The sequence below is a fragment of the Rhinopithecus roxellana genome, chromosome 9 (genome assembly GCF_007565055.1).
Source record: "Rhinopithecus roxellana isolate Shanxi Qingling chromosome 9, ASM756505v1, whole genome shotgun sequence".
In the NCBI taxonomy this organism is placed as follows: domain Eukaryota; kingdom Metazoa; phylum Chordata; class Mammalia; order Primates; family Cercopithecidae; genus Rhinopithecus; species Rhinopithecus roxellana.
Window position 1 is genome coordinate 120,362,217 of NC_044557.1, and position 72,089 is coordinate 120,434,305.

The 72,089-nt window shown below is 38.1% G+C and overlaps 1 protein-coding gene and 1 long non-coding RNA gene across 2 annotated transcripts in view; both read right to left on the bottom strand.

The window, feature by feature from the left end:
• The window catches only part of LOC104653992, a 2,197-nt gene extending 1,998 nt beyond the window's left edge, over positions 1-199 (bottom strand). The window contains exon 1 of the long non-coding RNA XR_746756.2: positions 1-199. This exon is cut by the window's left edge and continues 976 nt beyond it. This is a non-coding gene — a long non-coding RNA (uncharacterized LOC104653992).
• A 21,313-nt stretch (positions 200-21,512) lies between these two features.
• Positions 21,513-39,380, bottom strand: PEX2 (peroxisomal biogenesis factor 2). The gene is made up of 3 exons (XM_010353061.2): positions 39,162-39,380; positions 25,234-25,377; positions 21,513-23,632 (listed from the first exon to the last, which is right to left on the bottom strand). Exon 3 carries the CDS (start codon positions 23,613-23,615, stop codon positions 22,698-22,700), a length of 918 nt encoding a protein of 305 aa, XP_010351363.1. The 5' UTR covers positions 23,616-23,632; positions 25,234-25,377; positions 39,162-39,380; the 3' UTR covers positions 21,513-22,697.
• Between the last annotated feature and the right edge of the window lie 32,709 nt (positions 39,381-72,089).

A 72,089-nucleotide genomic window follows, 5' to 3' on the forward strand; every position in this document is an offset into this window, starting at 1 on the left:
TTAGGAGGTATTTAATCTTCTGAGAGAAATCTTTTGTACTTCTGAGAAATTTTCATTTATCATACATGGACTTAGACCATCACTGAGTCTGCAGGCTTTCCCTCACTCTTATTTCCATATTTTATACTGAATACCCATCTTCCACTTCTCAACCTTGAAATGCTAGACAAAACCACACTCAAGTTATCAGTGGAGGAAATTTAGCTGAGGAAAATTCTCAGGAGCTCCATTAATTGACAGATGGATACTTCTGAATTTCCCCCAGCCCTCTTCCCGACTTCCTTACCCTGGGGTAAAAAAAGAGTGAAAATAAGCATGATTGAAGAAAAAGGATTTAGGTTTGGGAACATTTTTGTTTCTCTTAATAGTTCTGCTTTGATTCCAGGGAAAAGACTGAATGTCATTGTTTCAAATATGAAGAAATCTGTTGGTTTTGAATTTGCTACCAGTTATCCACCCATGTGTGGAATCAACATACATAGGAAAGGAAAGGAGTCTGATTTCTTAATTTTTAAAAAAATAAAACAGATGAGACAGCAAGTGATATTCAATCCTATTAAAGAGACTAAGCACAGACCTTTAAAAAAGTCCTTATGTTCTTTGCATTGGGATTGTGTGATATGGCTCCACAATTCAGGAGGACTGGAAATTACAGAACATCTGCAATGAAATTGGTTTTCTGTGAAAAACTGATGAATCACTTACTGCCAATGACTAGAAGGAAAAGCACTTGCTTATGCCCTTATGTAATAAATTTTTATGAGGTGAAGGTTGCTGTTTATAAAAAATACACTTTACACTGCTGTAGATGTAAAATAATAGAATTCAGAATTCATAGCAATGCATTCCTGCGAAGACAGTCACCAGCAGAATATTACCTGCTTACAAAACACCAAAACAAGGCTATTACTTCTATAATGGAATTAAAAAAAAAAACAAACTTCATCTACCCAGTTGGATTCTAGAAGAAAAAAGTATTTAAAGAGACATAGCTAAAATTGACAGCTCTGAAATTGCATGTATTTTCAAAGCCAAGTTATTAATTCTCTTATTGGGCTCTTGAATTCCAACTGTTTTTTTCTCAAAGCAAGAATGCTACAGGATATTTTTAATTAAAAATGGCAATCTTAAGATACACTACAAACCTGAGGTGTGGCCTTTCTACAACATTATAGACATGCATATAGAATTCTCCCTATGCTAATACCATCAGCTACTCTGCTCAATCCTTGTGAAGGGCTTGATAATCAAACTCCAAACTGTCTTGGTTTCCACAGACATTTACAGAGCATCTGTATTGTGCCAGTCAGTTTTTGGCTGTAGTGCCACAAAAATGAGAAAGATACAGTCTCTGTCCTTACTGAGCTCAAAGGTTATTTTCCTGTTTCAGAGAGTCATCAAGTTGAAACTGAGAAAAATACCACTAGGTCTGAGAAGGAAGACTAAGAAATAATGCTCACAATATTGGATGAGGATCCTTGCTCTTAAATTTTTCGTGCAGGTTTGTTACATATGTATACTTGTGCCATGTTGGTGTGCTGCACCCATCAACTCGTCAGCACCCATCAATTCATCATTTATAGGTATGAGGTATAACTCCCAATGCAATCCCTCCCTCCTCCCCCCTCCCCACGATAGGGCCCGGTGTGTGATGTTCCCCTTCCCGAGTCCAAGTGATCTCATTGTTCAGTTCCCACCTATGAGTGAGAACACGCGGTGTTTGGTTTTCTGTTCTTGTGATAGTTTGCTAAGAATGATGGTTTCCAGCTGCATCCATGTCCCTACAAAGGACGCAAACTCATCCTTTTTTATTGCTGCATAATATTCCGTGGTGTATATGTGCCACATTTTCTTAATCCAGTCTGTCACAGATAGACATTTGGGTTGATTCCAAGTCTTTGCTATTGTGAATAGTGCCGCAATAAACATACATGTGCATGTGTCTTTATAGCAGCATGATTTATAATCCTTTGGGTATATACCCAGTAGTGGGATGGCTGGGTCATACAGTACATCCAGTTCTAGATGCTTGAGGAATCGCCATACTGTTTTCCATAATGGTTGAACTAGTTTACAATCCCACCAACAGTGTAAAAGTGTTCCTATTCCTCCACATCCTCTCCAGCACCTGTTGTTTCCTGATTTTTTAATGATTGCCATTCTAACTGGTGTGAGATGGTATCTCATTGTGGTTTTGATTTGCATTTCTCTGATGGCGAGTGATGATGAGCATTTTTTCATGTGTCTGTTGGCTGTATGAATGTCTTCTTTTGAGAAATGTCTGTTCATATCCTTTGCCCACTTTTTGATGGGGTTGTTTGTTCTTTTCTTGTAAATTTGTTTGAGTTCTTTGTAGATTCTGGATATTAGCCCTTTGTCAGATGAGTAGATTGCAAAAATTTTCTCCCATTCTGTAGGTTGCCTGTTCACTCTGATGGTAGTTTCTTTTGCTGTGCACAACCTCTTTAGTTTCATCATATCCCATTTGTCAATTTTGGCTTTTGCTGCCGTTGCTTTTGGTGTTTTAGACATGAAGTCCTTGCCCATGCCTATGTCCTGAATGGTACTACCTAGGTTTTCTTCTAGGGTTTTTATGGTATTAGGTCTAACATTTAAGTCTCTAATCCATCTTGAATTAATTTTTGTATAAGGAGTAAGGAAAGGATCCAGTTTCACCTTTCTACTTATGGCTAGCCAATTTTCCCAGCACCATTTATTAAATAGGGAGTGCTTTCCCCATTTCTTGTTTCTCTCAGGTTTGTCAAAGATCAGATGGCTGTAGATGTGTGGTATTATTTCTGAGGACTCTGTTCTGTTCCATTGGTCTATATCTCTGTTTTGGTACCAGTACCATGCTGTTTTGGTTACTGTGGCCTTGTAGTATAGTTTGAAGTCAGGTAGCATGATGCCTCCAGCTTTGTTCTTTTGACTTAGGATTGTCTTGGCACTTCGGGCTCTTTTTTGGTTCCATATGAACTTTAAAGCAGTTTTTTCCAATTCTGTGAAGAAACTGATTGGTAGCTTGATGGGGATGGCATTGAATCTATAAATAACCTTGGGCAGTATGGCCATTTTCACGATATTGATTCTTCCTATCCATGAGCATGGTATGTTCTTCCATTTGTTAGTGTCCTCTTTTATTTCACTGAGCAGTTGTTTGTAGTTCTCCTTGAAGAGGTCCTTTACATCCCTTTTAAGTTGGATTCCTAGATATTTTATTCTCTTTGAAGCAATTGTGAATGGAAGTTCATTCATGATTTGGCTCTCTGTTTGTCTGTTACTGGTGTATAAGAATGCTTGTGATTTTTGCACATTAATTTTGTATCCTGAGACTTTGCTGAAGTTGCTTATCAGCTTAAGGAGATTTGGGGCTGAGACGATGGGGTTTTCTAAATATACAATCATGTCATCTGCAAACAGGGACAATTTGACTACTTCTTTCCTAACTGGATACACTTTATTTCTTTCTCTTGCCTGATTGCCCTAGCCAGAACTTCCAAGACTATGTTGAATAGGAGTGGTGAGAGAGGGCATCCCTGTCTTGTGCCAGTTTTCAAAGGGAATTTTTCCAGTTTTTGCCCATTCAGTATGATATTGGCTGTGGGTTTGTCATAAATAGCTCTTATTATTTTGAGGTACGTTCCATCAATACCGAATTTATTGAGCATTTTTAGCATGAAGGGCTGTTGAATTTTGTCAAAAGCCTTTTCTGCATCTATTGAGATAATCATGTGGTTCTTGTCTTTGGTTCTATTTATATGCTGGATTACGTTTATTGATTTGCGAATGTTGAGCCAGCCTTGCATCCCAGGGATGAAGCCCACTTGATCATGGTGGATAAGCATTTTGATGTGCTGCTGAATCTGGTTTGCCAGTGTTTTATTGAGGATTTTTGCATCAATGTTCATCAGGGATATTTGTCTAAAATTCTCTTTCTTTGTTGTGTCTGTGCCAGGCTTTGGTATCAGGATGATGTTGGCCTCATGAGTTAGGGAGGACTCCCTCTTTTTCAATTGATTGGAATAGTTGCAGAAGGAAAGGTACCAGCTCCTCTTTGTACCTCTGGTAGAATTCAGCTGTGAATCCATCTGGTCCTGGACTTTTTTTGGTTGGTAGGCTATTAATTATTGCCTCAATTTCAGAGCCTGCTATTGGTCTATTCAGGGATTCAACTTCTTCCTGGTTTAGTCTTGGGAGAGTGTAAGTGTCCAGAAAATTATTCATTTCTTCTAGATTTTCTAGTTGATTTGCGTAGAGGTGTTTATAGTATTCTCTGATGGTAGTTTGTATTTCTGTGGGGTCGGTGGTGATATCCCCTTTATCATTTTTTATTGCATCTATTTGATTCTTCTCTCTTTTCTTCTTTATTAATCTTGCTAGCGGTCTGTCAATTTTGTTGATTTTTTTAAAAAACCAACTCCTGGATTCATTGATTTTTTGGAGGGATTTTTGTGTCTCTATCTCCTTCAGTTCTGCTCTGATCTTAGTTATTTCTTGCCTTCTGCTAGCTTTTGAATGTGTTTGCTCTTGCTTCTCCAGTTCTTTTAATTGTGATGTTAGAGTGTCAATTTTAGATCTTTCCAGCTTTCCCTTGTGGGCATTTAGTGCTATACATTTCCCTCTACACACTGCTTTAAATGTGTCCCAGAGATTGTGGTATGTTGTATCTTTGTTCTCATTGGTTTCAAAGAACATCTTTATTTTGCCTTCATTTCGTCATGTACCCAGTAGTCATTCAGGAGCAGGTTGTTCAGTTTCCATGTAGTTGAGCTGTTTTGATTGAGTTTCTTAGTCCTGAGTTCTAGTTTGATTGCACTGTGGTCTGAGAGACAGTTTGTTATAATTTCTGTTCTTTTACATTTGCTAAGGAGTGCTTTACTTCCAATTATGTGGTCAATTTTGGAATAAGTGCGATGTGGTGCTGAGAAGAATGTATATTCTGTTGATTTTGGGTGGAGAGTTCTACAGATGTCTATTAGGTCCACTTGGTGCAGGGATAAGTTCAATTCCTGGATATCCTTGTTAACTTTCTGTCTCGTTGATCTGTCTAATGTTGACAGTGGAGTGTTGAAGTCTCCCATTATTATTGTATGGGAGTCTAAGTCTCTTTTTAAGTCTCTAAGGACTTGCTTTATGAATCTGGGTGCTCCTGTATTGGGTGCATATATATTTAGGATAGTTAGCTCTTCCTGTTGAATTGATCCCTTTACCATTATGTAATGGCCTTCTTTGTCTCTTTTGATCTTTGATGGTTTAAAGTCTATTTTATCAGAGACTAGGATTGCAACCCCTGCTTTTTTTTTGTTCTCCATTTGCTTGGTAAATCTTCCTCCATCCCTTTATTTTGAGCCTACGTATGTGTCTGCGTGTGAGATGGGTCTCCTGAATACAGCAGACTGATGGGTCTTGACTCTTTATCCAGTTTGCCAGTCTGTGTCTTTTAATTGGAGCATTTAGTCCATTAATATTTAAGGTTAATGTTGTTATGTGTGAACTTGATCCTGCCATTATGATATTAACTGGTTATTTTGCTCGTTAGTTGATGCAGTTTCTTCCTAGCCTCGATGGTCTTTACATTTTGGCATGTTTTTGCAATGGCAGCTACCAGTTGTTCCTTTCCATGTTTAGGGCTTCTTTCAGGGTCTCTTGTAAGGCAGGCCTGGTGGTGACAAAATCTCTAAGCATTTGCTTATCTGTAAAGGATTTTATTTCTCCTTCACTGATGAAACTTAGTTTGCCTATATATGAAATTCTGGGTTTAAAATTCTTTTCTTGAAGAATGTTGAATATTGGCCCCCACTCTCTTCTGGCTTGTAGAGTTTCTGCCGAGAGATCTGCTGTTACTCTGATGGGCTTCCCTTTGTGGGTAACCCGACCTTTCTCTCTGGCTGCTCTTGAGATGTTTTCCTTCATTTCAACTTTGGTGAATCTGGCAATTATGTGTCTTGGAGTTGCTCTTCTGGAGGAGCATCTTTGTGGTGTTCTCTGTATTTCCTGAATTTGATTGTTGGCCTGCCCTACTAGGTTGGGGAAATTCTCCTGGATGATATTCTGAAGAGTGTTTTCCAACTTGGTTCCATTTTCCCCCTCACTTTCAGGCACCCCAATCAGACGTAGATTTGGTCTTTTTACATAATCCCATACTTCTTGCAGGCTTTGTTCATTTCTTTTTTTTCTTTTTTCTTTTGGTTTCTCTTCTTGCTTCATTTCATTCATTTGATCCTCAATCGCTGATACTCTTTCTTCCAGTTGATCGAGTCGGTTAATGAAGCTTGTGCATTTGTCACGTATTTCTCGTGTCATGGTTTTCATCTCTGTCATTTCATTTATGACCTTCTCTGCATTAATTATTCTAGCTATCATTTCTTCCACTCTTTTTTCAAGATTTTTACTTTCTTTGCGCTGGGTATGTAATTCCTCCTTTAGCTCTGAGAAGTTTGATGGACTGAAGCCTTCTTCTCTCATTTCATCAAAGTCATTCTCTGACCAGCTTTGATCCGTTGCTGGCGATGAGCTGCCCTCCTTAGCAGGGGGTGATGTGCTCTCATTTTTTGAATTTCCAGCTTTTCTGCCCTGCTTCTTCCCCATCTTTGTGGTTTTATCTGCCTCTGGTCTTTGATGATGGTGACGTACTGATGGGGTTCTGGTATAGGTGTTCTTCCTGTTTGATAGTTTTCCTTCTAATAGTCAGGACCCTCAGCTGTAGTTCTGTTGGAGATTGCTTGAGGTCCACTCCAGACCCTGTTTGCCTGAGTATCAGCAGCAGAGGTTGCAGAAGATAGAATATTGCTGAACAGCGAGTGTACCTGTCTGATTCTTACTTTGGAAGCTTCCTCTCAGGGGTGTACTCCACCCTGCGAGGTGTGCGGTGTCAGACTGCCCCTAGTGGGGGATGTCTCCCAGTTAGGCTACTCAGGGCTCAGGGACCCATGAGCAGGCAGTCTGTCCGTTCTCAGATCTCAACCTCCGTGTTGGGAGATCCACTGCTCTCTTCAAAGCTGTCAGAGTCGTTCGGGTCTGCACAGGCCTCTGCTGCTTCCCGTGTTGTTTTTTTAGCTGTGCCCTGTCCCCAGAGGTGGAGTCTACAGAGACAGGCAGGTTTCCTTGAGCTGCTGTGAGCTCCACCCAGTTCGAGCTTCCCAGCAGCTTTGTTTACCTACTTAAGCCTCAGCAATGGCGGCCGCCCCTCCTCCAGCCTTGCTGCTGCCTTGCGGTTAGATCGCAGACTGCTGTGCTAGCAATGAGGGAGGCTCCGTGGCCGTGGGACCCTCCCGGCCAGGTGTGGGTATAATCTCCTGGTGTGCGCGTTTGCTTAAAGCGCAGTATTGGGCTGGGAATTACCGGATTTTCCAGGTGTTGTGTGTCTCAGTTCGCCTGGCTAGGGAAAGGGATTCTCTTCCCCCTTGCGCTTCCCAGGTGAGGTGATGCCTCGCCCTGCTTCAGCTCTTGCTGGTCGGCCTGCAGCAGCTGACCAGCACCGATTGTCCGGCACTCCCCAGTGAGATGACCCTAGTACCTCAGTTGAAAATGCAGAAATCACCGGTCTTCTGTGTCACTCGAGCCGGGAGTTGGAGACTGGAGCTGTTCCTATTCCGAACTAAGTATTTTTAAAGCAAGTAATTATAATTTCATTTAGTGAAAAAGAACTGAAGTATTTTATTATTTCTGGTGACTAGAAAGGCACTCTTACAAATTGGTGTGGATTTAAAATAGAGGCTGTCAGGAGAGGATGATATTTTCTGTGTATGGTGAGATATATTTACCAAGGAACCATTCTGAAAACCTCAGGAACAGTAAAGACTTAAGTTCCAATAATTCAGAATTGTGACTATTTATATATTTTCTTGAGACAGAGTCTTGCTCTGTCGCCAAGGCTGGAGTGCACTGGTTCGATATTGGCTCACTGCAACCTCCGCCTCCCATGTTCAAGCGTTTTTGCTGCCTCAGCCTCCCAAGTAGCTGAGAATAAAAGTGTGCACCACGAAGGCCCACCTAATTTTTGCATTTTTAGTAGAGATGGGGTTTTGCCATGTTGGCCAGGCTGGTCTCGAACTCCTGACCTCAGGTGATCCACCCACCTCGGCCTCCCAGAGTGCTGGGATTACAGGCGTGAACCACCATGCCTGGCCAATTGTGACTATTTATATTAGGTCTCAGTGGAGATTCAAGTTTGCATTTTCTCATTGGCAGCCAAACCATAACAATACTCAGAAATGTCAACATTTTTGTGTTGATATCTGGAAGAAACACAAAATCTTAGGTCAGACCCTGTATCTTAGATTCTTAGTTGTGGAAATACAGTTACTTTACAAGTTTAGGCAGTTGACAATATTCAATATTCATGTCACTTGTTCAGATCTGGTGTATTAGCTCTACATTTTTAAAGTAACTAAAATACATTTTTTTAAAAATTATTTAGAAACACTGTACAAATATTTTGGAAAAGGAAGTAGGAAACTTTTTTTCCTTTTTGCGTACATACTTCTAAGTGATTAAAATGCACATATTACATGGAGTCAGATATTTAATATGTAATTTAAGACATATGAAATAATTCAGACTTTCTACAGTTGTGATTGGCTATAAAGGCAGGCTTTCTTTAATGCAAAAATAGGTACTATAGTAATTTAGAATCTTTTACCTCCCAAATTATCTCACATCAAAAGACTTGTTTACGACTTGTGAAGATGGTTTATCTTTAGATTAACTGAAACAAAACTGGCCATGAGATTTTAAAGAAATAACCTGTTTGGGTCTTATTAAAAATAATTATATGCTCATTGTAGAAAATTTGGGAAATACAGAAAAACATGAAGAAAATCAAAATTTGATTACCAAGAAGTATTTGTTGTAAGACATGTGCCTATTTATCTCATTGGTGAGATCATATTGTACTTAATTTAGTATCCTATTTATTTAATTTAGTATTACATTATGAGGACTTTCTCATGTAATTAAAAATATTCATAAATATTTCTGCATGAAATTCTTTCCCATTGTATTTATATTGCATTACTTTAGTCAACTAAATTGCTACACTCTTTTATTTATTTCCCTATTGTTGAGCATTTATGTTATTTCACATCTTTCTTTATTATGAATAGTCTGGCACTAAACGTTACCATTTCCTTCAGATAGATCTCTTGAAGTAAATAAATATAAACATGTCCACATCCACCTGATTTTGAAAATCAGTTTTACTTAACTAAGTATATATACAATTTATTGGTTCTGAGGTTTCACCATAGACATAAGTTGAACCTGTTAATGAGAATAACTAATGAGAAGGGAAGTGAACTACCTACAGAATACTACACTTAGGGATCTCCTGGCCTCAAGAGTGACTTCTCTCAACCTTGTTTGACTTTTTATAGTTTCCAGAATAACAACTCAATTCAGGATTAGTTAAAAGACATTATACAAAATGGTGCTTACTTTATTTTTTCCCCAACATTTTAAAACCATAAGCTTTTTTTTTTTTTGGAAAAAAGTGGAAATAAGAGACTACCTGGAAACATGAAGGCATATTCTCATATTCTGTCCTGTTTCATGATTTACATACTCTTTGAAAGATAAAAGAAATAGATATAAAAAAAGTTGATTTTGCTCCCCTCAAGATGGGGGATTAGAGACTTTTAGTACATCTCAGCCACCTAGAAATAGCAAGACAGTGCATAAAGACCAACTCTGTGAGCTTTAATTCAAAAAGGAAAATAGGAATCCATCAAAATTGACGGACACCCCAGATTCTATCAGTGTCCAGCTGATAAAAATGAGTGACCCCCAGTATATGAAAGAGGCAGAGGGTCTCCCTCTGAAACTCACCTTTCCACTGCAGATTCAAGAAACCCAGGCCAAGGGAGAGTACTTTGTTTCTCCCAAAGCCAAGAGCTAATTTGGGGAAAGGCTTGGAGACTTTGTGAGGAAAAGACATTGGGAAAAGCTGCAGGCATTTGCCCACACCCAGGACTGACAGCAGAATGCCATTTTTGATCAGGGTACATACAAAGTCTCAGTCCTTCTTTGGTGACCTAGCAGCACAGCCATGCACACATTGTAGTATCAGGCCAGAGACTGGAGCACTTGCTCTGGAGCAGAGTAGGGACTCCACAGCCAGAATTGTGGAAAGTGCCTCAGCAGGAAGTACTGGAATTGTGCTCTCCCCTGTTGCAGGCCTGAGGTGGGAGGAGATCTGGTACAGCTGCAGTTTCTCCTGGATGACAAGACTTGCAGCCAGGGCCAGCTTGGCAACCTGGAACTAGTCTGCCTGTGTTACTGCTGGGTGCCCCTCCCTGCTCCTTTGAGATTGTGGTGCAGTGGGGCCTGTTCCACTCTACCCCCAGGCAAAAATCTAGGCATCTGGAGCACCCACTTGCCTGGACCAGTAGCTTGGCTACTCCATCCTTCATGGATGTAGATTGTGGTGGAATAGGGCCCTTTCTGCTCCATCCCCAGGCAGATCTCCAGCTATTCAGAGCACTCCCTTGCCTGAATCAACAGCCTGAGCTGTCCCACCCTTCCAATGCATAGATCATGGTGTGGGGGGTAGTGGTGGAGGCCATGTTAATATACAGGCATATCTCCAGAGATTAGGAGCACATGCTCCCCTGGTTCAGCAGCTTAAACTGCCTCATGCTTTCTAGGCAAAGATCATGATACAGTGGGGCCCTCCCTCCTTCACATATAGGCAGATTCCCAGGCATTTGGCGTATCTGCTCACCTGGACCAGAAGCCTGAGCTGGCCCACTCCTCCTGGGCAGAGATTCTGGTACAGTGAGGCCCTCTCTGCTCCCTACCCAGGCAGATCTCCAGGCATGTGGAGCACCCACTCTCATGGACAGGGAGTTTAGGCTGCCCCTATGCCCTGTGCAGAGAACCTGGGGCTGAGGAAGTTTCCAAGCTCCATGCCAAGGCATGCCTCTGGGCACCTGGTGACTCCTCAATGGATTCTCCCTTGGTACTTCTGCATGTGCATGCCATCAAGGGGCCTGCAGGCAGACCTGTCTAGTCCAGCCCTGCCCATCTTGGCCCCCACCCCATTGGGGCTAAGGAGGGAACTCAGATACCTGTATACTCTGTGAATAAGCCCACTGCCTGAGGCAACAGAGCTTCTCCAGTATACAATGATCAAGTATATATCCAGCTGTGTTGTTCCAAACTGGCTCTTACCCATGAGCACTATCTACTGGCTCTTAGGTTGAACTGCACAGCCCAATACAAAACCTGACAACAGAAGTGCCTATTAGGGCAATAGAAGTAAAGTCAGAAGATCCTACACAGCATTCTCTACAGTGATACCACTTAGGGAGAGCGGGAAAGGGAAAGTGGGGGAAAAAAAAATTTATAGGGCAAGAAAGAAAAAGAAAAAATCTTACCTCCACACAAATAACTACAAAAATTAGAAACACCAATGTCTCCAGATGAGAAGGAACCAGCAAAAGAATTCTGGCACCATAAAAAAAAAAAAAATCCAAATGCAGTGACATCACCAACATTATCTCTCCAGCAATGGTCCCTAACCAAAATGGAAACTCAGTAATGACAGATAAAAAATTCAAAGCATGAATTACAAGGAAGCTCACCAAGATCTAAGACAAGGTTGAAAATCAACACAAAGCAACTTCCAAAGCACTCTAGAAAATGGAGAAGGAAATAAACATCTTAAAAAGAAGTCAATTAGGCCTTTCGGAATTAAAAACTCACTTAAGAAAATACAGCTGAAAGTTTGACTGCTAGACTAGACAAAGCAAAAACAAACAAACAAACAAACAAACAAACAAAAAAACAAAACCAGAAAAAAGAAAAAAAGAATTTCAAGGCTTGAAGACCAGTCTTTTGAACTAACTCAATCAAATAAAACTTAAAAAAAGAAAAAATTTTTTTTGTAGACTGAACAGTCTTCAACAAATACGAGGTTAGTTCAAGTGACCAAACCTATGAATTATTGGCATTCCTAAGAGATGGAGGAAAAGGAAACCTAGAAAACATATTTGAGGGAAGAACTCAAAAAAATTCCCCTAATGTTAGACAGGCAGACATCCAGATACAAGAAATCCAGAGAATACTTGTAAGATGCTACACAAAATGAACACTGCTAAGGCATATAGCCACCTGACTGTCCAAGGTCAAAGCTAAAGAAAAAATGTTAAAGGCAGCTAGAGAAAAAGGTCAGATCACGTACAAAGGGAACCCCATCAGGCTAACAGCAGACTTCTCAACAGAATCCTTATAAGGCAAGAGACATTGGGAGCCTATTTTTGGCATTCTTCAAAAAAAGGATTTCCAACCAAGAATTTCATATCCCATCATACTATGTTTAATAAGTGAAGGAGAAATAAAATTTTTTTCAGAGAAGCAAACACTAGTGAAACTTGTTACCACTAGACCAGTTTCTTCCAAGAGATCCTTAAGAGAGTTCTAAAAATGAAAATGAAAGAGCAATACCTGCTACCACAAGACATACCTAAATACACAGCCACAAACCTAAAGCAATCACACAATAGAATCTACAAAGAAACCAACTAACAACTACATGATAGGATCAAAACCTCACATATAGACATTAACCTTAAATGTAAATGGTCTAAACACCCTACTTAAATGGCACAGAGTGGCAAGCTGGATAGAAAAATAAACATCCATCTGTTGTCTTCAAGAGATTCATCTCACATATAATGATACCCATAGGCTCAAAGTCAAGGGTTAGAGAAGATCTATCATACAAGTAGAAGAGAAAAAAGACCAGGGCTTACTATTCTTATATCAGATAAAACAGACTTTAAACCAACAATAGTAAAAAAAGACAAAGAAGGTCATTACATAGTGATAAAGGGTTCAATTCAACAAGAAAACTTAACTATCCTAAATATATACAAACCCACCATTGGAGCAACCTGATTCATAAATCAAGTATTTCTAGACTTATATAAAGATGCAAACTGCCACCCAATAATAGTGAGAAACTTTTAACACCCCACTGACAGCATCAGATCATCGAGGAAGAAAATTAACAAAGAAATTCTGGACTTAAATAACCAATAGAACCTCATAGATATCTACAGAATATGCCACCTATCAACTACAGATACACATTCTTTGTTATCTGTGACAGAACACACTCCAAGATTGACCATATGTGCAGCCATAAAGCAAGTTTGAATAAATTTTAAAAAATCAATATAATACCACCAATCCCACTCTAGGACTACAGTTGACTAAAAAGAGAACTCAATACCAAAATGATCTCTCAAAACCACACAATTAAATTAAACAACTTGGAAATTAAACAACTTGTTTCTGAATAACTTTTGGATAAACAACAAAATTAAGACAGAAATAAAAAACTTCATTGAAATAAATGAAAACAGAGACATATCATGCCAAAATATTTGGGATGCTACAAAAGCCGAGTTAAGAGGAAAGTTTATAGTGCTAAATGTCTACCTTAAAAAGTTAGAAAGATCTCAGATTAACAATGTAACATCAAAACTAGAGGAACTAGAAAAACAAGAGCAAATTAACCCCAAAGCTAGCAGAAGAAAAGAAATAACTAAAATTAAAGTGAAAATGAAACTGAGACTCAAAAATCCATATAAGGAATAAATGAAACCAAAAGTTAGATACCTGAAAGGATAAACAAGATTGACAGGCTGCTAGCTAGATTAACAGCCTGCCTCTCTCTCTCTCTCATTCTCTCTGAGAAAGATCCAAATAAGTATAACCAGAAATGACAAAGGGACATTACAACAACCCATCCTACAGAAATACAAAAGATCCTCAGAGACTACTATGAAAAACTGCACACAAACTACAAAATCTAGAGAAAAGGGATAAATTCCTGGAAACATGCAGTCTCCCAAGATTGAATAAGGAAGAAATTGAAACTGTGAACAGACCAATATCAGTTCCGAAACTGAATGAGTAATAATAAAACAAACAAACAAACAAACAAAAAACCCTACCAACCAAAAAAAGCCTTTGATCAGACAGATTTACAGCTGAATTCTACCAGATGTACAAAGATGAGCTGGTACCATTCCTACTGAAAGTATTTCAAAAAATTGAGGAAGAGGGACTCCTCCCCAAATCATTCTATGAAGTCAGCCTCCGCCTGATTCCTGAAACCTGGCAAAGATATAACAACAACAACAACAACAAACTATAGGCCAATATCCCTGATGAACATAGATGCAAAAATCCCCAACAAAATTACTAGTAAACTAAATACAGAAGCATATCAAAAGTTAATTCAAGATGATCAAGTAGGCTTCATTCTTGAGATGCAAGGTTTTTAAACCTACGCAAATCAGTAAATGTGATTCACCACCTGAACAGAATTAAAAATAAAAACCATATGACTAACTCAATAGACACAGAAAAAGCTTTTGGTAAAATTAGACATCCTTTCATTATAAAAATCCTCAAGAAGGAAAATACCTCAAAATAGTGAGAGCCACTATGACAAAACCATATTCAACATCATACTGAATAGGCAAAACCTGGAAGCATTCCCCTGAGAACTGGAACAAGTCAAGGATGCCTACTTTCACCACTCGTGTTCAATACAGTATTGGAAGTCCTTGCCAGAGCAATCAGGCAAGAGAAAGAAAAGACATCTAAATAGGAAAAGAAGAGTGAAACTATTATCTCTTTGCTGATGATACAATTCTACAACTAGAAAACCCTAAAGTCTCTGTCAAAAGGTTCCTGGAACTGACAACAGACTTCAGCAAAGTTTCGGTATACAAAATCAATGTGCAAAACTCAGTAGTATTTCTATACACCGTAACATTCAAGCTGAGCACCAAATCAAGACTACAATCCCATTTATAATAGATGCAAAAAATAAAAATAAAAATAAAAAACCTAGGAATATATCTAACCAAGGAGCTGAAAGAGCTCTACAAGAACTGCAAAACACTGCTGAAAGAAATCACAGGTGATACAAATAAATGAAAACACATTCCATGCTCCTGGATAAGAAGAATCAATATTGCTAAAAAGGTCATACTGCCCAAAGCAATCTATAGATTCAATACTACTCCTATTGAGCTACCAATGTCATTTTTTAATAGAACTAGAAAAAGGTATTCTAAAGTTCATAGGGAACAACAACAACAAAAGAGCCCAAATAGCCAAAGCAATTCTCAGCAACATGAACAAAGATGGAGGCATCACATTACTTGACGTCGAACTACATTATAAGGTGATGGTAACCAAAAGAACATGGTACTGGTACAAAAACAGACACATAGACCAATGGAACAGAACAGAGAGCCAAAAAGTAAAGTCACACACCCACACTAATTCTTTGACAAAGTTGGCAACAATAAACCATGGGGAAAGGACTTCCTACTCAATAAATGGTGCTGAGAAAGTTGTCTAGCCATGTGCGGAAAAATGAAACTGAACCCCTACCTCTCACCATATACAAAAATTAACTCAATATGGATTAAAGATTTAAATGTAAGACCTCAAACTCTTAAGAATCCTATAAGAAAACCTAGGAAACACCATTCTGGATATCAGCTTTGGGCAAGAATTTATGACTAAGTCCACAAAAGCAATTGCAACAAAAACAAAAATTGACAAGTGGGACCTAATTAAACCGAAGAGCTTCTGCACAACAAAAAAACTGTTAACAGAGTATGCAGAAAATCTACAGAATGGGAGAAGATATTTGTAAACTATGCATCCAACAAAGGTCTAATATCCAGAATCTATGAACTTAAATAAATCAACATGTAAAAAAACCCATTACAAATGGAAAAAATATATAAACAGATACTTCTCAAAAGAAACTACACAAGCAGTCAATGAACATATGAAAAAATATTCCAAATCACTAATCACAGAAATGCAAATCAAAACCACAACGAGATATCATCTCACACCAGTCTGAATGGCTATTACTAAAAAGTCAAAAAACAGGTGCTGGCAAGGCTGTGGAGAAATGGGAATGCTTATCATACGTATTGTTGATGGAAATGTACATTAGTTCAGACCCTGTGGAAAGCATTTTGGAGATTTCTCCAAGAACTTAAAACAGAACTCCCATTTGACTAAGCAATCTCATTAGTGGGTATATACACAAAAGAAAATAAGTCATTCTACAAAAAGACACATGCACTCCCATGTTCATTGCAGCATTATTCACAATAGCAGAGACATGAAATCAACTTAGGTGCCCAGCAACAGTGGACTGGATAAAGAAAATGTGGCACATATATACCATGGAACACAATGCAGCCATAAAAAGGAACAAAATCATGTTATTTGCAGCAACATGGATGCAGCTGAAGGCCGTTATCCTAAGTGAGTTAGTGCAGGAACAAAAAACCAAATGCCACATGTTCTCACTTATAAGTGGGAGCTAAACAATGGGTATTCACAGACATAAAGATGGCAATAATAGACACTGGGGACTACTAGGTGGGGAGACACAAAGAGGGTGCGAATTGGAAAAAAAAAACTATTGGGTACTATACTCCGTTCCCTGGGTGACAGGATTCACTGTATTCCAAACCTTAGTATCATGCAATATATGCAGATAACAAATCTGCACATGGTACCCCCTAAACGAAGTAAAAGTTGAATTTTTTTTTTTTTTGACAGAGTCTCACTCTGTTGCCCAGGCTGGAGTGTAGTGGCATGATCTCGGCTCACTGCAGCTTCTGCCTCCCATGTTTATGTGATTCTCCTGCCTCAGCCTTCCGAGTAGCTGGGAGTACAGGCATGCATCACCAAACTCGGCTTTTTTTCTTTTTCGTAGAGATGGGGTTTTGGCATGTTGTCCAAGTTGGTCTTCAACTCCTGGTCTGAAGTGACCCACCTGCCTTGGCCTCCCAAAGTGCTGGGATTGCAGGTGTGAGCCACCGTGCCCAGACTGAAATTACTTTTCTACCAAAGAAAAATATTTGCTAACTTATTTGTCGTGATGAGTATAAATGTACACTCCATAGTAGTTCTAGCTGCAGAGGACCACAGGTCATCAGTTCTTTATACAACATGGCCAATTGGTTTGGCTAAAAGGCATGTTTAGAACTGTTTTCTTGCTGAAAATATCTTGTCTTAAACAGTAACACTTACTGAATGTTTTTGCTAAAATTGAATGTTTCAAATAAATCAAACTTTTGCCTTTAAGTGCCAACCCATTTTGAAGGCTTCTCAAACAGAGCAATACTAATTTCTCTGCCTTCTTAACCAAACCATACAGAACATAGGGTAGATTTCGTTGATGATTCAAGGTCATTTTTTAAAACCACAATTACCATTCACGGTTAGTCCTCAGAGCCTGTGTGTCCCTACTCTAAATGATACCAAATTAAAGTCTTTTTTAAGTTTTTCTTCTTTGATATCAAGTTGTTCATTATTGCTTGTTATGGTAAACCATGCTTGCTTTTACCAGTTTTCCTCTTCTCTTTTGTCTGTTATTTTTAATCTGTTGGTGAAAATTGTTTAGAATTATATTCAAAATAAAGCAGTCTCTAACTGGGGACTTGAGAAACTCCCACGAGTATAGTTTTGGTGATAGAATCTATTAAAATGTACTTAGGTTTCTTCAAGCTTTATTTCAGGTTGCAGACCATTTCAGTGATACTGTTAATAGGAGTAACAATCATGGCTCATGTTGACTATCAGCAATAGCCTTTGACCTGGTTTTCTTGCTTTGACTCATACCTCTGCACAAATTATCCAGAGTGATCCCTTAAAAATGTAAATCTGATCATGTCACATCTCTGCTTAAAATCTTCCTCTGGCCTCCTCAGACCTGGAATAAATTCAGGTATTGTCCCCTTGGCTTGCATGACCTCACCTCGCCCACCTCATTTCCAGCCTCTTTCTGGTTCACTGGGATTTTTTGCGGTTCCCCAAAGAGGTAACAGACTGTCATCTCAGAGATCGGGCGCCAGCCATTTCCTTATCCTAGCACCCCTTTTCTGCTTGGCTTTCTCCCTGTTTCCTTCAGATTTCTTTTTAAATTTCACCTCAGAGAGGCCTTCCACAAGCACACAATTCAATACAGCAAGCCCTTTCACTCCCCATTTCTCAGTCTATTTTCTTCAGAGTACTAGTAACATTTGAAATTACCTTTATCATCCCTCTAAGAAAGTCAACTCCATGAGAGCAGGGGTTTTGTGGTATTCATGAATGCATTCCCTGAGTACAGAAAAGGAATGTTTGCAAGGGCTCAATAGATATTTTTTGAGAGAATGCTTAATTTAATTCCCATTAGAATTCTAAGAGGTAGACATCATTGAATGTCCATTTCATAGGTGAACAAATTGAATCTTAAAGAAGTTAAATAAACTTGTCCCAAATCCAGTCACTAAATACTGAAAGCAGGGGAGCTGAGAGCAAAGTAGTAGGACATACCTTGTGTGAGCTCTGATTGATAGCTGAGTAATTTAGGTATGATCACTGAAGTCGCTTGGGTACTTTAAATACAAAAGTAGCAAGCTTGATTTGAGAGCAAGTGCATAGGAGAGAAAACAAAAATGTTAAGCGTAAATGTTTTTATTTTCCCAAGGAAGAACATTTGTAACTGATGGTTACCCACTTGAGGCTAACATGGAAACATATCATGTTGCTAAATCCCACCCAGTTTTCCTAAAGCTTGAGCCTGGAGGCTGCTGGGGAGGCTGCTGGGGAGCTTCCTAAAGCTTGAGCCTGGAGGCTGCACCAAAGGTAGAGCAACTCTTCTGGCAGTGTCCAGAGAGGCAGAGACTGAATAGAGTTCCTGGGGGCTGACATAGCAACTTGGCCAGGAAGTCTGGTATCTGCAGTGGGGCAGAGATACTCAAGAGACACCTGGGTGTATCAGTCAGTCATAAATCTATTGTTTATAAACTGAACACTACCTGGCATTAGTGTGTTGTCAAGTGTACTATATGCAAGAAAAACAACAAAAGAAGGCAACTATAAAGGAAAAAATGGACAGTATTAGATGTGGTACACACCAAGATATGCCACCCAGTTCCTTCTGCAAGGATGGACATGGTGCCCAGCTGTGGAGTGTGGTCAGTGGACTGCCTCCAGCTGTTGGATATGCTTCCGCGACAGAGCTGCCATGCTTGAGAACACAACCTTCCCAGAGCTGCCCACACCCAGTGACTGACAGAAGTGTAGGTAAAAAGGCCTACTTACTTTGGCCTAATTTAAACATTCTGACAGATGACACTAGCTCAGAGCTCTCCTCTGGGTTGGCCAACTTTTTTCAGGCCTGCTTTAGAGCACTCCCATTTCTTCTGCCTATTCCTGGTTTTTTGCTCTTTCCCTTCACAGGTATGGATCCCTGAGAGTTACACATAAAATCTCTTGTACTTCAGACGGCTTTCAGTGCCAGCTTCTGCAGAACCCTATCTGTGACCTTAGGTTTATTCAGCTAATAAAACGTTTCTATTGCTACACTAGAACTAAAAGGCTCTGGCTATCTAGTGATGAACAAAACAGTCATGGTCTCTGAACTCATGGGGATTATCACCTAGTAGAGGTGGCAGATGTTAAATAAAAATGAAAAATAATAAAAACTTATTTTCACTAAGTGCCATTAAGGTCTATGGAAAAAAATAACCCCTTCAATACTCACAAGTCTATCAGCTAGCATATATGTGAAGTACTGTTTTCATGTTAAGATTTTGACAATATGTGTAACAACCACTTAGAAGTTACTCTATCAAAATAATATAACAAAATTGTTGATATAACAAAATTTTGTTGACTTTATTTAATCCTTTCAAATCTGCAATGTTGAGGAATCATCCATTTACTTATGAATGTCCTTATCAAACTAGATCACTGGTAAAATGAGACTGCATGTGGACTTTTGAAATGAGTAAGGCAAATGTAGACTCTAACTAGTAGAGATCTATCTGCCAGCATCCACTCTTCTAAGAACACCTCAGTTTTCTGTGGTGAACAGCCTCCTCCAGGACTCCTTTAGGTTCATGTGGTATATGGGAGGAGTATCACCTACATTTAAGTAACCAGGAACAGTATTTTCCATCCCCTAGCTATAGTGGTTGGTTCAGAATGTGCATATAATCCAAGGCAGACCAGTAACAGTGAGCTCCTGGACTTTAGCTGGAACTATTAGGCAAGAGTATCTCATGCCAGTGGGATCAGAAAACTAGCAGAATATAAGCCTTAAGCTTCTAGCGGCCATCATTCTGTGTGAGAATGAAACTGACTCAGAATAACACTGACAACAGCAAAGGAAAGCACTACTATTATATCCTATTTAGTATGTGTCAGGTATTGTTTTAAGAGCTTTATTTACACTAAACATGTAATCCTTACAATGTGCAGATGTGCAGAGATGTGGCACATTGTCCTAGGTTATACACAAGTGGGATTTGCATTCTAGCAGGATCTGTGTCCCTCATGCCATGTAGACTCATCATAAAAATGAGAGCCAAGGGCTAAAGCCTGTCTCAAAGAGAACCATCTGAGCACCTACATCCAGATTGGGCCTGCAGTGTGTAGCTGGACTCTTCACTTAATGAACTCAGATTCATCATTGCATTATTCACAACAGAAAGTGAAAAGAACCTAAAAACTCTATGACGGTGGTTAAATAATAACAGGAATAGGAATACGATGGCATATGCATAGCCTTTTGAAAATATATTATGGCCGGGTATAGTGGCTCATGCCTGTAATCCCACAACTTTGGGAGGCCAGGGTAGCAGGACTGCTTGAGCCCAGAAGTTCAAGACCAGCCTGGGCAATAAAGTGAGACCTCATCTCTACAAAAAATCAGCCAGGCATGGTGGCATGGGCCTGTGGTCCCAGCAACTTGGGAGGCTTAGATGGGAGGATCACTTGAGCCCCAGGAGGGAAAGGCTGCAGTTAGCCATGATCGCACCACTGCACTCCAACCTGGGTGACTGGGTGAGACCCTTTCTCACCAAAGAAAAAAAAAAGACGTTTGTATATATTTTTATTTTATTTTTTTTAGAAACGACCTCAAACTCCTGGGCTCAGCCTCCCTAAATAGGGAGCCTGAGATTACAGGCATGAGCCATTGTGCTCAGCCCTAAAATATTTTTGAAGAATATTTATGCATATGAAAAAATGCTATTTTTCAAAAATAACAAAATTGCATATTCATTATAATTTTGTAGATAAGAAATGTATGTGCAACAAATCTACAAATATAGCAAAATACAGTGATGATGTCTCTCAAAAAATTGTGGGAGAGCTGATTTTATATTTTTTCCTGAATTGTTGATGTTTTCTACAATAATGTTTTAAAATTACAGGAGGCAAAAGAAGGAAAACTCTTAAGATGTAAAATACTCTTAACTCAAACTACAAAACTTCTTCGGTATCTTACGCTAAATTGAATCTAAATTAAACTTACAGTTCATTCAATCATAGAATGTAAACTCCACGAAGGTAACTTTCTTTTTCCTGCTTAATGTAGTGTTGTGCCTCCAATGGCTACGTCAGTACCTGGCACCTGAGTGCTCTTCAATGAAAGATGAAGAGAAAAATGAACTGGCAGTGTATTTCCACCATACTAGCAAGACATTTATTTAAAAACATTTAAAAACTGTTTTTTAAAAAAATTCTAGTTAAGACTTGAGATAATTTAATGTTCAAGCTAATAATTCTATACAATTTTAAGAGTCTAAATTTATTTTTAAGTAAAAAAATGCAGAGAAAAGGAGTGAACGATACAGAATTATCTTGATATGCACTGCTGTATTATTACCATGCTAAAGACCTCTTTTGTTTCAATAAAACTATCAATATTTACTGAGAATGAGAGCTCTGAATCAAAGGCAAGAGAAAGAGACCTGTAAATAGTGCTGTTCGTACTAGTTGCCCCCAGTTGTTCCCAGGCCTCACTTCCAAGCTGCCTTAAGTAATTTTTACTTTCTGAATATAAAGCCAACTGTGGAGGGAGGGGTCAGACAGCTGAGGACTGAACTTCTTAAAAATTGGCTTCGGAGAAAAGCGTAACATTACAACTGAGGTGCACTGGCTCACGCCTGTAATCCCAGCACTTTGGGAGGCCGAGGTGGGTAGACCATGAAGTCAGGAGATCGAGACCATCCTGGCTAACACGGTGAAACTAAAAATACAAAAATTAGCTGGGCATCGTGGCACGCACCTGTAGTCCCAGCCACTCGGGAGGCTGAGGCAGGAGAATTGCTTGAACACGGGAGGCGGAGGTTGCAGTGAGCAGAGATTGCGCCACTGCACTCCAGCCTGGGTGATAAGAGCGGGACACTGTCTCAAAAAAAAAAAAAAAAAAATTACAACTGAGGCATCAGGTCTTAAGGTTTAAAACAACAGTCTTATAGTTGTCACATTATCATATTATGTCATCTCTGAAAATAAATGCACACTCATCCAGAGTCTCCAAAATCTTTATCTTTAGAATCCAACCTCGTTTTAAGTAGTAGTAAAATGAAGGAGCATTGTTAGTAGTCACCTAACTAAAAAAAGCTGTCCATTATTCTTGACATTAAAAATTGAATGCAACGATTTAAATAACATTTCCATAATATATTTAGAATCACATGGTTTCTAGTGATCAGAATTTAGTCATGACTGGAAAGGAGCAGAAGACAGTGGCTAGGCAGCACATTCCTTATAAAGGATACATAAAAGGTTTACTTAGGATGACTAATATTCAGAATTTAAACATGGTGCATTTTTTTCCTCAGAGGAAGCAATTTTAGTTTCTAAAGAGCATTTACTTCTGACATCTCAATTCCTGATTTCAGTGGCTGCAGACTGTGCACTTCTGTGCCACACTTAGGACAAGTAAAGTACATGTCAAATAAGAAACTACTCTTAGCACAGAAATAACAGAAAATATGCTCACATCCTATGGTGTGAGGCATGGTGGGCCACTCTCCACAAAGAGAGCATTCTTTGCCACTGGTGGCTAATGTATTGTCACTATTAGGTGCACCAGTAAGAGGGATACACCATGAAGACAGCTTGGCTTTCAACTTCTGGACACTGATAAGTGGTAAGAGAAAAATCAGAAATTCAGCAAAACCATGCCAGAGAAGTTCCCTATTCATGTATTCAAAGCCAACTTCACGTATGTTTTGAGGCTTGCAAAATACAGAATGAATGCCTAGGAGACGTTCTGTCAAAGTTGCAAACTTTCCCCTCTGAAGGAAAATCAAAAAATTAATCAGTCCACCTAATTTCAAAAGTCCAACCACAAAATTCACACACTGCTTGACTTTCCCAAATGATGCTAAATGATGGTTTCGAAACAAATCATAGCATCGTTCTTCTAACCACCTCCCACCAATTGTACAAACAGCATACCAGATTTTTTGATTTTTACTGGGTGGCTGATATCTCAGGTTAGGGGAAAAATCATTTTTGTACTGAATATTCAAAACTGACTGTCCCACTGTGGCATTTTTGGAGTAGATGGTGAATCTCCACAAGAAGAGCCATAAGCACGCTTTCACCTCTGGCTCAAAGCGAGCTAATAGCCCAGGTTTAAATCCATGAAAGCACTGAGTAAACTGGGACCAAACTAGCTGCTCCAGGGCCTTGTTTAGTTCAAGCGCATCCAACTGGCTTATTCTTAGCACTCTGTTTGCACTGTTTGCATTCTCTTTTCTGGAAGCCATGTCTTCTCTAAAGGTCTCTAGGAAAGAACACAATTGAAGAACATTAACAAAGAGTTGCAATCTTGTACAACCCCCTCAACTTATGCCTGTAAACTATCATACACAAATTACACAGGATACATAAGAGAAGAGCCTTTCAGTCTAAAACAGTACAGCGGATAATCATTTCTTACTTGAAACTTCTGTCTCGTCTCTCAGAGCCTTTCTTTCTCCCCCTGCCTTTTTTTTAAATTAATTTATTTTTCTTTTTTCTTGGCCCTCCTCATCAAAGAAATAACAAAACAAAACAAAACAAAATCTGTACCCTCCTTCCACAAATATACTTCTAAGCAATACTCTTTGGTCAGATATTCTAGCAGGGAGATACTAAAATCCTGAAGTTAACAGAAAGGAGGCTGAATAACATGACTAATGAAGAGATATTGGAAGGTAATAAATACAACAACTATATAGAACATTGTAATAGATGGTTAAGTCAAGACCTCAGTTTATTTTCCAGCACTTCTACTGACTCCAAAGGTGTTATTTTTCAGCAAGTCATTTAATCTTTCTCAAATATATTTTATATGTGTAAAGGAAGTTAAAAAGAAAAATAAATGAACAATACATGGTTACTATTCTATCACACTATTGCAGAAAATAAATAGTACTAAATCTTAGTATGAAGGAACAAGAATGCAGAAATATCATTAACGTACTAAAAATGTATACATCATACAGTACTCTAAGAAAGCTATGATATAAAAATATATACCACAATAATGTCATAAATACACTAAGGAAACAAATTGGTGTTAAAGGCAAAAAAACTTAAATGAAATGTAAGAGCTGATTAATGGTTAGCTAGGTACAGCTTACTGATTAAATACACATATATTACTGATTCAATACACATATACGTATTATGTGCAAGCTGATATAATTAAAACACCAAGTCACTGCTATAATCCAGTATACAAACCAGTTCAGATATTTTAAATATTATTAACTGGCAAATCCACCCATTACCAAAAAAAATACATCATTATATTGCACACTTTGAATATATACCATTTTTACTTGCCAATTATACTCCAATAAAGCCAGGGGAAAAAAAACACAAAAAAATTAAAATGGGCTATCACCACACTGGGCTTGGTTATCATGTCTAGGCCTTTAAAAGGCCAATACACTAACAGAAAGAACAGTTATTGAAGGAGGCATGGATCCTGCCGGAGCTCACCGCCACGCTCTGGTCACGTATTCTTTGACAAGTAATTTCCCTGACCCTGACCTATGCCTTGGTTTCTTCACTGATAAAACAAAGGGCTGGAGATAAAACAACCTTCAAAGTCTTTTCACATTCTATTCTGTTATGATTTTTAGTAAAAAGATGATAAACACAATTTATTAGAAGGTAAAATAAACTTGTACTTCTTGAAATTGGGGGTATCTTTGACAACCGAAGATGTTTTCGAGAGGGAAGTTCTAAATTTACCCATGCATCCTAGAAGACTTAGTGGCAGAAGACTACATGTTTAACAAGTTCAAGTCCAAGAAATAAAAATGATCATTGAATAATAGGTTGTTTGGTGCTGTTTTTCTCTCAAACCAGATATACAACAGGAATGCTTCTCACCATAAATGCCAATGATCTTCTGGGCAGATCTCACGGTTTTCCCGTTCTTGCAGCTCTCTCAAGACTGGACAGCCTATAGCTATGGCAGTGGGAATTTTTGCTCCAAGTTCTTCTGTGAAACCCTTGCCTCATACTTGCCAGAAGCTACACACAAAAAAGAATAAAGTTAGAAAGGGAGTTCCCTTTCCTCACTCTACAAATCAAATCCATTGCCAAGGACTGTTGATACGTGGTCCAAAATTTTTCCTAATCCATCTGTCACTCCCTATCCCCCACAAACCTTTTCCTGAATTCTGGCTGCTCTCTTCTCTCACGGATTCTATCAAATTGGTCTACCTTACCTTCTGCCTCCTTCAGTGCATTCCCCACAATGCCAATGTTCTAACACACAAACCTCCCCAAATCCACTCCCAGCTTGCTTTCCTTCTTTACGCATCATATCGAGTCAAAAAGTATCCCCTTTTTTTGTTCACCAGTGGACTTCACTGTCTTTTCCCTTTGTGTGGAACAGTCTGTTTCCAAACTTTAACTGAAAACTCATACTAAGTTTTTAAGTACTGGCTCAGATATCACTTCCTTCTGACTCCAAATTTGGGTAGCTGCCCATCGAGTTGTTCCCTTGGCATGCTATTCTTTCTCTTTCTTGGCCTCTATCTACTGTACATAAACTACTTATAAATTATTTATTTCCTCCACTAGAGGATAAGAACTGTTGTAAAGATTATTTGAGCCTTATCACAGTTGAATCAGAACAACTATCTCAGTTCCTGGTATACAGAAGGCACTCTACAAGCACTAGATAAATGAATACATGAACAGGATGAAAGTCTGGGATGTGTGAAGGATAGAAAATATAAATTCCCATCAATTACCCTTTAAAACTATTTCAAATCACCATATCCAGAAAGATGTTTATTACTAATTTCACTAATTTCAACATGTTTATTGTGCATCTGTTATTTACCTGTTAATGTGAGAGCTAGTGATATAAAGGTACAACAGACACTGTCTCAACCCTTGTGGAGTCTATAGTCTACTGTGGAATGAGAGAGAAAAGTAAGGGTGTGCTATATAAAATAAACAGGTGATTACAATAAGGTGTGATCAGTGATCTGCAAGGGAAAATTCAGGGCACTATGGTTACAACTATACTTCAGAAGGTCAGAGAAGGCTTCCTGGGAAAGGAAATACCTAAGCAGCCACCTGAAGTATTAGCATGTCAGCCTGGTAAAGGAGGGTAAGAATATTACTGCCAATGGTGGGAAGAGTAGGTACTAAGGACTAGAGGTGCACAGATGAGATAAGGCTGGAAAGAAGCAGGAGACAGGTCCTAAAGGCCCTAGAAGCCAAGCTGAGGAGGCTGTATTTTATGAAGAAGGTAATGGGAAGCCCTCAATAGTGGTACGCAAAGAACTAATAAGATTTACATTTTAGACTGCTTGTTCTGACCACTCTGAGGAAAGAATGGATTCGAGGCTGAGAGAAAAGACTGGAAACATAGAGACTAGTTAACAGGTTGTTAAAATGATCTGGTGAGAAACTAATGATGGCCTAAATTAGAAAAGTATCAGTGGGGACAGAGAGAAAAGGGTATCTTTGAAAGCGATGAGGTGGTGGAAGTGACACCATCTGGAGAGAAATAAGCCAAGAAAAACTGACTTAAGTAATTGAGTGATAGGGATCCAAGTCCCTGAAACAAGAAATACATGAGGCAATACAGGTTTGAACAGAAAGATAATAAGTATATGCAATGTTAAAGATCTAAGGCTCCTATGAGACATCTAAGTGGAATAGTTCAGTAGGCAGTTATATAAATATGACAGAAAAAATCTGGGTAGAATTTTAGAAGTCTGATGCCCCTCTGGTAAAACTAACCTATTTTAAATCTACTTGATCTATGTAAGTGCTAAAATCAAGAAGGCAGTGATTCAAAACAAGATAGATCTTGTCTATTTGTAACACATTCAACTTTCTTTGTAACAACATAATCTTATTCTGTTAGTTTTTAACTGCTAACATATATTTGTCTATGATAAAGATACATATATCTCTGGACTTCTAATCCGTCTGAACTGTGGTCTTCACCATCACAGTCCTGTGGTCTCTGTTCCTCTAGTCTAGTGGTTTTCAAACTTGTGAGTTCATCGGAATCACATAAGAAAACAGACATACCTCAGAGACACTCTAGGTTAGGTTTCAGACCACTGCAATAAAGTAATATCACAATAAAGTAAGTTACACAACTTTTTTGGTTTTCCAATGCATATAAAACTTGTATTTTCACTATACTGCAATCAATTAAGTGTGCAATAGCACTGTGCCTTAAAAACAATGTACACACCTTAATTAAAAATTACTTGATTGCTAAAAAATGCTAACAACCATCTGAGCCCTCAGTGAGTTGTAATCTTTTTGATAGTGGAGGGTCCTGCCTTGATGTTAATGCCTGCTGACTGATCCTGCTGAAGGCTGGGGTGGTTGTGGCAATATCTTATGACAACAACAAAATTTGCTGCATGGATTGACTCATTTCATCAAAGATTTCTCTGTAGCATGCGAAGCTTTCTAAAGGATAGCATTTTACCAAAAGTAAACCTTCTTTCAAAACTGCAGTCAATAGTCTCAAACCCTGTCACTGCTTTATCAATTAAGTTTATGGGATATTCTAAATCCTTTTCTATCTTTTCAACGTTTACAGCATTTCCCCAGGTGTAGACTCCATCTTAAGAAACCACTTTGTTTATCCATAACAAGCAACTCACTGGGTGCAGTGGCTCATGCCTATAATTCCAGACCTTTGGGAGGCCAAGGGAGGATTGTTGGGCAACATAGGGAGACACTGTCTCTATAAAAATTAAAAAAAAAAAAAAAAAAAAAAAAATAGCCAGGCATGCTGGCATGCACCTGTAGCCCTAGCTACTAAGGGGAGGCTGAGGCAGGAGAGTTGCTTGAGCCCAGGAGATTGAGAGGCTGCAGTGAGCTGACTGTGCTATTGTACACGAGCCTGAGTGACAGAGCACATGATCTTCATTTCAAAAAAAAAAAAAAAGAGGGGAAGCAACTCATCGATTCAAGTTCTATTATGAGATTGTAGCAAATCAGTCACATCTTTAGGCTCCACTCTAATTCTAGTTCTCTTGCTGTTTCTACCACATCTGTAGTTATTTCCTTCACTGAAGTCTTGAACTCCTCAAAGTCATCCACAATGGTTAGAATCAACTTCTTACATACTCCTGTTCATGTCGATATGTTGACCTTCTCTCATGAATTATGTTCTTAATGGTACACAGAATGGCGAATCTTTTCCAGAAGGTTTTCAATTTACTTTGCCCAGATCCATCAGAGAAACTGCTATCGGCAACTACAGCCTTATGGAATGTAGTTCTTAAAAAATAAGATATAAAAGTCAAAATTACTCCTTGATCCACAGGGTGCAGAATGAATGCTGTGATAGCAGGCATGAACACATTAATCTCCTTGTACATCTTTGTCAGAGCTCCTGGGTGACTAAGGTGCATATCGATGAGCAGTAGTATTTTGAAATACTTTATTTTCAGCAGGTCTCACCTGTGTGCTTAAAATATTCAGTAAACCATGCTGCAAACAGATGTGCTGTCATCCAGGCTTTGTTTTTTTTTTATGTATAAAGTACAGACAAAGTAGTTCTAGCGTAATTCTTAAGGGTCTTCGAATTTTTAGAATGGTAAATAAGCACTGGCTTCAACTTAAAAGCCATCAGCTACATTAGCCCCCAACAGGAGAGTCAGTCTGTCCTTTGAAGCTTTGAAGCCACACATTGGCTTCTCCTCTCTAGCTATCAAAGTGTTACATGGCATTTTCTTCCAACATAAGGCTTTTGTCTACCTTGAAAATACATTGTCCAGCCTAGCCACCTTCATAAATTATTTAGCTAGAGCTTCTGGATAACTTGCTGCAGCTCTGATGTCAGCATTTGCTGCTTCAGCTTGCATGTTTATATTATAAAAGATGGTTATTTCCTTAAATCTCATGAACCAACCTCTGCTAGCTTCCACCTCTTCTTCTGCAGATTCCTCACCTCTCTTAAAGAATTGAAGAGAGTTAGGAACTTGCTCTGGATTAGGCTTTGGCTTAAGGGAATTTTGTGGCTGGTCTGATCTTCTATCTAGACCATTAAAACTTTTTCCACATCATCAGCAACAAGGCTGCTTACTTTCTTTAATTCATGTGTTTCCTGGAGGAGCACTTTTAATTTCCTTCAAGAACTTTTCCTTTGCATTCACAACTTGGCTGTTTGGTATAAGAGGTCTATCTTTTGGCCTGTGTTGGCTTCTGACATGGCTTCCTCACTAAGCTTAATCACTGCTAGATTTTGATTTAAAGTGAGAGATGTACAACCCTTCCTTTCACTCGAACACTTGTTCGAGTGAAAGGGCCATTGTAGGCTTTTGTAGGCTTATTTTAATCGGCCTAATTTCAACACTGTTGTGTCTCAGGGAATAGGCAAGTCGGTCGAACAGTCAGAACACACAATATTTATTAAGTTCACCATCTTATATGGATACCAGTTCTTAGTGTTTAATGAAGGATTCTATCATGTGCCCCAGAATATAAGTTCACCATCTTATATGGAAACAGTTCTTGGTGCCCCAGAATATTTATTAAGTTCACCATCTTATATAGATACAGTTTGTAGTGCCCCAGAACAGTTACAATAGTAATAACAAAGATCACTGATCACAGGTCACCATTACGAATATCATAATAAAAAAAAGTCTGCAAGAATTACCTTAATGTTACAGAGAGACACAAAGTTGAGTACATGCTGTTGGAAAAAAATTGTTCAGATAGACTTGATTGACTCAGGTTTGCTACAAAACCTTTAATTTGTAAAAGCAGTATCTGCAAACCAGAAGAAAGCACAGTAAAATATAATGAGGTATGAACTAGGCTATACCAAGTAGGCTTGTGTAAGTACATTCTGTGATGTTCGCACAATGATGAAATCATCAAACTATGCGTTTCTCAGAATGTACCCTCTTGATAAGCAAAGCATAACTGCTTCTCTTTCTCAGGTTCCTTAGTGATATTTAGTGAGCAACTGGTCAGAGGGAGTGGTTTCTCAGAAGAATCATATATTTCAAGTCTCTTGTTTTTGGAGGAATCACACTTAAAAACTTTGGTGAAAATAGGAATTTTTAATGACTGCCAGAAAAGGAGACCTAAAACAGTCTTTAACCAATACAATATTTAACAATACTTATTATCAAAAAATTCTTTCTTATCCCTTCTGTTACAGTTTAACATTTTTTTCTTTCTTCTTTTTCTCCCCAGGTCTGGCCTCAGTGTAGATTAGGAACAGCTGGGCTTGCTCTCCCCCCTACGTAAGACTCTTTAATAGACCAAAAGACTATTATTAAACTGTTCGTCAGCCTTTGCTCCTCCAGATGAATAATTTCTCTATTTTTTGTTTTAGGTTTTATTTTCCAAGATTTTAGTCATTTTTGTGACTTCTTTTTGTTGTAAACATAGAACAGACACTGTCTATTACACATCATAGTTCATTAAAGTGGAATACTTCTCCCAGGCTCTACATTCTTCTTTAGGCATCTGTCATAGAGTGGAAAAAGCAGATTTAAAATCAAACAGGCCTTGGCCCAAGTTCTAGCTCTACCACTTACTTGCTATGTGATCTTAAAAAAATTCATTAGCCTCGGATTCTTCTCCTAAAAGTTGGAAATAACAGCTACCTCACAAAGTTGTTGAGATTAAATCAGATAATGTTATGAAAGTGGTTTGGAAGCCATAAAGCAGTATTATTTATTACATTATTGTTGCTTTGGCTAGGGATGGGCATGAAAAGTAACAGGCCCCAAACTAATTTTGGCAAATCTCATTTCAAAAAACTGAAACCTTCACTATTAGTCATAGTAATGCCTCAAACAACCTGTATCAAAATGTTTTTCCAGGAAATATTGACATCATTAAGACATAAATTGTGGCAGTTAAACCACGAACATGATGTCACCTTTCTGTGTGCATGTGGGAGGGGCCAGGCAGGAGTGGGCAGACATATGGTTCAGTGGAACTCATTGTCCACTTAAGTCGCACCTTGTCCGAAAGGATATGACAGTGTGGACTGAGAAAAGAGATGGGTTCCCACATGACCTGCTCCCGTGATTATTTAGCCCCATCAACATAGTTGTGCCTGTTATCTTAAAATAAAGAAACCTCATGAATGCACACTTACAATATTTGACGCTAGGGTGCTTTGCTGCACAGAACATGGTACAGGCAGTCCAACACAAGCACACAACCTTGTGTTCATCACCAGCATATTACATTCAGTTCTTCCTCATCGCATGCACTCCCACCCCACCCCTCTCTTTCTGGCAGGTAGAGCTATTCTATAATACTCCCTAGAAAAGGGCAGCCAAGGAGTAGAAAAAAATGATGAAATCAAAATAACTAGAAATTCAAGTAACCCAATTATGGAATCTTTTTCCCTCTACAGCAGTACAACATTTGTTATAATAGGTATGAAGCACAAATGCCACAAACGACTTTATATTACATAAAATTATTCCCAATATAGTGTAAGCAGTTTATGTTTTAGTGAATTCTAATTCTCTGACAAATGGTTATTCTATGTAACCAATACATATTGGACACCTACCAAATACAAGGCATTCTCCTAGGTACCAGAGATTCAATCTAAGTATTTAACTGTCAGCTAACTTCCTTTTATTGAAGCATTTTAAAAGACATAGAAAATCAGGACTGGCCATTGATCTCTGAAGTGAAGAATGGATCCCAAAACATAAAAACATTATAAAGGATCACAAAACTTCCCAGGCAGAAAACAGGAAAATGGTATGTAAGGTAAGGGAACAGGTTGTGTGAAAGCACAGAAATGTGCAAGCTCCTGACCATAGCCTAGCTGGGACATATGGAGACAGGTTGCAGCATGAGCTTCATCCTTGGTTATTTAACTCCCATCAATGTGGCTAAATCTGTTATCTGGAAGCAGACAGGTCATCTTCCATGACCAAAGCAGGCCAGCAGGAGAGACTGACTGAAGTGTCAACCTAGCCACATTGTAAAAAGAACCTGTGTTAAGGAAATTGTATTGATTCTGTGGGCATGAATAATCATTGAAGAGAAGAGACATAATGGGATATAAATTTCAAAAGATTAATCTGATGGCAGAGTTCAATAAAACTGAGGAAAAGAAAAACTGCCGTTCTGGGAGACCAGATTTATAGGATTCCTGCAACAATTCAGGGGCCTACCTATGATGCTAACAATTTCCTGGAAAAGTCAAAGTAATTTAACTTAAGAACCATGGAAATCAAGAGGAAGACTATACTATCCCTTCACATTTTTGGGTCAAAAATTCTCAATGCCTTTGGTAAACTAGTACTTTCCTGACTTCTGTTACAAGGATTGCCAATACCCATGCCCAACCACTGGTAAGTATATTTTGACTTTACTTTCAAGAATTTAAGTAAGTTTAACAATTTCTATATTATTGGTTATTGTAAAATAGTATTTAGTTTTATAAATGTAAGCTCAAACTTGAATATTTTTAAAAATTACAAGCTAACTCCTTTTTTAAAAAAGTAGGAATTGCTTTGAATTGAAACCATCACCATTAAATTTAATTCTAATTGATTTTTCCAAAATGCCAAAACAAACAATGCTTTTTTCTATTCTATCTTTTCATACACAATCCTACCAGCCACCCACTCCTGCAACTCTAGAACTACACTAACTTTAAGATTCCAAAATGCTAACCCAGGGGAGGGGAGAGATACATTTATTGGCTATGCAAAGAGATATATAAAAATATGTAACTAAAATTATAATTGGCACTAAATAATCTTAGTGTTTAGTGAAGGATTCTACCATGTTAAGGATATGTGAAAAAGATGCGTAAGGCAAAATCAAGACCAGATAAAAAGTATAGCATCTACTAGAGTTAGTGTGATTAACTTGTCACATAAATATGTTTAAGACAAAATGATCTAGTACTAAAAACTATTAAAAGGGTCTCCTGCTGACATTTTATCACTAAACATGTCACACTGCTATTCTTTCACAGAAAAAGACAACTAAAAATTATTTACTAAGAGCAGCAATATGTAACCTTATCCCTTAAATAACTCATGCTTTCCTTTTATGTTTTTCATACCCCAAAATAAAAACTTTGCCATCTATATCACATTCCAAAATCTAAACAAATGACTATATCTCACTGAGGAAGAAGGAATTTTTCAGGATGTATTTTATAGTTTTATTGAGTATAGTACAAATTATGAATGAATATATTTTCTTTAAAAACATGTTATTGACAGAAATCTATCAATAATAATGTGGGTATTGTCAAGGGCCTGTCAATGTTAACGTAATTATGATTAAGGGGATAACATGGATTTTAGCTATAATACCATGTAACATCTCCTACATCGCTGCTATCAATACACACATTATTATTGACCTGTTTCAAGACTCTCAGTATTAGATGTATTACCATTAGGCATATTTGTCAATGCATACTGCCTACAAAAATTCTGCATTTAAATTTACAGTCCTGTAAACTTTGTCAGCAGAAACATGTGATTCTCAAGTAATCTCTACGGTGTCACACCCACTCATGCACCCCCTGCCAGGCTATTCTTTTCCATCTCCACAATAATAAACTAAGTTTTAGAATGAAAATGTCACTGCCACACTATCTTAAATGTTCTAGCAATCAAAGTGGATGAGACCACGTTTGTTGTTTTCTGTTTCTGAAAATGTTAAACTTAGCATTTCATATTATGAGGTTATATGAATAAAATTCTATGACTAGACATCTTAAGTTTTGAACCTATAACCTACCATTTTATTTTCTTTGTATAGTCAGATAGATTTACTGTCCACTGTATTGAAATCAATACTAATAACTGGGACATGCATCAAAGAGGGATTTAACTGGACACCGATTCCCAGAACACATTTCAAATATGGGCAAAAGAAAAAAGGCTATGGTTGAAGCCCATTAGAATACTGTGACCTCTGGCACTGTGAACAGGCCTAACAACTCTAAGTTCAAATCCCACTTCTGCCACAGACTTGCTAAGTGCCTTGTCACTACTTTCTTGTTCTTCTCTTTCATCATACAGAAACTAAGTTTTAATAGTTTATAGACATCTGATGTTGTAAATCCCAGTTGTGCTCATTTGGGTATAGCCAAGATACGTGAAATTTTAAAACTGTGTTATGTCCAATAGACCTCTAAATTACTTTTAACTTCAACGAACATTGCCTCATCAAAATCCAAATAGGATTTTTCTTTTTGAAGTGGTAGTGGGTACATGACAAAACACTTCTAAAATGTATCTGAAAGATAAACTTCAAAGTTGCACATATTTCTCAAAATTATGGACAATGGTTAAGTAACCTGCCCCAGAAGAGGGAAAAATACCTTTTTTTTCCCATTTGGGGAGAAGAGGAAACTCAACACAACTCAAGACTATATTGAGTCTTATACAATCAACTGAGTGCCTTACTTATCTCATATACAATATAGTTATTCAGGTATCTAAAACTAGCACAAAATACTTTTTTAAAACCTTAGAAAAGAATTTCCAATACTTGGGCCTAGCTTTATAAGTATATTTTTAAGATAACAGCATGGCACTCATATTTTTCTTTTCTTTCAGAAACCTGATACTTCTGAGTCTGAGAATGCTTATTGTGAAAATAAAGAACAGATGTTGAAGCGAATATTGGGGAAAGCAGAGTTAAACTGCCTCTGATTAGGTCTGTATTCTAGCCCAGGTTCACGAACAGATTGTGTGACTCTAGACAAGTCATTTTATTACACTACACTCTTCATTGGTTAAAAAAAAAAAAAAAAAGCAACTGTAAATTTACCTACCTATCTAGAATCCTTACATAAACTGTTTTAGGAAATCTTGGAAGGGAAAGGCAAAAAAATAAAAGAACAGTTATTTCTAATTGCAAAAGAGCAATATAGGACATGAGGAATAGATAAATCAGAGCAGGACACAGGAGACAGAGACAGTATTCATAGAGAGTAACAGTGAACCACTAAGGAAGATAATCCCAATGAACTTGTTTACAACCAGAGAAAACACATAACACTTACCAGTTACTGAATGCTAATAAGTGACTACTATAGCTAATTACCAGGTACAAATTTAAATATTAAATCATTTAATCCTTATAATACCAACAAAGATGTTCTGTTATTACTTCTGTTCTAAAACAAGAAAATTAAGGCGCAAAGAGATTAGATGACTTGTGTAAAATCCCATGACCAGAGGGGGCAGAACCAGCTCCAAACCAGTGTCCTATACTGACAATGTGGTGATGGACCCAAAAGTTAGAAACACTTTAGGATGGTACCATAGGTCACACAGATGGGGCTACCTTAAAGAGGCCAAGTACTAAGAGTATAGGCATAAACTATGGGAAAAATACTAGTGCAAGTATGAACAAACAAGACACATATGAAATGTATGAGCAGCTAGATCTTTAAATACTCTATAAATTTAAAAACAGGCTTTAGAATCTAATTGCTTAAGAATTCTAAATGACTTGAAAATAACTGAAACAAACATTTAATTGCACATTTTATGGTACAAGAGAATGCGGAAATATCCCCAAAGGAACAAACAGCCATTAGCAATGGAATAGGAGGAACTACCATGTGATATATATCATGTACAAGGCATTATAACTTTTCTTTACATTCTTTATTTCATTTAATCTCACAACACAGTAAGTACAGTATTATCATCTCCATTTTAAGAAGACAAAAATTAAGGCTTGAGAAGATTAACAACCCATCTAAAGTCAAGCTGGTAATTAGTAAATTTATGGTAAACATTAGAAAAACTGTAGCACATACAAAATACACTTAGTAGAATGGATATTTGCTAAGCTTGGATCAAATTTAATCTCACAGAACTTAAAAGAAATCTTTTTCCCTTTCAAGATCATTCAAAAGACCAGACTGCCAGTTAAGCTGTCAGGACTGTAGATGGGGAAAGAAATTAAAGGAATGAGGTACAGTTTTCCTTGTTGCTTGGGAGGTATCTTGTCTACATTCCCTCTCCCTGCCTCTCTATACATGTGGTCAAAGGACCATTCTAAGGACCATGTCAAATCTGAACAAAGGTAATAGATTAGTGAAAACCCCAAGGTGTGAACATTAACTATTATGAACACATACATGCAAGGTAGAGGCAATGCCAACTCATTCATCTAACACTAAAAGACAAGTGGGCCGAGGTGGGCGGATAGCCTGAGGTCAGGAGTTCAAGACCAGTCTGGCCAACATGGTGAAATCCTGTCTCTACTAACAATACAATAATTAGCCGGGCATGGTGGCGCGCGCCTGTAATCCCAGCTATTCGGGAGGCTGAGGCAGGAGAATTGCTTGAACTTGGGAGATGGAGGCTACAGTGAGCTGAGATCATGCCACTGCACTCCAGCCTGGGCAACAGAGCCAGACTCCATCTCAAAAAAAAAGAAAAGTGGTTAGGAATCATCAAAATAAAATTACACTGAAGTTCTTGGTTTTTGTTTTACTAGTAAGAAGAAAGAAAACATAACTTGGATGGAATTTGATCTCATCTTATTGACAGGCAGTAAGAAGGGAGATCTCTGATGAAAAGAAAATATATTAAATTGAGTAAGAAGCAACACAGAACAAGGTATTTTTGTTGTACAGATGGGAATATGTTAGGAAGAAGATTAATATCTCACAGGGAGAAAGGCAGAGGATACTAGACATCCCTTCCTTGCCTCCACTTCCACGTAAAGAAACCACAGGGCTGGGTTTTAAAGAGCAGGATTACAGACATAGGGCAAATGGAGCAATTTAAGGGCTTTTCTCCCGAGGTTTCTTGTACACTCCAAAGGAAGGGAAAAGGAACATGAAACATTTACAAACTGTTATCCCTTCACAGCAAAGAGGTACAGAGAACATCCAATTTGCTTCTAGGCTGTCCAACTTAGATCATCAAAAGAGGAAAAAAATGAAATAATTCCAGAGAGAACTTCTGGCCAGAAATAAAGATTGTGCATATTCACACATTTTCCTTATGCTATAGGAACCTGAGCATGTGGACGGTGTGCAAGAGGGAAATAAACTTACAATTATTTGAAGTTGTGAGGAAAACATGGGGCTAGGACTGAGAACTTTTAATCGATGTGATGATGAGCAAGCCTACAAATACCGTTAACGTTCAGCTACCAAATATGTAAAAGGGAAAATATTTGTCCTCCCTACGGCAAGAATCATTATGTGCATCAAATATACGCAAAACTTTATGGCTAAAATAAAAGGATATGAGGAAGACAGAATAATAAATTCTAATTTTGATCATAAAGAAAACAATTTCAAATTTGTATTTATAAAATAAATTTAAACAGAGTAGGAACATATTTTTAGCTTTTAGAAATAAATTAGCTGTGATTATATTATTTTTAAAAACTAATAAACGTACATTGAGTACAAATGAATATCCAAAACAAAAAAAAAAAAACAGAATTTTACTGCTAGAAGAAAAGGCAGATCATCTCGTTTAAGATACAAATTTAATCTTCTTAACAAGAACCTTGTTATTCAAGTGGAACACATAAATAGCTGCTCTTGTTAAAATAAACCTGAGGGTGGGCTTGCTTTGTCTCTCCCTTCATGGCTCCAGAAAATTTCTACACAAGTTCTCCTATGGAACAGTTTTAAAACCCCAGCTTGAGTACTAACACTAATTTTTAAAAATAAGGAGAATACGGCCAAGAGGTAAAACTGTACAAAGGCAACCAGAGTCAGGACTAGAATCCAACTCTCTTGATTTATTCTAATACTCTTTAGTCTGATAGTCTAGTATTCACTCCATGTCCTATTTTTTTTTAAAGAAAAAATATGAAGGTTTTTTTTTTTTTTTTTTTTTTTTAATTCTGTAAATAGTTCTTTCAAGTATCTTCCTGGCTCAAGATCACTCAACTGTAATCTTTCTGGAAACAAGTAATTAATAATATGGGTGAGATCAGGTAAGTTAAAAGAGTCACCCCAAGTTCACTCTGTTCAGGATTAAGTAAAGGTAACACTTTAGGGGAAGGTGTTTAGACTACAAGCTGTGGTGCTGAGAGCGCCCCGGTATCATCTAATTGCCCGAAACTTCAAGATAAAATATTTCCGAGGGGCATCATGGAATTTTAACAGAATGTGTTAGACTTGAACGTTCAAGTCTTGCTCATTTTGCTAAAAGTGCTTTCACTAAATGTGGGAAATGTGGAAAATAGTACCTCAATAAATAACGATTTTTAAGAACCCAGAAAAAAAAAGTTAACGTTTCTCATATTCAGACTTCTTATCAAAAGACAATGTGAAATATAACTAATTTACCGCAGGCAATTTTATCAGAAACGTTTCATTAACTCTTCCCCTATAAGAAAATCAAACAGCTTTTACGTGCGCTTTCAACAATGTTAGAAAACTAAGCATACTCAAATTTTTTGTACCACATATAACACTTTACATGAACTTTCAGATATTAAGTAAAGCTTGGATCCTCAATTCTTTACAAAGCCGTTTATAAGAGGTAAATATCCTCACAACCGCCAAGTGAGAGAAAGATTTCAAAGTTCGTCTGTTAAGTCACTATGTGGAATGCAGAGGGGCTCAACTGCAGCTGTGTGTTTATTTTTAATGGCGCGATCCTAAAAACATCTTTTGGAATTTAGGTTTGCTTCACTGCCTTTCCCGAAATTCAGAAGCTTTGATTTGCCTCTTCCAGGAAGACAGGAAGCCAATAAACAGGGAAAAAAAAGCAAACGGCGACAATTACAAGGCCGTGAAACTCCACGACCTCCCAGCTGAAAACAAGACCTCGGGTTTGCACTCCGGCTCTCTGGGGGCAGACACTGACCTTAGGAGTCTGCGAAACGCCCACGCTCCACGTAACTTTCTCTGAAACATTCTCTGGAAAGCTTGTCTTTTCCTAGCAGAATCTGGATTACCAAGGCTTCCGGAACTCGCAGGCTTCCGGAGCGACGCAGGAGCCGGAAGTGGCTAAAAAAAAGGAAAAGAAAAAGTTACACCAACGAGAGCTGCGCTTTAGCGGCGCTGCGGAAGGCCCGGGATGGCCAAACAGCCGCGAACGCCGACAAGCCGAAGAACCGAAGGGCCGAAGGGACGAAAAGCCGAGGCGGACACTCGCGCGCGGTGATTGGTCGGTTGGCCGGATGAACTCTGTCTCTGATTGGCAGGAGAGTCACGAACCGGTCAGCCCCGGGTCAGGGAGGCTACAAGTGTCAAGGGGCCTAGGGGAAGCAGGGGCTTTGTGAGGGCAGGGCTTTCTCTGCTTGCGGACGTCACGAAGGGCCTCTGGCAAGGGTCACCGGATGTCGGCGAGACGCCTCCGTGCCTCTGGGGTTCCTTGTTCGCTGTCGGAGGAGGACTGGCTGAGGGATGGCCTGGTGGGGAGGGAACCCTCTGGCAGGTGGCTGCGTCGGGCCTAGGGCAGTTGCGCGGCGCTTGGAGACCTGCCCGCCCTCGGGGCCTGTGTGCACAGGGAGGATAGCTTGTTGATCTGCAGGCTCAGGAAGCCAGGTAGCTGGCCCGTCAGTCATCCGCCCTGCAAAGCCCTCCCGGGAGACCCCGTAGAGCGGACCGGATGCGTTCTCGCCTTCGGGGCAGCGCGCGTCTGGCCTCAGGTTTCCCGCCCTCGGAGGCCCTCAGATCTCCCCGGTAACGCTTAGGAATTCGGACAGCCAGGTCGCCTTCCCCTTGGGGAGTCGAGGCAGAGCTTCTGGGAATGGGCTCTGAGGGAAGAGTACTCACCAGGCATTGACATGTAGCCGGAGTTGAGGATCGCCATCTGCCATCTGGATCTGTGGTATGAATGGCTGTGTCTCTCTGGAGAGTTAGTTCTAAGGTTTGAAGGATGGTAGGCGCTTTAGGATTCCAGCAAGTAGCAGGGTTTAAGAACGTCTTAGTTCTTGCCTCCAGTCTCGACTCTCCGTGCCTACAAGGAGCACTCACTTATACGAAAGCTCTGTTAGACAATCGAGGAAGAGCATATACTGTAGAACCACAATTAATTAGGTTGTTTATTTATTTTTTATTTTTTTGCTTGTATTTTTATTTCAGAAACTACCCATGGAACAGATTTGCTAAAATAAAAGTTATTAATGAACTCTAATGCTATCCAAATTGTGAAACAGTGGTACAAATTGAGACAGAGTAGAAGCTATAAGTTGATAGGGTATGTAGTTCACTTAGGGGTTTGGGAGTGGATTTTCTAGAGCTGCAGCTGTCCAGTATAGTAGTCACTGACCACCTGAAAAGTGACTAGTCTGAACTGAGGTCTTCTCTAAGTGTAGAACATGCACCAGATTTCTAAAGCATGGTCTGAAAATAAAAAGAATATAAAATATTTCATTAATTTTATATTGATTACATGTCAAAATGAGCATGTTTTGGAAAATTTTAAATTACGTGGTTTCCATCATATTTCTATGGATACTGCTGTTCTAGGGAGTAAAAATCTCGCTGAAGAAGAGTAGGCCTTTCGTTTAGCAATTGTGAAGAAAACCAACCACGCTGCACCTCTCAGGTAGCCTACACATATGCTGTGCTTCACTTAATTTTTGAGAGGGACAGGGTAAAGTACTCACAAAGACTTGACATAGAGGACATTTTCAGAATGCAAATTCTGGTTCATAGAGCCTTGTGTATGTCATGTGCACATCACACAGTAGTGAATGAAAATAATAAAGATACCAAGAAACTTGAAACATAATCTCATTCAGAATGCGGGGAAACATATAACACTTAACATTCTGTTGAAAATGTTTAAAATAAGTTTTGGATTTTAATGTTTAACCTGTAGATACAGTATACCTTGTTAGTTTTCCCATGAGCTAGTGAGCTGAGGTTCCAGGGAAGCTTTGTTTCCAGTTTTTTAAAGATATATTTATTTATTTATTTATTTATTTTTTTTTTTTTTATTTTATTTTTTTTTTTTTTTTGAGGCGGAGTCTCGCTCTGTCGCCCGGACTGGAGTGCAGTGGCTGGATCTCAGCTCACTGCAAGCTCCGCCTCCCGAGTTTACGCCATTCTCCTGCCTCAGCCTCCCGAGTAGCTGGGACTACAGGCGCCCGCCACTTCGCCCGGCTAGTTTTTTTTGTATTTTTAGTAGAGACGGGGTTTCACCGTGTTAGCCAGGATGGTCTCGATCTCCTGACCTCGTGATCCGCCCGTCTCGGCCTCCCAAAGTGCTGGGATTACAGGCTTGAGCCACCGCGCCCGGCCAATTTTTCATTCATTTATTTAACAAAAGCTTTCTGAGGCCCAGGAGTTTTGCTAGGCAGTGTTGATAAAAATGTGAAGACAGAAAACAGACACAGCTCTTACTCTCTCAGAGCTAATTCATATAAATTCAGAGGCAGTGAATGTGTAAATAATAACCAAGACAGAATATTTTGCTTCTTAGTAAATGCTTACCTCTGTAAATGCAAAACATGAGTTATTTTAAACCTAGAATTTATATATTCCTAGTGACATGTTAAGAGCCTTTATTAGAACTTGGCTGTGGACTTAAAAAATATTAGGAAAAAAAACAAAGTTAATTTGTTCATTAACTATGAGAAGTTAAAAAATTAAAATTGAATTTTTTTACCTTTACATAGAAAAGATGAAAATATTTTGTAATAGCATTTTATATCCTCTTTAGCCTTTTAGCAACTTTTAGATTCTAAGAATTTAACAATAAAAATGTAAATAAGACATTGATTTATGTCTCTAATATAGTTTTAAAATGCTGACTTTAAGAAGTTAAATTTATTGTAGAATATTATGTAGCTCCTAAATCAATATGTTTGAGGCTTTTAGGAAAAAGTTAAGTGTGAATCTTTTATTAGTTTACTATTAATACTATTTCTGTAACAAAGTTAGAAGCTCGAACCACCACCAGTTTGTTACCTTACAGTTCGGTAGGTCAGAAGTCCAACGTGGTTCTCAATGGCCTAAAATCAAGGTGTCCACAGGACTGTGTTCCTTTCTAGAGAGTTAAGGGAAGAATCTGATTTTTTTTTTTTTTTTTTGCTTATTCATGTTGTTGGACAAATTCAGTCCCTTGCTGTTGTAGCTGTTCTCCCTGTTTCTTTGCTGGCTGTCAGCTGAGAGCTGTTTCCAGCTTCTAGAGGCCACTCACATTCCTTAGTTATGGCCCTCTTCGTCTCCAAAGCCAGCAACAGTGGATTGAGACCCTTTCATCCTTCTAAATCTTCCTTTCCTCTTCTTCCATTGCTGTATCTCTCCAATTACAGCCTTTTAAGAATCCATTGATTAGACAGAATCTCCCCCTCTCAAGGTTCATAACTTTGATTACATCTGCAAAGTCCCTTTTGTGGTAATAATGTAACATATTCACAGCTTACAGGGTTTGGGGACTGGATATATTTAGGAGCCATTATTCTGCCTATCTCAGATCTCAATTGGGGCCATGCAGTATATCCAGTGTTTCATACCACTATTCTCAATACTTTATATTAGAATAATAATATTGATAATAGGTAAATTTTATTGGTTATGTAATATGCTCAAGGTACTTTTCTGAGCCCTTTTACTAAATTTACTCATTTAATCCTCAGAACTACTCTAGGAGGCAAACACTGTTATTGTTCCCACTTACAGATGAGGAAACAGGTACTGAAAGCTGAAGTAACTAGTCGAATTTCTCACAGCCATTAAATGGTGAAATGGAGATCTGAACCTAGGTAGTCTGGTTCCAGAGTCTATGCATGCTCTGAAGCTCAACAAAATACAAATAATTTCTCCATATCTGGATTTAACCAAACACGTGTTGATGATACAGTGGCTATGAATTCCGGTACTAACATCACATTGTGGATTCAAATTCCACCTACCCATTACTGAATGACCCTGGGCAAGTTACTTGACCTCTCTGAGACTTAACAATAAACTGAATCAATGATAATATTTGAGAATTAAACAAATACTATATGTAAGGTAGTTAGAGCACTGCCTCTACATACAGTCGTTCATAACAGTAGGGATACATTTTGAGAAATGTGTCATTAGGCTATTTTGTTGTGTGAACATCATAGAGTGTACTTATACAAACCTAGATGATGTAGCCTACTACATACCTAGGCTATATGGGATAACCTTTTGCTCCTAGGCTACAAACCCGCGCATCATGTTACTCTACTGAGTACTATAGGCAGTTGTAACACAATGGCAAGTATTTGTGTATCTAACCATGTCTAAACATAGAAAAATTGCAGTAAAAATACACTATTATAGTCTTAGGGACCACTGTTGTATATGTGGGCCATCCTTGACTGAAACATCATTATACAGTGCAAGCAATAGCTAGCTGTAATTATTTATGACAATTCAACTTTTAAAAACAGTATTTGTTATAAAAAGAAATGTTGCCTTTAGAAATCAGTCTCTCTTGAAAATAAAAACTGAAATTAAAATTTTAACTTGAATACACTACAGTACTATCTCCTTTCTCAGATGCTGATTTCTCCTCACTCTAGGCTAGCATCTATCTTTCTAACCATGGTACCTTCACTGTTATCTGATCATGCATTCTAACTACTTTGTCCAGATCCTAGTATCTGCAGGCTAATGTTCAAACTCTCTAGAAGGGCACCAGGACTTTTCACACATTCCAGAGACTCTCTCTTGCCGTTCCTCTGCTGGGTATTTACATAGTCATCAATTGTAACTTCTCACTGCTGCATTTGCTATTATTATTCTTTGAGGGAGACTTATGTGTGTGGAGGGGATTCTGGGGAGTATGGACAATGTCATATCCTGGGTTCCTGTCCATAATGCCTGCTAATACCACTCCAAATTCACTCTCTCTTTTAATAATCTTTCCTGCAATTGCTTTAATTCAAACCCTCATTATCCTTGCACTTTAAGCCATCTCTTAACAAATTGGTGGCTTCCAGCCTCACTACCCTTCAGGCTTACTATCCTTGCTTGCTGAAATGATCTCTAAACTGCAAAACTCTGTGTCTCCTCCTTCAAACCATTCAGTGTCCCCTCTGCCAGTTCCTACAAATATTTTTCTTTTTTCTGTGCCTCTTGGTAACAGCTACATGCTTCTACCATAACTTAAAAAGTATCACACGGCTGTTTATGTCAATACTTACCTTCCCTTCTAAATGAGGAACTCATGGAGAATAGGGCCATAAGAGATGGTTTTGGTTTAATGAATTTATATTATTTCATGAAAACATAAATTATTGTATTATTGTGTCATCTGTCTCTTGTCACTAATCTGTGAACTCTCTAAGGGGAGACTCATTGTTTTATTCATTTCTCTTTTTCCTTTATGCCTGTGGCATAGGAGGTACTTAGTAATTGGTCAACGATTGATTTGGGAAGAATCCAGAATATATACAATTTTTTAGTCTGCTTAAGTCTAAATAAATATATGAAACAATGTATTGGGAATATATATGATTTCATTATGATTATTATACACAATTCACTTATGATTTTAGAAGAAGCACAATTCAAGTACTGTGGAGCCGGAGTGCCTGAGTTTGAATTCTAGCTCTGCCACTTACAAGCTTGGGGAAGTTTGCCTGGGAAAGCTCATCAAAATTGTATTTGTTCTTTGTCTGTAGAAGAAGAATGATAATAGTGACTGTCTTGTAAGTTAATAGAACTAAATGAATAATATTTATAACGTATCTATGACTTTAGACTCTATAATAGTATCTACCACATAGTAAATATTCTACAAGTGTTTGTTAAATAAAAACATAATAGTTTTTATTCTCATTGCTTTTGATGATAGTTAATAGTCTTGAAATACAATGATTTAGAAAAAATAGTCGCATGCTTTGTAATGGTGTTTTGAACTACAAGTTTTTTTACTCAATGATTTTTAATATTGTACATTATAGAATGATCATATATATTCCTTCAACATTTAGAGAGTACCTGTGTGTGATCTCTCTCAGGACACACTTACATATTTTCTCTTTCTATTATTTTTCTGTTGCCATTATACCAAATTGCCACAAACTTAGTTGCTTTAAACAATGTAAATGTATTATATTCTTGTTCTATAGATCAGAAGTCCAACAATAATCTCACCGACCTAAGATCAAGTTGACAGCAAGGTAGCACTCTTTACTGGAGAGTGCAGGCTAGAATCTGTTTTCTTGCCTTTTCTCGTTTTGGAGGCTGTCCACATTCATTGGCTCTTGGCCCCCTTCTTCTACCTTCAAAGCCTGCAATGTTGCATCTCTCTAATTATTCTGGCATAATCACAAGTATTTCTCTGACCACAGCCAGGAATGGTTCTCTGCTTTTAAAGGATTCTTGTGATAAAATTGAACCCACCTGGATAAACCATGTCAGTCTTCCCATTTCAGTAACCTTAACTTGATTACATGTGTAAAGTTCCTTTTCCTATGTAAAGTAATTTATTCACAAGTTCTGTGAATTGGACTATGGACCTCTTTGGGGGAGATTATTCTGCCTACTATGCTCTTGTACTGTAAATGAGTCACTGTAGAAAGGTAATAGGTTGTACCTTCTGAAAATAAAGATAATGTTGGCGAGATTGTGAACAGTAGTGTCAGTATTATTTATGCCTCTACTGGTTGTTGAGAGCAAAGTTGGCTTAGGTACTGCAGGGCTCACTGATTATGTGTTTGTCTCCTAGGAGTTTTATTCTACTAGAGAGGGAAGAATACATTCATATTTGTTGTATATCTGCTGTGTGCCTAGGTAGTCTACAATGAACTACAGATACATTAAGACCATTTAATTTCTACAATAACTTTATGAGGTGTGGTAGGAGACCTTCTAAGATGACCCAGTGATCTCCATCACATAGCACTCACCCCTTTGTATAATCTCCCTCCTTTGAATGTAGACTTGACCCAGTGACTCTACCAATGAACAGAGTAGGACAGTAGTGATATTACATTAAGTGTAAATAATTACACTTAATTATTTCTGAGATTGGGTTCCAGAAAACTATGACTTTTCTCTTGCTTACACTGTCTCTCTTTTGCCCTCTTATTTGTTTGCTTTGGTGAAGCAAGCTGCATTGTGGTAAACTGCCTTTGAAAGAGACCCACATGTCAAGAAACTGAGCATCTCCTGTGGCCAACAGCCAGCAAGTAACTGAAGCCCCAAGACAAACGGCTCGTGCAAAACTAAATTCTGCCTACAACAAAAGCATGAATTGAGACGCAGATCCTTCCCTAGTTGATCCTTGAAATGCTTGCAGCTCTGTGGACATCTTGATTACAGCCTTGTGAGAAATTCTGAACCAGAGGACCTTGTATGCCTTACCCATAGGACTTAGAAGACAATAAATGTTTTTCAAAGAAGTAAGTTTGGGGATAATTTCTTAGGCAGCAATAGATAATGAATAATAAAGTAAATACAGTTTTTTGGTATTGACTTCAAAAATGTTTGAAGATTTTGCTGTTATATAATTGTACATATTTATGGGGTACATGTGGTATTTTGATACATGCATATAATGTGTAATGATCAAATGGGGGTAATTTGAATATCCATAACCTCAAATGTTATTTAGTGGTATTGGGAACATTCCAAATCTGGTAGGTATTTTGAAATATACAAAAAGTTATTTATATATATAAATATATGTAATATATTTATTAATATATTAATAATATATGCCATATATGTGTATGTATGTATGTATAAATGCCATATATATATCATATATATTCATTTTATATATATATGGCATGTTTTCTTTTATACATTTATCCACTGATAAACACTTAGGTTCCTTCCTTACCTTGGCTATTGTGAGTAGTGCTGCAATAAACATGGGAATGTATATAATCTCTTTGATGCACTAATTTTCTTTCTTTTGGATATATACCTAGCAGTGGGAATGCAGGATCATATGGTGGATATATTTTTAGTTTTTTGAGGAACTTTCATACTGCTTTTTACAGTGGCTGTGCTAATTTACATTCCCCCCCAGTGGTGTGTGAGTGTTCACATCCTTGCCAGTATTTATTATTTTTTGTCCTTTTGAAAATAGTCATTTTAACTGGAGTGAAGTGATATAATTGTGGCTTTGATTTGCATTTCCTTAAAGATTAGTGATGTCGGGCATGTTTTTTTCATATACCTGTTGGCCATTTATATGTATTCTTTTGTGAAGCATCTATTTAGATCATTTGTCCATTTGTAAATCAGATTATTTGTTTTTTTGCTATTGAGTTGTTTGAGTTTCTTATATGTTCTGGTTATTAATCCCTTGTTGGATGAATAGTTTGCAAATATTTTCTCCCATTCTGCAGGTTATCTCTTTATTGATTGTTTCCGTTGCTGTGCAGAAGCTTTGCTTTAGTATAGATAAGAAAACAAAAACTTGAAAAGATTAGGCAACTTCCTGGGTCACTTAATTATTAGTAGAAGCTCTCTCCACTGCAAATAATGATAATAGTAATAAAATTAAAGTATTGGTAGTTGCTTATGTTTATTGAGCACTTACTAGGTATTAGACACCTTTCAATGCATTTTATATGTTACAATCTTAGATTATTACAACTTTATAAAGTAGGTACTATAATTATCTCATTTGATAAATGATGAAATTGGATTTAAGAGAGGTTAAAGTATATTCCCAAGATCCACAGTGAGCCAATAGATTGGCAAGATTTGAACTCCGGTTGTATGGCTCTTGAGTTCTCACTCTTAACACTATAATAAATTGTTCCCTAAAGATCCATGCTATGAAGCAAAAGGTGATGGTGCAGCAGGAAGATATGAAAGGTTGTAATTTGTCAGGCAGATGAGATTATCCCTGACCAAGTTATTACGAAATGCTGTGGCACTAGGAATGTATCCGACCTGGCTCTCGAAGGCTGGGTAGAGTTTAAGATTCTGGCTGTTAGAGGAAAGAGCGTAATCAGCTGAGTAAGATAGCTGGAGAAGCATGAGATGGAAGACACCAGCTCACAGCTACTAGAGCTGCATCAGGAAGAGGAAAAGTGGGAGATAAATTTAGAAAGCTGGTTTGGGGCCTGGAGATAGTTATGTAAAAAAAGAAAATGAATGTATTGTTTATTTAAAAAACTGATTCTTGAGGTTTGTGACTAGTAGTTTAAATCAACTACATCTTAAACAGTTTAGTGGCACTATTATAGAGATAATATTTGGGTAAAGTTGAAACACACAGAGAATCAGATTGTATAGATTGTATGAAAATACGAAATTTAGTTTCAGTACAGTACAAAAGAAAACTATGAATGTACACTGTACATTTTGTGCGGTTAAACTTCTTGACACGTTAAAAAATGTGTTAATTTTATATTTAGTTTCAGCAAAACTGCATGAATCATTATATATCAACATTTGCAGGCATTTTTTTCTTATAAAAATAGTATTATTGGTGGTTACATTCAAAGAACATTAAGCATTCCACTAAAAGCAGAGCTTATAGAAATGAAGAAAAAATATCATTATGATGGTGTTTTAGTTACCTGGGAGTAGGCCTTAAAAACACAAGTATTTTTTCCTCAAAACATTCAGATTCACTAGATGAAAATTTAATTTTGTAGGATGTCTGTACTGTTCAACTTTGATTATGGTGTGAGCTTTCAATTTAGACAATTTATCATTACATGGAGAGGAATTTTTTCTCTTAAGCCAGATTGAGTTTTCTTTCCAGGGAATAGATGAATCCAGGAGAAATCTTTCCACAGCTTATACCTAGCCAAAAGCAGTGGCCATGGAGGAGTGGACAGCTCATTGAATAATGACAAAAGGAAAATATGTAATATCTTTTCCTATAGTCCCTCTTTGACCTTGACATATCTCAAAATTCTCCTCTTCATAGATTAAAGCAGTTTACATTTCGACTCCTAAATTTTGGGGTTGGACTTCTGCTTCAAAACAGTACAAAGCAGGCAGTTGATAATATAAAATATATGCAGTGGCCTGACTGATTTGTCTCTGACAGTTGTGTGACCTTTGGAAGGTCTCTTAACTGTCAAGGCCCTCAGTTTCTTAATCTCTCATCTGTTTGACATGTCCTCTAAATTTTTTGTTTTGTTTTAATGCATTAGGATTCTACAGACCAATTTTTTATGGCTGCAGTTTCAACCTGATTGTGCAGTTAAACATGTGGGCTTTTGTGCTGTCTATTTGTTTTATTTGAAGTCATCTTTCCTATGTCTGCAGCTTTACAGAAATAACATAATTACATCCATAAGAGAAGCTAAGTCCTAAATTCCTAGCCTAGCCCAAGTTTGGCTCCTATTCTTGCTAATTTTGATCTCAAAATTTAGGAGAGGCTACTCCCTCTACCTCATAGGCAGACAGATTCTGTACCATCCCTAGAGGAATGATCTTGAAGTCCTTTCATTTTAAAATATCTCCCTTTTCTGTATGTATTTAAGTGTTTGTACTATATATCTTACTGCCATAACAGAGGAAGCCAGTGAGGTAATGAGGAAAAAATATATGGCAATTATTTGACCTGACATCATTAACCTTAACAGCCTCAGCATCCAATACCTAGCTTCATCCCCAGCCCCTACGCTCCCACCCCGGAAGACTACAGTGACTCTTAGAAACAGGGCATTTCTTTGAAAAGAAACCTTTGGAACTCTGGATAGAGTATTTTGAACAAGAGTTCTTCACTCATTACTTCAGTTTCAGGACGAGTCTGAGGTCAATATTCTTATATCCCTCAAAAAACATGAGTAGAATAAAGGATTATATACATAACACTAGCATTTCACATGATTTCCAAACAGAAAGTATCCAGAAGCCCTGGTTTTTCTTGAGTTTCTGAATTAATGATTTTTTCCTCCTCGTTTTAGAAGGATATAATGATTAAACATTGTTCCCAAGTACTTCTGGGCCATAGAAATTCTCTGACAGTTGGATAAAGAAGATTCTGTAGAGTTACAAGAACTGGGCTTGAAGTTAAGGAGACCTGATAGCTTACATCCACATACTCATTGAGTTGAGTGCCTTTGAGCAAATGATAGAACATCTGAGGACTTCAGTACCTCATGTGAAAATGAAGAATATGGGCTAGATAAATTTAGTGAACTTTTACAATTCTAAATTTATGTGATTCTTTTTTTTTTTTTTTTTTTTTTTTTTTTTTTTTTTTTGAGACGGAGTCTCGCTCTGTCACCCAGGCTGGAGTGCAGTAGTACGATCTCCACTCACTGCAAGCTCCGCCCCCAGGGTTCACACAATTCTCCTGCCTCAGCCTCATGAGTAGCTGGGACTACAGGCGCCCGCCACCACGCCCGGCTAATTTTTTGTATTTTTAGTAGTGACGGGGTTTCACAGTGTTAGCCAGGATGGTCTCGATCTCCAGACCTCGTGATCCGCCCATCTTGGCCTCCCAAAGTGCTGGGATTACAGGCGTGAGCCACCGCCCCGGCCTAAATTTATGTGATTCTAAAAGTAAGTTGCCAAATGTCTGTAGATACTTTGGATTACACCCAGGTACCAAGGCGAATGTCAACAGGTAGTGCTGCTTAGCTAGGCTTTGACATTATCCAGAGTAGTAGAGGTGGAAGCTTAATTCACTTGGTTTCCAAAATTCTGAGGGATGGGTTGCCCTGAGAATATAACTAGGCTAGTCTTTGCTACACCATCTTGAAGTGTTTTATTTTATAATCAGTTTACAGATATTTAGTAAATTTAAGGTGACTTTTAGCCATTATTACATAAAGACATATAAAATCTATGATTTCTTTACTTATTCCTTTTAAATCCTATTATTTAAAAATTATGCTTGTTAGAAAATCTTACTAAGGTTTATTAATCCAATGGCAATCAATGAAATAAGATTTCATTGATTGTACTGAATGTATGACACTGTATTAGTCACTTTGGGAGGATATAAACATTTATGGGAACGTGCTTGCCATTAGTTTGTATGTTAGGAGAAGAGAAAAGTCACTAAGAAATAAAAATATGAAGAAGAATGAAAGAATCAAAATGCCCAGGACATTTTGCAGAAGAATGGAATTATTCTAAAAGAAAGAATGTATCCTTTGGATTTTTAATGAAATAATTTTGGGAGTACTTTTTAAAATTAAAGATTATTTTACTTAGAAGCAGATTGAAATCTTTCTTTTTCCAGCCTGCAGAGCTCTCTTTAAAGATAAATGTTGCAGTGGTATTTTTAATTATTAAGGCTGGGCACTTATTTCCGTCTAACACTCACAAACTTCCAGGGGGATTTGGAACATGGAAGAATTTCATAGCTATTTAGAGAAATGAGAACGTAGGTCTTTATAATTGCAAACGTTACTTTCCAGTTCTAAGTTCAGGCTCTATTCTCCATGGTATTGAATCTTCCAAGTTGTGATACATCAATATAATGTATGATCTGTGCCTGAACATCCAAACATTTGTAAGTTTCTAGGATGGATGAAGGCAAGTTTGTTTCAGCTAGCTTTGTTATGGTTTACTTTTTTTCTAAGTGCTTAGTAACTCACCAATTAAATATATAATTTGGAAAATAAAATGTGATGATTTTTTTTTTCTTTCACAAGTAACTGTAGCTCCAACACAAAGCAATACTAATGTAGTCTGACTGTCTATGGGCAGATTACCTGAAGCAATGTCTGAGCATGTTTAGTCATAAGCTTAAGACAGCTCGAAAATGTTCATTTTGGGAAAATAATGATTTCTGCTCACCTATCAGAACCTCAAACTACATATGTGCTTAAGTATCGTTTAGTGAAGGTAATTTTTTTTTTAGACATGGTCATTTTATTTAATAACAATACATATACCATGTTATCACTATAGAATGTAAATTCAGGTTAGACAAGAGAATTTCACAAGGTAAAGCATTCTGTAGTATATAAAAGTGTGTATACACTGTCTGACCAAACCAGCTTGCTCATAAAACATTGATTAATTATATTATAGGTAATTTGTTTAGTTTAATGTTTACAATTCTTATAGAGAAAATAAGCAAAACACACATTTATTTATTTATTTATTTATTTACAGACAGGGTCTCACTTTGTTGCCCAGTGCAGTGGTGTGCAGTGGTATGATCTCGGCTCATTGCATCCTCTGCTTCCCAGGCTCAAGCAATTCTCCTGCCTCAGCCACCCAAGTAGCTGGGACTACCAGTGTGCGCCACCATCCCTGGCTAATTTTTGTGTTCTTAGTAGAGACAGGGTTTAATTATGTTGCCCAGACTGGTCTCGACCTCCTACACTCAAGAAATCCACTCACCTCGGCATCCCAAAGTGCTGGGATTACAGGCATAAGTCACCGTACACAGCCAGCAACGCACACATTTAGAAAGCGTTTATTTACCTTTCCATGAGTGCTTAAAATACAAATTTCTATTTCAAGATGATATTTAAAAATTATTCTAATATAACAGCAGCAAAAATATAATTCTACAATTACAAAAGGACTAAACTAGAATCCATAAATTATTCTCATTGTTTATAATTACGATTCTTTAATAAATACTACTAGTATGCAGCTCTACTGTAAGCTTTCTAGATTTGGTTTAAACACATAAACACACACACTTTCAGCTGTGGGAGGCTTTACAGATTCTATTCCATGTGCTTTCTAGACAGAGCTCTAAAAGAGCCAGCCAGTCCACAAGACAGATACATAAAAAGTTAAATTAACTGGGGCAAATAGGACTCTTATATAAAATCCAAAACGTGAGATTCTGCAGCAAACTGGGAGTACTTCAGGGTTGGCCTGCTGTCTTCTTTAGAACTAATTTCACCTCAATAGTTTAAGAAGGTGGACATTTTAACACTATCAAGTGCATTTAGGTGACATGTTTCTTTTGTGTTAACTTGACTCCCCTGAATGACCTAGTTAGTAAACTAGTCACGAATAGTTCGATCACCAGGCAAATTAAGTCTGCAAGAAAGGAAGCCAATGTTCAAAATGCCGTGTTACCATCTGAACCTACTCAAATAGTTTATTTTTAACATTAATATGTAACTTCAGTAATGAGATGTCTAACTAAAGCAAGCTCCTCCAACAAGACCAAGACAGCTTCACTTCTTCTAAGGCTTAGGATTGCCCAGAATTCCTAATACGTGGAATAGCCCAAGAGTCGTTTCTCCTACAATGAAGCCTTGGGCTGCCACACGCATGTGGATCAGATGAAGGGACATTTTAGTATTTCCTCTGCTCTTTGATTTGTATAATCTATATGCAACAATTGCAGCAAAACCTGCCAGTCCAATGGGGATGAATGATATGTCTTTAGCTTTTCTAATAAGTTTGGATCCCTGATCTTTATCATATGAAGAAAGGGAAGCATCTATGTCTGTTGACGTAGTGACTGCTTTAAGAATCTCCCTAGAGCGAGCAAACCCCTCACACGCCAGTTGCCTCAAAGCTAAATATTTCTTAAGTATTGTCATATATAATTTTTAAAATAATGCTAATTTATAATAATGTACTATAGGTGACTCAGATTTCTGATTAAAGGTAGGCTATTTCCCTCTATTTTATAAAATAATAGTAATGGTTAATAGTACCAAACATCTGCCACACACTATTCTAAGTGTTTTACATTTATTAATCTTCATTCACTTTACATTTGCAACAGCCCCATGTAGTAGGCATTGTTATCATCACATTTCCATTTTACAGATGAACAAACTGAGACAGAGAAATTAAATAAATTACCCCAGATCAAAAAGTTTATAGGGCCAGAATGTAATGTCAGGCACCCTGCTCCTGGTATTAGTGCTTTAATTACTATACTATTCTTCCTCTCATTATAACAATCTGTGCTTCAGCTCCCTTCATTTAGACATGGAGCCACATTCTAAACTTGAGCACCTGCAGCCAAAATCTGTTTTTCAGTTAATCACTCAATACTGAATGCATGAAATGGAAAGAAGTCAAATAACTAGCTTATAGTCAGAACTGGCTACATTATTTGCAGGACTAAGTCCATAAAGAAACTGCTTATTCAAAAAGGAGGAAAAAAAATACATAATTAAATATACTAAAATATAAAACTTTTCCTTTATTTTATAATCTTTCTCCTGTCATGACAGTTTTTGTTTGCCATTTAGTGTCATCTTAAGAAAGGAAAATTAAAATTTAAAATGATTAGCATACATTTTACCATTCATCTGTGTATTGTACAATACCTATTTTTAAATGCAAATATGGGAGTATTTAATTTGTATGTGGAATCACCAAAATTCCACCATGGTTTTATTTTATTTTATTTTATTTGTAGTTTACACATGAATATCTTTTTTTTCCTTACCCAAACAGTGGAAACTGTGTAAACTAACTCAACTGCTTTTATTTTACTTCTTGACATGCATACATTCTACCAACATTCTCTACCTTCAGCTTACTGATGAGTGATGAAAGACAGAAAGAAAATGAAATATGGGTTGTCCTGTTTTTTTCTTTCCTCCTTTGTCATCATTTTCAATGTAAGTACGTCATTAATACAGGAAACTAATATGCATAAGAAAGTATGATAAGTTTCCTTGGTTGTTCATGTTTCTTAGAACACTATTGTTTTCTTTCTGTGTTTGAAGCAAGCTCTGGTTTGAATTAAAATCATGGCCTTTTGGGGCTATCAGTGCCTTTGCCTTCCTCAGTAGTGGACATAAGACACCGACCTTGAATACTTGGTTTGATTCTCTGTGAACTTCCACTTAGCATGGGTCCACCAGAATCCTGTGCTCCTGGACATCATGAACACTGTGTGAATTGGGAACTAAGGAATAGAACAGGGCAAGATACTTGCATTTTGCTTTGTATCTCCTCTGTTCCCATGTATATTCCCCTGAAACACTGGACTTCACTTATGAATATGTTTAAATATGAATTTGTTGGCAATTTCAACATGGCAATAGCAGATCCTTTTTGAGTGCAAGGCACTGTATGACTACACAGGTCCTACACCTCTGAAGTGGGCCCTGCTCGGGGCCATTAGATGAATTGAAAGCTGGATTGGCCTCACACCATTTTTTCCAGTCAACCCTAAACATGGTACTAAAGATAGAAAGAATTGGCCTAGGAGGGTTAGGTGTGATCACAGGTGATCAAGCCAAGGTGAGATTGACTTCCAAAGAATACTTGCCCTTTGACCAAGAACTCTTAAATATCCAGTCCCTAGTTATATCTGGCAGCCAGTAGAAGTGGTGAGGACTGCTTCTGAACAGGGCATGGGTTACCTGTGTGGAGAGGTTCTGAAGTATCTTCTAGCATAGTTGAAATGGTAGATCTTCCTACAGAAGGGAAAGGTGGCAACTTCTACACACCAAGAGAATCCAGAGAGGGTTGCAGAGTCAACATCCTCAGGAAAATCCAGATAGCACTGTCACAGTTATCAAAATCTGTAGTCTTCCTTCCTAGGACTACTGACCTTCACATAGCAAACCTGATTTGACTGAGTTTTCAGTCATCTTTGGAACTCTGCAACTCTCACAATTAGTTGTCCTAGCCATTTGATTGTCTGTCTCTCTCTCTCTCTTTTTTATTTTTATTTTTATTTTTTTTTTGTGATGGAGTTTCGCTTTTGTTGCTTAGGCTGGAGTGCAATGGCATGATATCGGCTCACTGCAACCTCTGCCTCCTGGGTTCAAGTGATTCTCCTGCCTCAGACTGCCGAGTAGCTGGGATTACAGGCATGTGCCACCACGCCTAGGTAATTTTGTATTTTTTTCTTTCTTTTTTTTTTTTTTTTTTTTTTTGAGACGGAGTCTCGCTCTGTCACCCAGGCTGGAGTGCAATGACCGGATCTCAGCTCACTGCAAGCTCCGCCTCCCGGGCTTACGCCATTCTCCTGCCTCAGCCTCCCGAGTAGCTGGGACTACAAGCGCCCGCCACCTCACCGGCTAGTTTTTTAAATATTTTTTAGTAGAGACGGGGTTTCACCGGGTTAGCCAGGATGGTCTCGATCTCCTGACCTTGTGATCCGCCCGTCTCGGCCTCCCAATGTGCTGGGATTACAGGCTTGAGCCACCGCGCCCGGCCTGTAATTTTGTATTTTTAGTAGAGATAGGGTTTTCCATGTGGGTCAGGCTGGTCTCAACCTCCTGACCTCAGGTGATCCACCCACCTCAGCCTCCCAAAGTGCTGGGATTACAGGCGTGAGCCATGTACCTAGCCGAGTAGTCCTCTCTTTTAATATGCTACTGCCATCCAAGCTCTGTGGTTCTCACACTTAGCCATTAATCACATATTAATGTCAGGCAATCTTACACGATCCTTCTGAAGCACCTAATTTCAACAAGGCAGTAACCAGCCAATTTCACTGTGTTGGCAGGCATGATTCATCCTATGTATCTCATATGCCAGCATCATGGCAACTTCCTCAGCATTCCCTTTCACCAGGACATTTTTACAGGTCATTATCAGCAAAATGATTAGCCACTGAACTTCACCTTGTGCCAGGGGCTATTCGTCTCCTACCTGCCTATCAGAGCAGTGTCCACTTTTCCACTGAGTGGTTGGTAGGCCAGTGCCAAATCTTCATCTTGCTCCTATTTTCTTAAACCAAACTTACTCCCACTTCTTTTAGTTTAGATCCTCCAAAACGCAAATGCTTAGGCAAAATTAAGCATGTAAGGATTTTAGTAGAGCAAACACCTGCAGGCAAAGAAATAGAGAGAGAGTTAGACAAGGATGGGAAAGCCAGTAGACTGTGAATGAGGGAGAGCAGGAGAGACAGTGTGTTGAGGAAAGGTGCCTAAGCTGCTTTTCAGAGGAAGGTAGGCTCAGCAGAGCTGCTAAGATTGGTCTAAAAAGGGGTACTGGGTATCCCAGGAACAATTCTGTTTTAGGATTCCAACTCTCCCTCACACAGTCTTTGGTGAAGAGCAGGACATGACAGGCATGACCTCTACTCCAAGGCAATGAAGGGTGTATCACTGGAGCCCCTCTAGGTCAAGTGTGCTCCCTGTATTAAAACCTGCACACATATTCTCTTGGCCTTCACAGACCCTCACACTGTTTATCTAGTAGGACTTTACAATTGTTAATAATTGTTGACTGCTCTGGGTCTTCCAAATGGAAAGTTTATTGTGACGATCCTGTTTCTGTTCCATCATTGTAGATGTACATCATTGGAGACAGATAAACCTTTTGTTCATAAGTCTCGTGGGAAAAAGGCACCACATTCAGACCAGTTGCAGAAATCTATCCAAGCTTTAAGGTCTGTGTCAGTTAGCATTTGCTGCATCACAAACAACCACAAAACGTTCCCAGTGTGTAATAGATATTTATTTAGCTCAAATGTCTACAGGTCAGTAACATTCAGCTGATTTGGGTTGGGCTCTGCTGCACAGCTCTGCTCCAAGCCTTAGTCCAGCTGGACGTGGGTCTTCACTGAAGTTTGGGCTCAGGTCTGTCCACATGTGTTCAATGGAGGCCCAGCCAACAGGGAGCTCTTCTCATGGTGAAGAAAGAGATATAAGACAGTGTGCCCAGCTACTAACCACATGTCAATTCCCTGCTTGTGGTCTCTCTTCTAGAGGTCTTTTGGCCAAGGCAAATTAACAAAGCTAAGGCGAAAGTCAAGGAGAGAGGCATGGCAGGAGGGATGGGAGAGAGGGCCTTTAAACAGTAGACTATCACAATGCTCTTTCCAGCAAAGACAGACTAGCCATATGCGTTGGTAGGAAAACCAACTTGGATACCTCCCCTGACACACAATGCCCATCAGCATGGGCCTTACACCATTCTTTGGCATACAGGAGAGGATGATGCTCCCAAGTGTGGAGGGCATATCAGAACCAACCAGGGGGATATTCTGAAGTGTTTCCTTTTTTATCTCTTGCTGTGTGAGAATCACTTTGTAGTGAGCCACTATTATCCATTCACTAAGCATATACAGACTAAACAACCACATATGACAGACTCAAGGTGGGGCCCTGAGGAGACAGGGAAGATCCAGCCCCTGCCCTTATGTGGTATAGTAAAAAAGATAGACATTAGGAAAAAATAATAATGATTAAGCAAATATTTAATTACAATTGAGGTAAGTGAAATAAGGAAAAAGTAACAGGGAAAACTGAGTTTGCCTGACTGATGAGGAAAGATTACCTAAGAAAGAGACATCTGAACTGTGATCTGAAGAATGAACAGTAGATGCCTCAGTTTGATGAGTTAGAAGTTGAGGTAGAAGATTCCAGAATGGGGTTCCAAGAAGAAGGAATAGCAGGAGTGATGGTCCTAGGACCATCTCACTCTGTCACCTATGCTGGAGTGCAATGGTGCGATCTTGGCTTGCTGCAACCTCCGCCTCTCGGGTTAAAGCTATTCTCCTGCCTCAGCCTCCCAAGTAGCTGGGATTACAGGCGGGCACCACCACGCCTGGCTAATTTTTATATTTTCAGTAGAAACGGCATTTTATGATGTCGATCAGCTGGTCTGAAACTCCTGACCTCAGGTGATCTGCCCCCCTCGGCCTCCCAAAGTGCTGGGATTACAGGCATAAGCCACTGTGTCCCAGCCCATCAGTCAATTTTCAAGTCTGGAACCCACTGGCTGAAGAGGTGACTGGGTCCTTAAGAGGAAGCCCTCTTGAACTCTCTGACATTTATATACCATGACAATCACCTCATCTTTCCCCAAAAGTAATTACATGGACTTGGGAAATAGTACACTGGGTAGAGGGGAATAGCAGAATATTTGAGGACTATTGGACTCAAGGTCTGAGTTGATATTGAAGCCAGTGACCCAAAGTGTCATCATGGCCTCCTGTTGAGGTGGAGTTATGGAGGACAGGTAGTAAATGAAGACTAAAATTCATGTCACAGTGAGTCCACTTGTCCCAATGACCCACTCAGTGATCATTTTTCCAGTCCCCAAGTGTATAATCAGAATTGATATACCAGGCAATTGAATTCTCACATTGGCTTTGTGGAGAAAAACCTATTATAATAGGGGAAACTAAAGAGAAAACTTTGAAATTCCCTCTCCCTAACCCCCAGCCAAGATAGTAAATCAAAACAATATTTTATCCCAGTGAAGATGGTGGAGATAAGTGGCACTATTAAAGAGCTAGATGATACAGGAGTAATGGTCTCTGTCACATATCAATTTAATGCCATTCTGGCCCTTGCAGCAACCAGATTGATCCAGGAAAACGGCTGTAGACTAATGCAGGCTAAACAAGTAGTAGCCATGATTGCAGCTGCTGCTCCAGATTTGGCACTGTTGCTAAAACAGATCAACAAGGCCTCAGGTACATGGATGTAGCCAGTGATTTGGCAAATGTGTTATTTTTCATTCCAATGATAAAAGGAAATCAGAAACAGTTTTCATTTGTATGGGTCAGATGACAAGGAGGAAGAAAAAGTTCAAGTTTGAATTATCAGTGGATTGGGTAGGTAATGAGTGTCAGCCAGAAATAGAATATAACTTATTACTGTCTCTCTACAGACAGTAGAGGCAGCAAATCTTCCCAATGGAAAAACAAACAAACAAGCAAACAAATGAAAACAAACTAGTATACTTGGTAATCTACTTTGTGTGGAAGGAGAAATAGCCTGAGGTGAGAATATTCATAGATTCCCAGTCAGTAGACTGGCCAGCAGCCAGGTGGTCTTCAGGGGTCTGGAAGGAAAATGACTGAAAGGCTGAAGATAAGGAGACCTGGAGGAGAGGCGTGTGGATAAATGTATGGCAGTGTGAACAAAGTGCAAATTGTTCTTTATCCTTAATGTCCACCAGAAGACACTGATCGCAGAAGAGGCACTAGGAAACCAAGTACATAAAATCACTTGACCAGGGCTGGGTGCGGTGGCTCACACCTGTAATCCCAGCACTTTGGGACGCCCAGGCAGGCGGATCGCCTGATGTCAGGAGTTTGAGACCAGCCTGGCCAACATGGTGAAACCCCGTCTCTACTAAAAATACAAAAATTAGCCGGAAGTGGTGGCAAGCTCCTGTAGTCCCAGCTACTTGGGAGGCTGAGATGGGAGAATCACTTGAACCTGGAAGGCGGTGGTTGCAGTGAGCCGAGATTGTGTCACTGCACTCCAGCCTGGGTGACAGAGCTAGACTCTGCTTCAAAAAAAAATAACTTGACCAGGTGATATGAGTCAATGCTGGCCACCCTAGAACTGACATGGTGAGCACAAGAATGAAGCAGCCACAGAGGGAGAGACAGGCTATTTATGGGACCAACAGTGTGGACTCCCACTTTGGCCCAAGGACAACTCCCCAGTGGGTTTGCTAGTGAATGGCAGTCTAGATTGCTTCCACCTAACCTTCTTTTCTCTTCTTCAATCAGGGACAGACTTGTATCATTGTCTGACAGACTCTCAGAGCCTTATCAGACTCCCTTCCTATTTCCTTTCACGTAGGAATTTTCCCTAATAAAATCATTTCATGTTTGTTTCTGTCTTGGAATCTGCTTCTTGCAAGACCTTGTCTCACATAGTTTCCTAACCTAGGAATGCAGAAATGTGCTTTGATTAGGCTCCATTTCTATTCCTTGAAATTAGCTCCCTTCTCTTCTGTTTTCTGTGACCCTTAGCTCTGGTTTTCTTCTGTGTCAGGCCTCCATGACCACACCTGAAGAGGGCATCGGAGAGTGAGTACTGAGTAGTTTACTTTTTTTCTTTTTTTTTTTTTTTTTCGAGATGAAGTCTCTCTCTTATCCCCCAGTCTGGAGTGCAATGGCACGATCTCGGCTCACTACAACCTCCGCCTCCCAGGTTCAGGTGATTCTCCTGCCTCAGCCTCCTGAGTAGCTGGGATTACAGGTGCGTACCACCACGCCCAGCTAATTTTTTGTATTTTAGGTAGAGACGGGGTTTCACCATGTTGGCCAGGCTGGTCTTGAACTCCTGACCTCAGGTGATCTGCCTGCGTTGGTCTCCCAAAGTGCTGGGATTACAGGCGTGAGCCACCGCACCCAACCCTGAGTAGCTTTCTTAGCGCCTGCTTTCTGCTTCTGAATGTTAGGAGCCCAAAGGACATATTAAGTAACAAATGACCACAATCTCTTTTTCTTCAGGTAAGTGATAGTACAATTCTCTCAAAACAGTTTTGTATCTAACTCTGGTTAGCACAATTTTCCAATTGTACACCCATGATTCTTTTTGAAAGATATCCCTCTCTTTAGACTTAATTGTTGGTAACTTAAAAGTCCAATTTTCTGTGGAAGAGCCACTTCAGATATCTTTCATTGAGCTATTTTGACCAATGGAAAAAATTTACTTCATTCTGCTGTAGAATATTTACTCACATAATACCACACTGACCCTCATCCAGTTTGCCTGTTGCTCAGTTTTTGTTTTCTAGAATCCTCATGCTTCTTTTAGGCTTCATTTTCCCACTTGAAGTGTTGCTACTTGACCATGTTTTCTATGTTAGAAACACCATGTTTCAGACAATGCTGTTAATTGAACCTTCACACACTTCCTGGATTCCAAATCTTCATTTTCCCTCTTGTGCTTTTTCAAAATTTCCACAAGCAAACCAGAGATCTTTATCATTTCCACACTTTTCCCCATTTTCTTTAGTTTACTTTGCTTGAAACTCACTCATTTGTTTTTTCACTTCTACTAAACCAGTAGAAAAGAAGAACAAGGACCATAGCTCTAGACACTTTAACATGTAATTATCAAGGAGAAAAAGAGGAACCAAGTGAAACTGAGAAGGATCAACCAACAAAGGAGGGGAAAAACCAAGAAAGTGGGGTGTCCCAGATGCCAAGTGGAGAAAAGAGCAATTGTCCTCCATGTAGTTGAGGACATCTCATTTATCATGAGATGAAGACTGAAAATTGACCATTTGCTTTAGCCACACAGGTCACTAGTGACTTGGGGTAGAATCGTTTGGGTGGAGTGATAAGGTTGGTGCCTAATTGCAATGGGTTTAAGAGGAGATGGAATCTGTTCTTCATGAGGTAAGTTGTTCTTCATTAGGTAAATAAATTTCTCCCCCTCTCCCTGTTTCTTCAGTTCTGCATCTCTGCCAATCATCTCAGTCAAAACTGAACCATCCCAGTAGCGAGAGCTCCAAAGGAGGTTTCCTTAGAAAGTAGGAGAGATGGTTATTATATCTATTTTAATACGTTGTCTTCATCTCATTCATTGGTCTGATCTGCTTGTAAAACCCCTGAAACCATGATTGTATTTTACCTCACCACTTAGCATCAAGGTTAACACTAAGTAGTTTTAATTTTGGAGGCAGTTTGCTTACCCTTCTAATTCAGAGTGTTTTTCTTCCTATCAAATCACATGCCAGCTGGAACTAGGATTTAAGGGGCTGAAATTATCAGGTTTTGTTTCAAGGCAGTTAGAAAAAGAATAGAGTTGGTGGGAGTCTTGGGTTCTATCCCTGATTCTAAAATAATTGTGTGATTCAGTCAAGTTCTTCGCTGTAAGAGTATCTGGGCAAATTACTAAGAAAATGTTAGCTCTGAAATGAAAGAGTCTTTCAGGTTTCCCATATCCATAAAAGTCAATACCTTATTGCCCTCAGCTCTTTACACAATTTAAAAAAAATCAACATATTCTTCCTAAACGTCTGAGGAGGCACATAATATTATTCATTTTTTAGATATTTGGAAATGGAAGCTAAGAGAGTGTAGGTGATCTGCCATGTTTTAAAGTTGATAAGAAGGAGAACAATTTATGATTGCAAGCTGTGAAGCCAAATGGCCTGTGTCTGCAATCATGGCTCTGTAACTTACTAGCTGTGTGACCTTGGACAGCAACCTAAATCCTGAGACTCAGTTACTTTAACAGGTGTAATGGTACTAAGGCCAGCATTTACCTATGGACCACTGAGGGCATTAACTGTGATAATCCAGGTAAAATGCTTTAATATTCCTCAGCGTGCAGTATGTCTTTAATAAGTATAAATTCAGAACGAAATGTATTTCCTTTTCTCTGCGGTATCGGTCTGCCACTTGCATCTGAAGTATATGCCAATTGCTCATCTGGTCTTTTAAACATTTTTATTTTGGAATTCTACTTGTTGGGTTATCTGACAAACTAAAACAGTTTCTAAGGAATAAATTAGTATAAAAGTAAGAGGAATTTTGTCATTTTCTATCACTTTCCAATATCAAAACTAACAAATCAAGGCAGCTCAAATTTGAAAATGTGTAGAGAGGAAGATCACCACTAAACCACTTCATTTATTTTCTCTTTCAAAAATATATATTTTTAAAACAGCAAGATAAAAAAAGGAAAATTGCATTAGAAAAAAGGCTGTTACCCTACTACATTTCCCCCAGTGATTGTATTTTCTCCCAGGAATTGAAGAAAAGGAGAAGAGAATATGAGGGTTGATTGCATCAAAAGTGTGACACGAATAAAAGAATCAAGAAATCACATATGTCTGCGCAGAAGTCAACTAATAAATCAAAAGCATGTTCTTAGCTAAGTCAGATGTTTCTTTGAAACAGCATATGGTGCAATTCCAATATACTCTATATTCAGCTACCTAACAGGCTGTCTTGTTGCTTTCAACTAGTGAGAAATATGGCAGCACAAATGTTTATAAGGCTGGTAAAACATTTTAACTTTATTTTATGCCCTGATTAGCTATTGCTGGCCTGGCAATTACATTGTAAAACCTAAAATCATAAATGAAGAAAACAACCTGTTGGCAGGAGTGAACACTGATTGTTACAACGTCCTATATTAAACCTGTTCATAGTTTCTTTTTAGTAGTTATTTTGATGTAAAATTTAACAAGTTTTCTTTTATCCCATATCAAGACTGTATTTTAAAAAGTTATGGATTTAGATTTCTGCATCATTTGTAGAATTTAGTCATAAAATTGACATTTATCATCATAATTTTAACCAAATCAAATCCTCATGATGGAATCATGCCTTAATCAGGAAAGAATGAAGATTATAACCCTTAAAATATTATGATGGTAGTATCTTACTATAAAGAATAAATAAATCTTAGTATAATTGAAGAAAAGTAGTTCACATGGATTTTTACACTTTCAAATACTCAAAAGTTTGTGACTAAGTGAAGGTTACTCTTCGAAATACTAAAAAGTTTGTGACTATGTGAAGGTGGCTGTGGGTGAATGTAACTTTGTAACCAAAGGAGAAACTACTATCATCAATTGACAATAGTAGAAGAAATAATTTTCAGTGAATCATTATGCTCTCAATTTTTTTCAGGATTATCTTTAATTGCCATTATATTATAAGGTTAATGGGAGTCAATGTCAAATCTGAAAACTGTATTATACCCCCATACATACCTTGACCCCAAAATGCAACCACTCATATTTTTTGGTCATTGGTAACAAGTGGGACCGTCTTGAACAGTAAATTGTTGAGCCCTGTACTTTATCAGACCCAAAAAAGAAGGAGAGTTGGAGGATATCAGTGAAAGGGTAATTTTGGAATAGAAAAGTGATAATGAAGACATTGGTATAATTTTATATCCAGCTCTTTTATTCTCTAAATATGCAAGTTATTATGAATGAATACTCAAGATCACATTCAGCAGCGTCCATGGAGTACATGAGAAGTAAGAGTGAACTCTTTCGTAGATACTTAAGTGTTCTGAGTGGGTCCTATAGGTACTTTGCCAGGATTCTGAAAACCATGTTTTTCTGCTTATTTCTTCTTATCATTAGCCTTACTCATTATTTCCCAAGGCCACTAATTCTGTATTTAGTGTCTGTTCATAGCATATAGCTAATATTAGTAACTTATTAGGGCGTGGTGCTGTCAGTAATAGCAAAACAACTAATGGAAATGTTATGCTAAAACTCTACATGATCATATGTTGGTGGGACTAGTTATATGTTGTAGAAGATATTACTTGTGTGATTTTTCTTCCCCTCAGTTTCCTAAATAATATAGTTGAAAAGAAAAGAAGAAAGAAAATGGCACTAGTGAAGTGTTTCCTCTGTGATAGATACTTGGCACACATTGTCATAATCATTTTCCCAGTGATCCAAGCCCAAGACCAATTCTGTTCATTGTTGAAAAATATTAAAAAGCTTTGGCACAATAACTTGCTGACTCAGCATCAGGCCATCCACCTGAATGGCCTTGCCCATTGCTTGTGCACCACTTGTAATAAATAACTGGTGCTGTTAAGCCTTTGACTAAAAATGTGACCTTTCCCTGGCTCCTACTTAATTTCTCCATAACTTATCCTTGTCCTTGAATCTTATCCAGCTTTACCTAATACCAAACTCCTGAATGCTTTTGCAATTTCTTCTGTTTGCATGTACAGACTTCTTGTTGCTTGTAGCTGCTTTCTACTGGTAGTTGGGTTCCATCTTCAGGAGCTGCTGCTCCAGGCTGGATTCCCTGACTGCTTACATTTCTTTGTTTGCTGTAATTACCTAACATGCCACATGTGGATTCAGAATTACTCTGCCTACTTTGAGATCCATCCCTAGTAGCCTCCTCTTTTTATTCTTGTCGGCCTAACTTTACTGTCTGACCTTTGCTGTGTGCTATGGTTCTTTCATTATAAGAACAAGGAAGGACAGTATGTGCCGAGGGACTGGAAACATGGCAGTGGTGAAAAATCTGAACTTTGAAGTTTTCTCTGCTTTGGAACTGTTCTGGAGAGATTCTTCCATTTATTTATTTATTTTTTCCTTTCTAATTGTATGGAGAAAGGATTTGTGAAGTCTTGATTAATTTGAAGCTAGTGGGTATGTCATCTCACAGGTAGTGATTTTGGTAACTATTTTGAGTTTATCCACATGTCAGTAGCTATAATTGCAAGCTTCTTTCTTGTTAATTTCTGGAGTTGCCTATCTTCTTCCCCTGCTGTAAAATTTTGCCCCTCTCTGAAACAGAATACATTTTTTTTCCTGATATGCAAAGCACACTCATTAATTTCTCACTTAGTGATGATTCATTAATCATAGAAGGGCATGTAAGCTGCAGTAAAAGCAACTCCTTTAATTTAATTTAATTTAACAAACATTTATTGAGTGTTTAATGTGCAAAGCAAAGCGCAAAGCATGAGACCCAAAGAGACCTAGTTTGGGTGATATGTAAATTATTTTTCATCAGGATAAGTGTTTAATAAACTTTTCTGAATCAAATATAATTGGCAGAGACTTTATTAGGGCTTTCAGTTTAGATAATAAGTTCTAAGATAAACTGTTTAGTAATACACTTAAAGAAACATGCTTAGAATGTTTCCATAGAGAATTAAATAACTATTTTGGGAGGTAACTAATCTGCAGTTCATATTCCACTAAAAATGGTGCCTAGTCAATATTAAAACCTGCAAAAAACCACTGGTTATGCTTTCCTTGTGTGCGCTATTTCTTCTTTGTAGATTCCATTATGTAGGAATAATACAGGGCTATAATCAGAAAAACAGAGAAGAAATGATATTTAAGCAAAACTAAGACACAGTGTGAAGTGGTTATTTTAATTAAATTAATTATATGTTAAATTGCAAAATCATGAAACATTAGGAAAGATGACAACCTGGGGATCAATCCAATTTCAATCATTTTACAGGTAAGGAGGCTCAAATCCAGGGAGAAGATGTGATTTGCCTACGGTTGCACAACTAACTGGAGTTAGAAACCAGCTTGTGGTTTGTATCTGAAGTAGTTAATCATGACTCTTTGGATGGTAAGAAATGGAAAGCAGTTCAAGCTAACTTTTGGAAAATTTTGGGTCGTGCCATTAAGAAGTCAGTGGATTGCAGTCATGGCTTGATCTAGGGGTATCAATGCTTGTAGTTTCATTCACTTCTCTCTCTCTCTCTCCATCTCCAGAATTGGCTTCATTCTCTAGTGGCCTCATTTACTTCTCCTGGGGACAGGCTTCACTCAAAACAACAAAAACAATGGTTTCATAGCCTACTAAATTAGAAAAAATGTTAATTTTTTAAAGTTTCATGTAATTAAAAATAATATATTTGAAACTTGACTTAATAATAACTTAATACTTCTGGAATGTTGCAAAAAAGTGGGAGATATTGATGAGGAAATTGTTTGCTATATTGTATCTTACTGCAAACATTGAGTAATTTTTGTCAGCATACTATACTCTTCTCTTTCCATAAACTTGCCCCAATGTTTCAAACATATCCACTAATAATTAGCAAACTCACCTTTCGTACTCTGTCTTCACCCCTCTTATTCTCAACTGTAAAAATCCAGGTAAACAGCATAAAAATCATATATACATGAAATACATAGGTAGCATAGGTACCATATATATATATATATATATATATATATATATATATATATATATAGGTTTTTGGGAAATGGGAAGTATTTGGTTACATACGTTTTTTAGTGGTTATTTGTGAGATTTTGGTGCACTCATGACCTGAGCAGTATACGCTGAACACAATTTGTAGCCTTTTATCATTTTTATCACTCAATTCTTTCCCAACCCTTTCTCCTGAGTCCAAATTCCATCATATCATTCTTATGCCTTTGCATCCTCGTAGCTTAGTTCCCACTTATGAGTGAGAGCATGTGATGTTTGTTTGATTTTTCATTCCTAAGTTACTTCACTTAGAGTAATCATCTCCAATCCCATCTAGGTTGCTGTAAATGCTGTTAACTCATTACTTTTTATTGCTGACTAGTATTCCATCTCATATATACATATATAATATATCCATCATATATATGAAGTAATGGTATATATGAGATATTTGTGATATATATGTGTGTGTATATATACACATATGTAGATATATATATATGCATATATATACATATCTCACAGTTTATCCACTTGATTGATAGGCATTTCAGCTATTTTCATATTTTTGCAATTGCAAATCGTGCTGCTATAAACATGCGTGCACAAGTATCTTTTTCTTATAATGACATATTTTCCTCTGGGTAGATACCCAGTACTGGGATTGCTGGATCAAATGGTATTTCTACTTTTCATTCTTTAAGGAATCTCCATACTGTTCTCCATACTGGTTGTACTAGTTTACATTCCCACCATTAGTGTAGAAGTGTTCCCTTTTCACTGCATCCACACCAACATCTATTATTTTTATGATTTTTTGATTACGGCTATTCTTTTGGGAGTAAGGTGGTATCGCATGATCCTCTCAATAGATGCAGAAAAAGCACTTAACAAAATTCAACATCCCTTTGTGATTAAAACCTTCAGCAAAATTTGCATACAGGGGACAAACATCAATGTAATAAAAGCCATCTATGAGAAACCCACACCAACCTAATACTGCATAGGGAAAAGTTGAAAGCATTCACTCTGAGACTGGAACAAGACAAGGATGCACACTCTCATCCTTGGGCTAAGAACATTAATGGACAATTCTCAAATTGTCCAAATTCTCTATTCAATATGGTACTGGAAGTCCTAGCCAGAGCAGTCAGACAAGTGAAAGAAATAAAGGGCATCCAAATTGGAAAAGAGGGAGAGAAACGGTCGCCATTTGATGATATGATTGTATGCTGAGAAAACCTTCAAGACTCCTCTGAAAAGCTCCTAGAACTGAAAAATAAATTCAGCAAAGTTTCAGGATACAAAATTAATTTACACAAATCAGTTGCTCTACTATACAACAATAGCGACCAAGCTGAGAATGAAATTAAGAACACGGCCGGGTGCAGTGGCTCAAGCCTGTAATCCCAGCACTTTGGGAGGCCGAGATGGGTGGATCACGAGGTCAGGAGATCAAGACCATCCTGGCTAACATGGTGAAACCCCGTCTCTACTAAAAAAAAAATACAAAAAAAAAACTAGCTGGACGAGGTGGCGGGCGTCTGTAGTCCCAGCTACTCGGGAGGCTGAGGCAGGAGAATGGCATGAACCTGGGAGGCGGAGCTTGCAGTGAACTGAGATCCAGCCACTGCACTCCAGCCTGGGTGACAGAGTGAGACTCCGTCTCAAAAAAAAAAAAAAAAAAAAAAAAAAGAAAGAAATTAAGAACACAACTCCTTTTACAATAGCTGCAAAAAAATGAAAAATATAAGAATACTTAGGAATATATCTAACCAAGAAGGTGAAAGACCTCTACAAGGAAAACTACAAAACACTTCCAAAAGAAATCATAGACTACACAGACAAATAGAAACATCCCGTGGTCATGGATGGGTAGAATCAATATTGTGAAAATGACTATACTGCTAAAAGCAATCTCGAAATTCAATGCAATTTCCATCAAAATACCACAGTTATTCTTCACAGAACCAGAAAAACAATCCTAAAATTCATTTGGAACCAAACAAAAAGCTCCCATAGCAAAAGCAAGACTAAGCAAAAAGAACAAATCTGGAGGCATCACATTATGTAATTTCAAACTATACTATAAGGCTATAGTCACCAAAACAGCATGGTACCAATATAAAAAAAACACACATAGACCAGTGGAATAGCATAGAGAACCCAGAATACAGCCAAATACTTACAGCCAACTGATCTTTGATAAAGTAAACAAAAATATAAAGTTGGGAAAAAACACCCTATTCAACAAATGGTGCTGGGATAATTGGCAAGCCATGTGTAGGAGAATGAAACTGGATCTTCATCTCTTACTTTATACTGAAATCAACTCAAGATGGATCAAGGACTTAAATCTAAGACCTGGAACTATAAAAATTCTAGAAGATAACATCAGAAAAACCCTTCTAGATATTGACTTAGGTAAAGACCTCATGACCAAGAACCCAAAAGCAAATGCAACAAAAGCAAAGATAAATAAGTAGGACTTAATTAAACTAAATAGTTTTTGCATGGTAAAAGGAGAGTAAACAGACAACCCAGAGAGTGGGAGAAATCTTCACCATCTATACATTTGACAAAGGACTAATATCCAGAATGTACAAGGGAATCAAATAAATTAACAAGAAAATAATAAACTATCCCTTCAAAAAGTGGGCTAAGAACATTAATGGACAATTCTCAAAAGAAAATAAACTAATGACAAACAAACATAAGAAAAAAATGCTCAACAGCACTAATGATCAGTGAAATGCAAAGAAAAATATCTTATTAAAAAAAGTTCACTGCCAAGACAATCCTAAGCCAAAAGAACAAAGCTGGAGGCATCATGCTACCTGACTTCAAACTATACTACAAGGCTACAGTAACCAACACAGCATCATACTGGTACCAAAACAGAGATATAGACCAATGGAACAGAACAGAGTCCTCAGAAATAATACCACACATCTACAGCCATCTGATCTTTGACAAACCTGGCAAAAACAAGAAATGGGGAAAGGATTCCCTATTTAATAAATGATGCTGGGAAAATTGGCTAGCCATAAGTAGAAAGCTGAAACTGGATCCTTTCCTTACTCCTTATATGAAAATTAATTCAAGATGGATTAGAGACTTAAATGTTAGACCTAAAACCATAAAAACCCTAGAAGAAAACCTAGGTAATACCATTCAGGACATAGGCATGGGCAAGGACTTCATGTCAAAAAAGCCAAAAGCAATGGCAACAAAAGCCAAAATTGACAAATGGGATCTAATTAAACTAAAGAGCTTCTGCACAGCAAAAGAAACTACCATCAGAGTGAACAGGCAACCTAGAGAATGGGAGAAAATTTTTGCAATCTACTCATCTGACAAGGGCTAATATCCAGAACCTATAAAGAACTCAATCAAATTTACGAGAAAAAACAAACAACCCTATCAAAAACTGGGCAAAGGATGTGAACAGACACTTCTCAAAAGAAAGCATTCATACAGCCAACAGACACATGAAAAAATTCTCATCATCACTTGCCATCAGAGAAATGCAAATCTGTTGGTGGGATTGTAATAGGAACACTTTTTTTTTTTTGGTTCTCACATGATCTATTTTCTTTTTTTTTTTTCTTTTTTTTTTTCTTTTTTTTTTATTATACTTTAAGTTCTAGGGTACATGTGCATAACGTGCAGATTTGTTACATATGTATACTTGTGCCATGTTGGTGTGCTGCACCCATCAACTCGTCAGCACCCATCAATTCATCATTTGTATCAGGTATAACTCCCAATGCAATCCCTCCCCCCTGCCCCTCCCCATGATAGGCCCCGATGTGTGATGTTTCCCTTCCCGAGTCCAAGTGATCTCATTGTTCAGTTCCCACCTATGAGTGAGAACATGTGGTATTTGGTTTTCTGTTCTTGTGATAGTTTGCTAAGAATGATGGTTTCCAGCTGCATCCATGTCCCTACAAAGGACGCAAACTCATCCTTTTTTATGGCTGCATAGTATTCCATGGTGATTATGTGCCACATTTTCTTAATCCAGTCTGTCACAGATGGACATTTGGGTTGATTCCAAGTCTTTGCGATTGTGAATAGTGCCGCAATAAACATACGTGTGCATGTGTCTTTATAGCAGCATGATTTATAATCCTTTGGGTATATACCCAGTAGTGGGACAGCTGGGTCATATGGTATATCTAGTTCTAGATCCTTGAGAAATTGCCATACTGTTTTCCATAATGGTTGAACTAGTTTACAATCCCACCAACAGTGTAGAAGTGTTCCTATTTCTCCACATCCTCTCCAACACCTGTTGTTTCCTGACTTTTTAATGATTGTCATTCTAACTGGTGTGAGATGGTATCTCATTGTGGTTTTGATTTGCATTTCTCTGATGGCGAGTGATGATGAGCATTTTTTCATGTGTCTGTTGGCTGTATAAATGTCTTCTTTTGAGAAATGTCTGTTCATATCCTTTGCCCACTTTTTGATGGGGTTGTTTGTTTTTTTCTTGTAAATTTGTTTGAGTTCTTTGTAGATTCTGGATATTAGCCCTTTGTCAGATGAGTAGATTGCAAAAATTTTCTCCCATTCTGTAGGTTGCCTGTTCACTCTGATGGTAGCTTCTTTTGCTGTGCAGAAGCTCTTTAGTTTAAT

Excerpts from the sequence above, each read along its gene's own strand:
- PEX2 (XM_010353061.2), bottom strand. The coding sequence starts at position 23,615 with ATGGCTTCCAGAAAAGAGAATGCAAACAGTGCAAACAGAGTGCTAAGA.